Genomic DNA, 72,089 nt, shown 5'->3' with positions numbered 1-72,089 from the left:
AAAAACAGTTGTTAAAATACATTATTTAATATATGTTATCTTTTCTAATAAATATCTAATTCTTTTTAAATTATTTAAAATTGTATTAGACATTAAGTATACAAGAAGTAAATTGCAACTATTTTATTTGATCAATTTTATATTTTATATTTATTGAGATATGGTTTATCATTCGATGTCCCACATTTTAAAATTGTTTAATTATACATGGTGTTTTATATTGAAATACCCGACCAATTACACATTTTTCAAAGTAGAAGTCCATCCGAAATTGTTCTTCTATACTTTTAAGACACATTAGGAAGAATAAGTGCATCCTTTCATATAAAGTTTTTCCGAAAATGTATAACATATACCCCTTTAAGGTCTTACTCATATTTTAAACTTAGAACATGTGGATACTAATTTTCGCATTATTGTTCAAATCTAATATGTCGCGTATGGGATAGTTATATGACATGTGTATTACCATTTCTTCCTGGATTTTTTATTTTTTCCACATTATAAAAAAAATCTTTCAATAATATTGATTTATAATATTGATCTACAAAATATTACAGAAAAACCGATACCATTGTTTAATCCACGTACAATGCAATAATAAATTATACATTTTTCAATTTTTTCAAACAATAAACGTGTAAAGTACTCGTTCCCATTTACCTGAGAAGATTGTGCAAAATTTAATTCTCTCTTTCCGTATACAGGATTAAAGTAATGATTTTTTAAATATTTTAAATTTGCACATTTTCAAAAATATTTTATAAAAATTAGCAATGAATGTAAACATTAAATCCAAAAATATTTATCGTGGCACGGTATTCGTTTTTTTTTCCTTATTGAGTATTTTGGCACCTCTGAAGAAAATTAACAAAATATTTTACAAGATTACATTAAAAAACAAATAATTCTGATCACGCTTGGGAAAATGGTCATAATTCAATGAAGTTCTACTAAAATTTTGGAAAAAAAAAACAATACCGTTAAAAAAAACAAATTGAAACTGTCAAAAATAATTGAAAACGAAAAATAATAAGTTCCGAAGAAGAAAACAGATAGATTTGCAAATATTTATCAACAGTTTAAAGTGTGCTATATATACCGATGTGTTTTTTGTACTTCTTACTTTTCTGCTTTTTTCAGTGTTAGATAAAACTATTTTCACAAATTACTCTTGTGACTAATCTTTTTGGTGCAAGGGTTTATTTCATTAATTTATTAAATTTTCTCACAGGTGGCAATAATTAGCAAAAAATACGATTTCTTAAAAATATATTTTAAGGTACTCTTTCTCTGCTTATTCAGCGTTATTAAAAAAAATTGCTAACATAGCAGATAACAAAATTGTTTTAGTTTTAGAAATTTTGGTTATCCCATACAAAAAAAACTTACATAGTTGCAGGTCCTGTCAACTGTCAATTTTTCTCGTAAAACAACTATGCCGAAAACTTCTTAAAAGAATGTGTATAAAATACATTCTATTCGTAAAAGAAATTTTGTGGGGATTTCTATTAAGTAACATACAACGTGCCCCAAAAATAAGTGCCAACATTTTAACCAGTCGTATAACTTACACAAAAGTAGCATCTTTTACCTAATATTTTTTTCTCGAAAAAAAGATTAATCATGTAAAAATAGCGCTAGAAAGAGATCTCTTTCCATTTTACTTGGTATTGTTTCATTAGGCAGCTTTCCTTGTAGGTATACGATTAAAACTATTAACAGAAAAAAACATATAAAAATTTCAAACTTTTAGAAAAGAGGATGACTTTTGAAACGAGTAGGTACAAAAGCTTTTGGACAAGATTGGATCCATTATACTTGTTTTTCTATGGAAAAAATTATTTACCCTTTTTACTATACAGGGCGTTTTCAAAAGAAGTAGCAAATGGTACAGGTGAATCTATACAGCTAAAAAGAATACTTAAAAATAACCTTAGGAGATACAGCCTTTCAAAGTTTACAAAAAAAATAGAATAGCGGTTGTAAATTGAAAACCAAAAAAGTATCATAGTTAAATTTTACACAAATTTTCTACTGATACATCCGTAACTTCTCAACAAGTTTTCGAAAATTTCTCCCCTTGGAGGGTTGAAATAAACATCACCTAAGTAATTTTTTGCTACATCAAAAATTGAATATTCAAAAATACGTATGAGATAGCCTGGTTTATTTTAAAACTTTTGCCTCGCTCACTTTTTTGCTTTGAAACTAACCGTTTATTAACAAAAAAAATTAAATTCATTATCATTCAAATTACAAAAGTCACAAAAGATATAATGACCGAAATTGACATGACAGCCGCTTATTTAAATATTTCTTAATTTCAATCGTGCAAGTTGTGATTTGAATGATACTTAATTAATTTAATTTTCTTGTTAATAAATAGTTAGTTAAAGCAAAAAAGTTTAGAAGTTATGACAATTTAAAAATTGGTGGCGTCGTTTATACTGGTGTTGCTATGGTAATAACAAAAAAAAAGTACAAACAAAACTTTTGAAGGGTTTAACAGTATATCTAAAAAGTGTATTTTCAACTTAGGTTATATCGGCGAAATTTCGAAATACCGACAATTTTCTGTAACACTATAGCAGTTGCGCTCCCTAGCGGTGAAGTTACAAACTTGAAAATATTTTAAATCAATTCCTTTTGGCCGTATCTGTTAATAGATTTTTTTACCCCATAATCGTAGCACGTCTAGTTTCCTATGTACAGCCGCTCCGTACTTTAATGGATCATCCTGTATATTTTTTAATTTATTAAATATTTATTTATGGGACAACCTGTACAGAATGTTGCTTTTATAAAATCTGTTATCGTCGAAAATAGTTTTAAAATGTAGGCCACCGTATGCTGCATATGTCTCAAAATTAAACCTTGAACCACTTCGTGTTAAATCGACACCCCGTATAGTTAATGAAGAAGGAAAATTCTGCTGTTTCGTTTTACATACTTGCTTAATTTTCCAAATATATAAGCAAGAACTAAACATTTATAGTGACGAATTAAGTATTATTGCAGTACTTGGTAATTGGTACTGCAGTACTCAGACTAACATTTAAGTAATGTATCGCAGAACTTGCGCTGCAGCATTTTTACCCAAATAAACTATTCATTTACCGGAAGAGGAAAATATGTTAATGAGCGTAACTCATCTTAAATATAAATATTCCGACACGGCAAATTTTAAGACTTAAAATAACTGTTAATTAAATGTGTGTCACAGTATTCACACAAAAACCCAATTAAACTTTAAAATATATCCCATATGTATAAGGCACCTTATAAAATTATGTGGCGAACTGACGATATAATTACAAAATTAAGTGTATCGAGTACAGTTAGACTGTTAAAAATGTAGAACTTATGTCGATGTTGTAAAAAGAAATTTGTGCACCTACTTACTGAAAAGTTCGTATGTAAATGGTGTCCCAAGTCTCGCAAGAAGTAATTTTTTAATTAAAAATTCTCAATTTTTTTATGATTCATAAAATATGCAGTATAGGGTTATGTATGGAATAGCATATCGAGTAATTGCCTCCACGATTTTGCTGGCACATACGGACTCTTTTGTCAAAATTTTCCTTGACCGTTTTGCATAAATGCGACTGAATTTCGTTGGTACGGCGCTTAATTTCCTCTTTCAGGGCGTGGGTGGTCGTGGGCTTGTTGGCTTAAACTTTAAAAAAACCCAAAAAAAAAGTCCAACGGCTAAATCGCATGATCTGGGTCGCGAATTCTGATCACCAAAACGGGAAATTACGCGACCAGGAAACGACCCATACAGTAATTGAATTATTTTTCGGGCTGGCATGTGGCACTGTCTTGTTGAAGCCACATATCGTCTACATCCATATATTGCAATTTAGACACAAAAAACTTGGATTATCATGTCGCGATAGCGAGCACCATTAACTGTTATGAAGAATGGTTCAGTGATGCCTCCAGCCCAAAATCTGCAACAAACAGTGAACGTTGTGGATGCATTTGATTCTCAACAATTACTCGTGGATTTTCTGAACCCCAAATACAACAATTTTGTCAGTTAACGAAGCCACCAAGATTAAAATTAACCTCATCGCTGAAGATGATTTTGTTCTAAAAATCAGCATCCACTTGTTCCATAATCCATTCAACGAACTTTTTTCGCTCTGCGTGGTCAGTAGGCTTCAATTCTTGAGTTAATTGAACTTTATAAGTATGAAGATGCAAATCTTCCGTAGGGAACTTCTCGAAATGTCCAATTCTTGACCACGGTGCCGAATTGATGTTCCTGCACTCTCAGCAACACTCACACGACTGCTTCGATGTTTTATGTTGAACGACTTGTTGAAGGACGACTAGTGTTTAAGATCACTAATTGATCCTGTTTCTTGAATTTTTTTATTAATCTCTTCACAGTTGATGAAGCTAAATCACTATTCCGACCATATTTTGTAAGAAAATTGCGAACTGTAGCTGCCAAACCTTCATTATTTTTAAAATATTGCTCAACAATGAAAATGCGTTGTTCTTTCATGTAGCGTTTCATTTTTATTTACCCTGAACTGTCAGCTCTCACGCTGTCCTTTTTTTAGTTGGCAGCACTTTACCGCACAAGTAGTGCAAAATTCAATGCCAGAATTTTGGCACACCCATTATTTTGATAATTCTGTAGTTTGCATAATGATATCTTTAATATTTGGTTAAACTTGGTTGCAATTTTCTAGAAAATCGTTACAATAATCATTAATTTATTATATTAAAAGATTTTTTCTACTGTTATTTGTGAAAAAAAAGGATTTTTCACTACTTACTGCTACCAATATGAAAGTAATTCTTTTTTGTTCTATAAAAACGAAAACGAATATGTTTTTCTGAATTACAACAAACTGACTCAGTTTCGTATGATATTCTTATGAATTAATTTATTTCACATTTTAAAACATATTTAAATAGTAAATATATTTGAGAAACTAACAGAATGGTACGATAACAAATGTAATCTTATGTGAATTCAATAATAGGGTATTTTTTGAAATGAAACAAGAAAAAATAATCAATAATTTGCACACAGATTATTTTAAATTGTATCATACAATAAAATTATTTCTTTACAAAAATTTGATAATAAAAAAAATTATGTAATGATTTTATTAAGTATCGGAGACTTTTACTTAAAAAAATTAACAGTATATATTTCCTAGATAAAACTAGATTGCCTATTAGAGATTGGTTATTTCATTTGTATTTGCTCTAAATTCTCTTTTAAATTCTAAAAGCACATTTCTGAATACTATAATAGAACAATATCATACTATATCTTCAAATAATATAAACTGCATGTTTCTTGATCATTACATAGCTAGTTTTGTTTCTTTGTTATTTGAAAAGGTAGGTAAAAAAATATTCAGTTCAATTACTTTGTTTCCTTGCGCTTGTTCTGTTTCATTGCAATGATTTAATAATAATAAAAATGTGCCTAAATCTATTTTAATTTAATTTAAATGTATGAATATTTTAAGACAAAAGATAAAAAACGCCTTTTGAAATGATATTTACTACAGAACTATCACCTCTGAAGTCATTCAAAAACTATTTAGCGTTAAGCTAAATAATAAATAGCGCAAAATAAAACATCTGAAGCGTTGTTCCAATCAACTTTTCAGATAACGAAGCTATGAAGGGCAATTTAAACTTTAGTTTTTCATTTTTTATACTATTCAACGACAACATCAATATAATTATTCTCAAATGAATAAATCAACTAATTTTTGTAATATTTCGAAAAGGAAAACAGTGAAAAATATTTTAAACAACGAGCTGGAAGCTCAGTCTATAATTTATATTGTGTAGTCACTCAAACTGAACACACTAATTCTTATCTGACATTATCTACTGTTCAAAAATAATTTCAAAAAACACAACTTTCATGACACTAAAAAATGACAGTACATGTATGTATAAGTAAAACAATGGTAATGAATGACTGGATGTAAGCTTCAAAAGCATACAACCATAATAGGAAGGCAGTAAATTTTATATTAGCATATAGGCATATAAACAAATACTCGTATGTACACATAAAAGCAATTAGGTATTTTTAAAACTTAATCAATCCTGCGATCTTATAAGAAAGTTACTGGAACAATAACGGAACCATTCACTAGTATTTATGCAAATGTTACATTCTGCGATCTATATGTCCATCCTGAGTACCATGTACGTCTTGAGCGCAACGTACTAAATTGTTTTGGACGTGGGTACCGCTAGGTCTTGTGTAGGTAATAAGCATAGATTGAAATGTAGAATACTGTTCTTTGGGACAGAGCTAAAATCGTGCTTAAATATAGGTCACATCGATTCATGACGAAGAAAAGATAATACAAACTTTCACAGGCAAAATAATGACTAATTTTAAATATAGGTACGTTGGAATTTTGTTGACTAATGTATTCTTTGTATCCGAATATTTTCCTTTCTAGATTATTGTCATGCATCGTGACCTACTGGTGACTTTCAAGATTAAAATTTTTAAGAGTTGTTTACGTTTTTTGTTATAAAATTGATAGGTATTCGATTATACTTTAGATTGACAAGTAGGTACGTTTCATTGATATAATATGTGATGTTGCATAAACTACGATGAGTAGTTCAATGTGAAGAAACAAACGTAATAAATAGAAAGTTATATGTTCTTATGTATGTACATCTAAGCAAATTTAGTAGAAACTTCGAGAAAAGGTGCAAATTAAAAAGGGAAAGTATTTATAACTCATCTACTTACCGTTTAACAGTTTAATAGATTAAAGTGTTAAAATGCTGAATTTTATAAATTATAATATCGACGTTTTTCAAAAACATGGTAATTTTTTGTTTAAAATATAAAGAACGTCAAAATCAATATTTGTTTTCGCCCTTAAAGCTGTTATAAATTTTACGTATACCTAAACATGATACTAAAATTATAAATATTCTGCAGTTTTGTTACTTTTACAGAAGATGTTCCTTGCCGTTATACAAAAATTTTGGATGCATAAGACTAAAAAATAAAGAAATGTAGGTCGATTGATTATTTATACCGAAGTAACAGGACTGAAAATATGAAGAGTAAATAAAAATATTTAAATTCGTAAACCAAATAAAAACTTGTTATTTCACAAAACTTTAATTATTTTTTAACTCTATTTTAAAAGTAATAGGCTATTTGAAACATACTCAAAAAATTAATATACGGGGTGTTCCAGAATAACGTGTACTAGGAAAGACCATAGATTCATGGACTCAAAATAGACAGATTTGGCTAATTCACCTATATCCGAAATCGCTTCGTTTGGCCGCTAGATGACCTCAAAGGTTGTGGAAATTTTTTGAATTTTGTAAATATCTCGAATACGTATTAATTGATTTTGATTATTTTTAGGGTGTGAACTTTTGCTTTCGATCTACACACTTTGGTGTTATATATAGTGTTTTTTAAATCTTACAATTCCAACAAAATTGATGTGTGATTATCCGTTCATAACTTTTTCCTCTTTAGGGCAGTAATAACAACTATTTTTAATTTGATAGGTGATACCATTTGGAAGTTTTTGGGTCACCTATAGAATTTTGATTAAATAAGCGGTTTGGGTACAAGAAAATACATAACCTTATTAGGTACTTTTACATTTAGGTGCTATTTTAATTTGACGACAGGCAGCGACAACTGACAATCGAAGGAATTTATTAAATTTATACATAAAGTTTTTTCTCATATGGTGCAAATTTTTTGGATAGCGCTGAATATTTAAAATAATTTTCAAATAAGTTTTTTTGACTTACCTACAATAAGAATGCTTATAACTGATTTACAAACTTAAACCTATTTATCTACTTCTCGTAATTTCATAGTAACTTCGCAACAATAAAAAACCTCATACTAATTTTTAGTCTTAGGATTGAGTCTAATTTATGGTCTCAAAATTCGAACATAACAATACGAACCATCTTGTATATTCATTATATATTATAAAAGCATTAATTGCCTATCTAAAACCGAAGTACAATAAAATTTTTCAATCTCAAATCGATCTATTGTAAAGCACCTACATATACCTTTTACTTCCTGATGAACCAAAATGTAGGCCAACAAACGCGGACAAGGATTTAATTTAACCTTGACCAATCTTCCCAATTCTTATGCGTGATTCTCTTCTTACGACCCGTTATTCACGCCTACCACATTGTTATTATTGTGAAGACTTTATTGAACATTGAAAACGTACATATAATTATAATTGTTCAGAAATAGAACAAGTAATTTATAATACTATAATGGTTTAATACCATAAGAGATTAATATTGATTTATACCGTAAGGAAATTTATAGGTGTTTCTGTAAATATAGAGTTTATAAATAATTATTCAGATTATATATACAGAGTGATCTATTTCGTAAGAACAAGAATACCTTGTCCTTATTAACTAAACTCTTTGTTTTAGTTTGTTTAGTATTTTTAATAAGCACGTTGATTTTATAATTATGCAACGTATTGTTTGCTTGTTATTTATTTTGTAATTATATAAGACAGTATAACAGTTTTGTCTAATAGCAAACAAGTTCGATTTTCTAAACAAAAGCTCAGTAGAATATCTGTTGTCTTTATCCAAAATAATTAATTATTTTGTAAATTATCTAAAGACGTTAAGAACATTTTTCCAACACCTATCCATCCAATAATTATTGATTTCAGGTAATTCCAAAAGCCTTATACGGATTTTAATCACTTGAATGTTTTTATATGTTCTTGCAATCTGAGGTAACAGTCAATAATCATATCTAAATATGTATTTAAGTTTTTTCTTCAATGTATTTTTTTTATTGTTTCTTCAACTTCCAGAAAGTGAAAATTTAGCAAATTTGTAGGGGAAAGACTGATAACATCATAAATTCGACAATGATTTTTATGAAATAATTTATTTTAAAATTCGCGTTTCAATATTAAGTAGGTACATATTATTATTGAGACATTAATTGGTCAATAAATCCATAATTGTAAAGTAAGAACATGACTTTGTAAAATGTAACGCGAAAAAATCTTAATTTGACAATAATAAATCAGATTCGTACAGTTTTTATAACAATATTATTTCATCATCAGGACTTGATATATATTATTTCTGTTGCAGACACAACATGGAACTGAGATACGTATTAACAACTTTACTAAAAATTCTGATCTCCACACCGAACGTATTATTATTATATAGTATAAATGAAGCCTATAGTGCAGCTCTTATGGGAGGACACCTGGACAACAAGAGCAATTCTACACTGAATGTTACAGATACCTACTACGAGTACGATCTTAGTGATAGTGAAGAACTTCAAGACAGAGATGTAAGTAAATAACAAAAATGCCAAGTAAACTATAATAACATAAACATTATAAATAAGTACCTACTTACTTCAAATTTATCATTTGATCATCTGATAAAATTAATAACATTCGAAATTTCCACAGCCAACTAAATGCTTTTGATGATAATCGTAAGATGCCATGGTATTGTCTATTATTTATTTGTAGCAAACTTAACATTGACTTAGAGTTAAATGCGGCAAAAAAGCTAATAAAGCCTGTCACATTTCTCAAATTCTTGAGAACGAAAGGGGAGCGATTTCTAAAAGAATTGTCTACCTTCTCGGTGTATGATATTTTTGGTTATGGATAAACTAAATTTAGTCAACTAATAGATCCTTTTGGCGCAAAGGATTATTTGTTAAAATTTATGTTTCTAGAGTGGAAAAAGTAGCCAATTCCATAAGAAACGTACTGTACTTTACAGTCGCTATTTTGATTTCTTTTTCAGTTAATTTATTTACATAAAAATAATCGGTCTTTGTTCTGATACATCAGTTTATATCCACATAAAAAATTCACGCATCACTGTTACCTATTTGCACTTATAAATTAAACTCTACCCAGATATATTAGCTTGGTTCCTGGAGCAGTCCAAAACAGTTTCCAACAGTTAGAGGCATGTTCGAAACCTTTTCTAATGCACTAGGAACAGAGCTATTATTCGTTTTTTGTATTTGTTTTTCTGACAGCATAGGCAGATGGATGCTTAGGCTTCACTCCGGTAATAACATTTTCCAATTATATCAAGGAGCAGGATGTCCAGAGTTTTTGTTCTAAAGTGCAATTAAATTTCTTAACAGCTTAAAAGTTACCTCAATACCTACAGTATTATAAAGATAGATCTACCGTTGTATTATTCTATTCCATTTGATATTTAACTTATAGTGGATGAAGAAAAAATTAACCATTATTGAGATTAATAACGCTGATTTTTATACTCGCATTACTGATTTATTTCCTGCTAGACGATTTCAACGTATTATTTAGTTTTCTTAAAATAACGGGAATCTTCCTGCATTATAATCAACATTTCTAAAATTCAACATGTTTTAATATTTCATTATTTCTTGTACAGATTGTCTCAATCTCGGGACACGTGGTGTTAAATGGGATGAGGTAAGCTCCATTTTCAATCGAAAGTATGTATTATCTTTGGGATTTGACAGAAACGACTAATGTCGTCATCAATTATATTTTTTCCAGAAACATACCCAATTTATTTTCCTGTTATTATTAGAAAAATTTTTCTGTATTACTTCCCGTTTAAAAGTTATAAGCAATATCGTCCTAAAAAGACTAAACAAATACCACATAAAATTAACATTAGCGGTGAAAGGATCAAGTAATCGTTGGAAAATAATTGAACGTTCGTTGTTTAAAAATGCATAAATGTCACAAAATACTTGTCATCATTACTCAATACGAACGTCAAACGTATAACTTTTGTGCTTGCAAAATGTTTTCTAATTCAGAAAAAGTTGATATGTTGCTAATTTACGGCGAGTCACAAAAAAATTCAAGAAGAGCTATAGAGTTATATCGAGAAAGGTATCCGGAGCGCCTCATTCCTGATCGTAGGACCTAACCTTTACAAGATTGGAAGCGACCTTGCGACGAAATGAAGATGCATTTTCAGTTCGGAAAAATCAAATAATTGACCGAAGGATAAGAAACAATGTTAATACAGCTAGACTGTTACAGTAATTCGAACAAAATCCACGACTAGCCCAGAATTGAAGTTGGATAAATCAGCCGTTCAATAAATTTTAAAGACCATTGGGTATCATCATGGCTTCAAAATTCACAATTTGGAGTATTTGCCTGAGCGTCACATTGAAAACAGACTTAATTTTATAGCTCAAATTGTTGTAAATGTAGAAACTGTTGATCAGAACCTTTTTCGACACGTTCGTTGGACGGACAAAAGTCGGTTTGTCAGTAATGGTTTGCCAAACAGACTCAACGAACACTACTGGTCCATTGAAAATCCCCACATTGTAAATCCAGTCCAAAACCTGGTCCATATTGGAGTAAATGTATGGTGTGGCATCATCGGTAGGCATTTAATTGGCTCTTATTTTTATAAAACATACATTGAACAGCGTGAGTTACCTAAATTTCCTACAAGAAGAATGTGCCTTTGCAACTAAGGGGCCATCCATAAATTACGTCACACGAATTTTAAGACTTTTGAACTCCTCCCCCCGTCCTTGTCACAGGTTGTCACATTTTTATAATCCCCCCCTCCTGATGTGACGTCACACATTTTTTAAATTTAGGCATGTATTTAAAAATAATCGAGAGAAAACAGCTATTTTCATTTTTTACTTTTTTTTATTAAATAATCTAATAAAATCAACATAATGTCCAATATTTCAGATGGCGAGAATGCTAAATTATTAATAAATATAGATCAAGTTCGTAGATTTTTATAGTTTTTTATTCACATCTAAATTTCGCGTTTTAGTATTTTAAATTTTAACATGTGACGTCACAAAACTTTTGATCCCCCCCTGCCCTTTGTCACATTGTCACATTTCGGTGATACCCTCCCTCCCCATTTACGTGTGACGTAATTTATGAATGACCCCTAAGGAGAAAACTATGGTTTCAGCACGACGGGGCTCCCCCACAAGGCCAGGATTGTACAGCAATAGTTAAATAACACTTTCCCAGAAAAATGGATTAGGCTTATTGGACCTATTCAGTGGCCCGGAAAGTCACCAGATCTAACACCCCTCGATTTTCTTATGGGAGGTTTAAGATTTACAAAACACCTTCGCGAGATAGTAATCATTTGAAAGAAAAAATCACAAACGCTTGTAATGATCTAAACGTCGAAATGTTAATAAACGCAGCCCACAAATAAGTCAGGCGAAGATTGAAATGAGAGGAGGTCATATAGATATTGTAATACGTATGTAATATGAAAGCGTTTGCCTCATTTTTTAAGTTTAATTGTTGTTATCATCACCTTTTGTTTTAACTGTATTAAAGAATTATCGAGTTTAATCCTTTTATTTATTCTTAATGACATTTCTGCACTTTAAACAACGAACATTCAAATATTTTCCAACGACTATTTGATCCTTCCACTGCTAATGTGATTTTTAGGTGGTATTTCTTTTGATACTCTTTAGGACGATATTGCTTATAACTTTTAAACGGGAAGTAATACAGAAAAATGTCTCTAGTAAAAGTGTATTAGAAAAAAAGAGGGCGTTTTAATAGGAAAAAAGTTTGGGTATGTTTCTAGAAAAACTATTATTGATGACGTCATTATTCGTTCCTGTCATATCCCAAAGATAATACTTTCTATTGAAAATGGAGCTTACCTCATGTCATCCCATTTAACACCACTTGTCTCAAATTTTATTTAAATTTTTTATATCCTCACAGTAGGCCCATACTATCGAGTTTCAGACACTCTGTACATATCATAATAGAGACCCAAATCTTTTCAGTATATCAATGAATCACGAAAATTGTTAAAACATTTTAGGATCAATTTCAGCTGCCTCTTTGAATGTACTGTTGATGAAAATTAATTAGTGGATAAGTACATAATCATCTATGTAGTTATGCTATTACTTTCATAGCGGATCATTAAGACCAATGACGATTTATAATTTATATTAGAGAACTTTCCACAGCAGTTGAAGATAATTTATATTATTAATTAATTTGTATTGATGCGTAATAGAAATTTTTGTATATTTTTTCTGTATAATACCGCCAATGCGTTTTAAAGAACGCGAAAACGAACGATATTTAATTAATACCTTCCCTTTGTTTTTTAGATCGAAGATGTCACGAAAGACAAAACAAATTCTGAAGAAATTCCAGATCCATCTGCATTAGTACTGCCAGGTTATAATTTACCAGAAAACATATTTAATCATGGAAAGCCATTTTATGTAGAAAAGGACCCGTTGACTGGTAGAATCGATTTTAGTCATAAATCTCCAACATTAGAGTCTGATTTATATGAATATGTGGACGATGAACCCAACGACAATATTTATGATAAAAGTAATATCGACAGAAAAGATGGCAATATAAATGGTCATAAACCTAACGACGTAAATCAGTTAACACCAAATTTTCACGACTTTTTAAACCTCCCAGTGAAATACAATCCAGACAAATATGTGTATCCGTTAATTTCAAATTCTTATTCTAGTACAAAGGTCCAAGGCAGTGTCAACAAATTCCACAATCATAAGGATTATAATGTCAAAACAACAAAAATGTCAACAGATAGTCCTGCTTATGATTCAACAAACAGATATTTTAATCCAACAAAGATTATTACAACACCTGTTATGACAACAACTATGGCAACAACTGTACCTGTAACCAAAAGGTACCCTTCTATTTACCTTACCCCTAAACCTATAAATTTGATGCATTCTGAAATGTCTCATCCAAGTTTCAATGAAGAGTTTGATTATGAGGTGCCTTCTTCCACAGCAAAGCAAACAGAACCAGGAAATATTTATATAACAACTGAAGCTGTTAATAATAACTATCTAGCTTCTAAACCTTCTTTTACGACAAAAAGACCTTTAAGCCTTTTTGAACAACTTTTTGGAGATTACGAGGAAACAATTCCCACTGCAGTAAAAACAGCGACTCCAAAAATTGACCATGATGTTTATATTACCGATAAAAACAACTCAAAAGAATATATAAATATTGAAACATCATCTAAGACAACACCTGTAGCAACTGATAGTTATAATTATTATCAAAATTCACATGGGGGTCCAAATGTTCTTTCAGGTAGTAGTATGGGAATCGATACAAATTATGATTATGAAGATTATGGAACTGGAAAATATGATGACAACATAGCAGTAGAAAATAGACCAATAAAAAACGTTGACGATGATTTAAAAATAGAGCCTCTAAACGTAGTAAAAATAGAGAGTGATAAAACGGTAAAACATTCTGAGAATAACAATAACATCAAAAATGAACTAAAAGAAACAACAACTGCAAAATATGTTATAACTGGTTATGACGAATACGATTATCAGGAAAAGGAAGAAGCAATCTTAACTACAGCAAGTACAACCACCGTAGCTTCCACCACGAGTATGAAACCTATGACATCCACTATAAAAACCACATTCACTACCCCAACCATAACAGTTAGGGTTACATCATTACCTTTAGGTGAAAATCACGTAACCAATGCTAATCGTGAACCAATAAACCACGATCCAATTATTGTCGCCACGCAAAATTTACGTGAGAAATTAAATAGCGAAAAGGTACTGCCAAAACCATTTGAAACTCCCATGAATGAACCGATTACGTTGGTAACACATCAAGCAGGACAACCACCTAGTACAAGTAATATCCACATTGCCCCTGATCAAGATACAGTGTCATTTGTAGTTGGTAACCACCAAAATGTCGATAATGGTCAATATCTTGAATCCTCAGTACAGGAAAGCCCATATGATAGTAATCCCTTTAGACCCTTATACGGACAACAAGCGATGTATAGTAATGGCGGCTCTCCAAATCACGTTATTGAAACAGATCCGCAAGTAGCCCAATCGCTAATACCGTTAGGACAAAATTATCCAGAAGTAGTTGGCAGTGCAGTGACCATTCAGCCACTGAAGAATTCTGAAGCGTCGTTGGCTATTGGCGTACCCGTAGGTGGAGTCAAACAAATTCCAGGTCAAGTTGTAGATGAAAAATTGGAGTTAAGTAATAACCCTATAGATTTTCCAAAGGATGCAGGTTCCAAAATTGTATTTCCTGATGAAAAACAACCTGAATTTCCAGATCTAATACCCCCTCCAGCTCAACCTCATCCCTTACAAGCTCCTTTTCCGAGTCGCGACATCCTTCCACTAAATTCAAAGCCAATGTATCACCAGTTACCTAGCGATTTAACTCCTCCAAAAGAAAAAGAGGTAATACCCCCATTAAGAAGAGATCAAAGACCAATAAGACCGCCCTGGGATCCTAGACCAGGACATTTTCATACTGGTAAACCAGAATATAATCGCCCCCCTCGTCCTATATCTGAAATGGCTTATAAAAGGATCGATAATTTACCGAATATATTACCACAATTTAGGCCAAATATGAATAAACATATTTCCCCAGGGCACTACTTAAGTAATAAATTAGCTAGACAACCATTATTAGAGAGGCCATCAAACAGACCCATTGCATTCTTTGAAAAGTTACATCCACCACCGCCACCATTTCCTGTTCATAAGAATATCCAAAACTTAAGGAAAGGTGTTCCTTCTGTTATTCCACCTAGGCAATCATTGGATGAAACAAAAATTGCACAAGATAGGATTATTAATGAAGGACCACGAAAACCATCGCAACAGACAGATCACTTCGGATTTTATCAAACCCCTCCCCAAATTAAAATTGCCAACAGAAGAAACAGCGACGATATGGCTGAGGTTGAAACGTTACAAATGATACAGGCCAAAAATACGGAAAAAGTTGAAAAGATCGGAACCGAGTCTTCATTAGAAGAATCTCAAGTCGTAAATATCCCAGCCGAGAGCAGTTTCAATGATAATACAGAAAAGACGATATATAAAGTATATCCAGTAAATACCCCTCCAATAAAATTAGATGTAATAGACAATACTAAGACAGAAAGCGTAGTGATTGGAACCAGAGCTGAACTGCCTCTACCACCGTCAAAGATAAATACAGATTTTACGTATGACCAAAATCCACTATTCGATAAGAAAGATCGTAATGATGCTCCAATATTGAAACCACATCCTAGACCGTCATCTTTTCCAGTAAAATCTGATTTTCCGTATCCATTAGAACGTCCAGATCCAGCAGTAATTCACCCTCCCGTTCCAGAAACACCCTCAAATACAGGTAATGGTCTAGATGACAGCGCGGGCAATAAATTTGTCGAAGAACCAACTTATTTGTCTAACAATCAATGGAACACAATTGGAGAAAACATTGAATCTAGAATTGTAAATTCTCAAAAACAAAATTTAAATCAAATATCAGTAACTCTTAAAACATTCACTGAAAAGCCTATCGCCGTAGCGTACACACCCACCGAACCCAACTTAAATGCTGACAAATATTCAATGCCTAACTATGGGAGTCCAGTTATTCCAGAAATACGACCCGGAACAGTTGAAAATGCCGATACGAGTCACTCAAACAGTGAATTTACAGTGAGTGCCGTCATGCATACTCATCATCAAACCAATATAGCAAAAGAAAACATTCCAGATGAATTAAATAAACGAATGGATGAACATCATCAAAATTCCAACCATAAAAATAATATCGACACTCCAAATCACACTAAACTTGATTTTGAAGCTCCTTTTCAAGCTAGCATAAATATAGACCATTCGATAAATCAAGGTTGGTCAGTTGTTAGGAATAAGAATAAAACTACGACTGAGGTAACAGAGTTTACAACAGTATCATATGCGACTACAGGAGAATTTGATATTGAAAATTTTAAACCTCAATTAGAAGGAGGATTTAAACCAATTTACAACTTTCCTGATGAAAAAAAGCTCCCAGGAAATGTCCCCAGTGACAGGGAAGAATAATATTAAACACAAAATAGTGAAAAAGACTTTAATTAAAAGACTTGGTGACTGGCGGGGAAATTGTTAGTGTTGAATATAATTTTGCAGTATGCGCTGATAATAGACTGTTAACATACTTCGAAATTATATACCTACCTATCCAAATAATCTAAGTTAATGTTATCTCGTTAAGGATATCAACAAATTATTTTCAGCAAATAATTTGTCTGATGAATTTTTATATGAAAAGACTTACCTAGTATGTTAAGACAATATTTAAATTATTTATTTTAAATTATTATTTTGTAAAATAGGCATTGAATATTTATAATTTTCTAATAAAATACAAACAACCAATGTGTCTTTTAAGTAATCAAGCAATCTCTCAAATACCTACATTAAAAATGTACAAGGTGTTCTAAAATTTGAACATAACCATAGGAGCATCTTATATCGCAACTGTGAACCAGCGGTAGTCAAAACTGTAAAACACAGTGGCGGCTCGTGACATTGAGAATAGGTGAAATATATTCATTGACTGACTATAAAGAAAAGAAACGCAGCTGGCATGGCGCTGGGGAAGTTTCAAATTTTCAAGGTCAAACGGCTTTAAATGAATCTGGAAAGTTTTAGTTGCATTTGCAATATTACCGAAAAACTAACGTTCGTGAGAAGGATTTTCATTTAGATTTTATAAAACATAGAAATATTAGTTCGGCTTGTGGACTTTTGCGAACATTAACGCACACCGTACAATCATGTATGTTCCAAACAAGCTTTGGGGTTACGACAGCCTCCCGTGACGTTCCCAAAATTGTTAAATCCCTTCTTATTCCACACACACGCCCGACTTTACACCCACAATTAAACACGGCATACAGAAAAGTTTTTTTAAATGAACACTTCCACATAACAGACAACCACTTATACTCCAAATACCATTCATTCCGAAACTTTTCAACGTACGCACGTTGTCTTTTGACTTCCCCTTTTTTCCTTCTCGAGAGAATAAGACAATTTAAAAAATCCTTTTTGTCCTCAATTTTCCATCTGAAAAATGGCATTTCCAATAAAATACACACTGGATTATACATAGAAAACATTTCTAAAATTTTTATACAAAAGAAATATTAACTAAGAACCGTTATAATCGTGCACTGGGCGACGCATATCGTATAAACTGTTAAAGGTAAAGGCAGGCGATGGGCGATACTGCTTCAATTTCTGTGTCACTCGTTCCCCCACGCCGTAGTATAATCCCGAGTTGGCCGCCTCGTTGCCATGACAACCGCCGTAAACAACGCTACGGAAGTGAAGCAGAATACAGACTGATTTCAATCTGCGTCACTAGCGTGTACTATACGTTGTATGGTATGTCTTAATTTTGATACAGATATGTTGAAAAGTTGAACAGCAAAACCGCGTTCTGATATCTTGATTCTTTTGAAAGATAGGTATCTACATACACCTAGTAAGTTTATAAGGTCTATGGGTATATAGTATTTTCCAGTTTTATTTTCTGTGATGGCCAATTGAAAATAGAGACGTTTCTTTAAATTTCTTACAATCCAGTATCATTCGTTATTTTTTCAGATTTTCTGTAATATTTCTGTTTATATGAGGTTTAATAAAAAGTAACGCGTGTTGTGGCTTGTCTATCGAGTTGATTATTTTCTTATGTATTGGCGTTCATTGAAATATTCTCTCTATAACATACCTGCCAATTCACGCAGCTGTCACGCTTAGTTTGTAATTAGCGAGTGAATGAGTAAGACTTGCCTCAGTGTTTTTGGTGATTTTTTGTGTGGCGACATGTCAGATCAGATAGTTTGTCTTATATTTTTTTGTTAAAAACGGAATTAAGGTCAGTGAAACGTTCAAAATGTAAAATACGGCCTTTGACGACGATACTATGTCACAGCCACGTTTATCAATGGTACAAATGTTTTCAGGAAGGCCAAAAAGACAACGAAGATGAGGCGAGACCTGGTCAATTGTGAAAGTTCTTCTAACCGTTTTCTTCAACGTCATTAGAATAGTTCAATACGAATTTTTATTGCTCGGTCTTACAATTAACAAGGAGTACTACTACTACAAGTTTTGCACAAATTGTGCGAGGCAATCAGAAGACAACGACAAGACACTAGAGACAACTCGTGGATTTTGCACCACAAAAACGTACCGGCGCATACCGCTTTGCTTATCCAACACTTCTTGGAGAAACATAACACCGTTGTGATACCGCAACCACACTATTCTACGAACATGACTCTTGTCACTTTTCTTATTTCCCAAACTCAACAGGATGCCCAAAGAACGTTTTTCAACAATAGAGAAGACAAAGACAAAATCGCAAACCGTATTCAAGACAATACTTAAAGAGGCATTCCACCAGTGTTTCTCAAACTGAAAACTACGTCTGCATAAGTGTATAATATTACAGGGAGGCTACTTTGAAGGGGATGGGATACAAATTGAAGATTAGATTTCTGAAAAAATTAACAATTCTCGTTACTTTTCAATCAAACCTCGTATAAATTTATTTTTAATAGATACAATAAGCACAGTAAAATATTACTTAAGTGCCTAGATTTTTTTTACCAGTCGTAAATATCGATTCTTGCTACGGCGCTACGCTACTTTTATAGGAAACTTAGCTTCAAGTTTTGAAAAAAAGTAAATTTTTTTGTTACATATCTCAGGAACTCGTAAATAAATTTGCACGACAACTGAAGACTAACGAAGAAAACTTTCGAATTTTTTAGTTAAGTCGCCCTAGTCGCTCGGTAGTCTTGGTAGACTTGGGAAGGCGCAAATACCAAAGAACCACGAAACAGCTCCAAAGCTTCACTGCAATTGTTAATAGATTTTACTTCCCGTACAATACGGCGCATTTGAACTACGTACGTCTGTATATACATACAGTATAATCACCCTGTATACACAAGGTGATTCAGAATTTATCCAAAAAAAATAGTTTTTTGAATGTACAGGGGACTTATAAATACAATTTTGTAAAAAAAATCAAAAAGGGCAGTTCGAAAATGATTTAAAAATATACTTCTGTACGGCACTGGAAACTGGTCCACTCTGTAAAACCTGACCTAGCACAAGGCGATCGGCACGGCGCCAAAGAGTAATAAAAAATGAACGGACAAAAACTTGAAAGAATTTCACAAATAAATAGAATTTTGTAACACCTATTTTATATCAGCAAATTCAACTGCTTTTGTGATTTTAATTACTAAAATAGTTTAACATACCTGATGTAACAACAACTGTTCAAAATTCCTACAGAACTAACACAAGTGTTGTCTTGCGTCAACATAATTTAAAACGATATCCATCAACTCCGAGTTGCTATACACGTAAGCCATTTTTGACAGCAACTACTAAAAAACTATTGTAAACACTATCGCAACGACGTTAACACTAATTGTAAAATCAGATTTCAGTATTCCGAGACGCTGAGGCCTTGTAGCTCTCCATGCGCATTGCGTAAAGCGCATAACACGAATGACACTACATCAGTTGTCCAACAATGCAATGGTTGAACTATAAGGATTTTATAAAAATATTTATTCCCAAATTTTTTTGGATTTGTTGAATTACTCTGTATATGAGTGAATATAATAAACAAACTATTAATTTTAACAAAAATGTTGTTTTTATTAACTTCCCGGCTCTTAACTAACCTATACTAGAGAAATAAATATCCAGCTCTTAGCTAAAAATCGAGGATGATGAGCGCGAAGTTTGCCTATCGCCCAAATACCAAAATCATCGAATATGTGTCTAGTCTAGACACAGGCCATCTACTTTTCAGCGAGGTTTCCGATTTTCTTGATTCTTAATAAAAAAAAATAACTGATTAACTCAGGTTAGGTTTTATTGTAAAAAAAAATGTATTATACTAGAAAAAAACTTGCGCACTTACGCTCGTTCGTAACTACTATATCGTACGTTTTAATAATGGTGTAAACTCGAAAAATTAGAATTAATATTTAAATTGGGTGTTTTATTGCGCGTTACGGTTTTAAGTTCCCGCGCAAAAACTTTAGCCACGTCTACCGAAGCTTTAGCCATCTTGTATCGAAGGTAGAAGACGTTTATTTAACAACAATTATCATAAACTACCTAACAGTTTTGTAGATTTTAATTTAATCCCGGTATGTGCAATTATTCAGAGGGACTTATAGCGGATCGACGCAGCGACTACGCTCGGGATATCGTGCATTCTATTGCATCTACCAAGGTTTTATACTGTTTTTACACCCTTAAGATGATCGGTAGATGTCTTTTTTGGTTCTCTTAGACCCTTGATGGCCCCGCTTCCGACGCGGTAAAATCGAGACGGATCGCCACCCAAAGCCATATACTATATACTCAAATTCTAATCTCATCTACCTACTCCACATGCAGCAAGTTACAAAAATAAAAAGTAACATAAATGCTGAACCCCAAGATCCTAAACCCCTTACCCCAATCACAGCCAGTTTCTGATTAAAAATTTCAACAACAAATTCAACGCGTCCATACTATACGTCCATATTGATAGTTTTATAATTAATAACTCACATATACAGGGTGTTTCAGAAAGACCTCCCGTAAATTCAGATAGTGATGGTACAACAAAAAATTTTGTCTATACTATGTGTCTATCTCCTCTTGTTTTCGAGATACAGAGTGACAAAATAAAATTTTTTAAATAGAATTTTTACGAAAATTTCCAAACGGTGCAAAATATTTTTATGAAATTTGGTATTCCGAGGTTTTTAAGGACGTCAAGTACGCTGGTCTAATTATTTTTTGTATATTTTATAGAGGGTGCTAGTTATGCTACATTTGTATTACATTTTAAGATCTAATTTTTTTGAGGTTTGAAGTTTATTTCGGACAAAAGCAGAAGAATTTTATAAAAAATAATGTTGAGTACATTTTCCCTATATTTCAATAGTAGGTACTTAAAATAAAATACATACCTAATTATATTTAATTCCCTGTTGTAGAAGTCAAGAGCCGCCACTGGTACTTATTATTTTTCATAGAAAAAATGAACTGTAAATAGCAATTACATACATGTATTTTTTTATTACAAATATTACATTTTGTTATAAATACTGCAGAGAAGCATACAATAGTATGATTATATGTATTGTCAGATAATAATACTAATCATACATATAAATGAAACAAAATATTATCACCGTAAACGATGAATCAAAAAATATTTGTATAAATATGTATATAGTGAGCAAGTGAAATTTGATTGAATAAAGGTTGTATACAAATTATTAAACATCAAATATAACAGTATAAAAATAGAGAATTAATAACATTAACAGAACTATACAAATATATTATCTACAGTAAAATCTTAAACAAAAACAATATTTCGTCTAATAGCTATTAAATAGATGTAAATCCAATTTAACAACAAGTTCTCCGGATTCAACTTGATGTAAAATTAATTTTTTAGTTATTGGACCATTGTGATTTTGCGATTCTTTCAGTATATCCTTCAATTTCAGTTCAGCTCTACCTAAAAACTCTAAAAAAAAAATAATCAAATTATACAGTGTGCTCGTAAAGTAACACGTAATTCTAAAACTCAGACAGGTTGATTTTGCTTTTCACCAACTTTTTTGCTTTATTAAAATGGACTATAATCTGATGCAAAAATATTAACTTTTTAGTGACACAGTGATTCAGTGAATTAGTATGCATGGATCCAAATAAGCATTGTATGTAATCCTTTTTTTAATGCACTTGTATGTTGCCAAACTTACTTTTGCAATTTTACATGTGTGCAGTAAAAAGAATCTCATACACAATACACTTTTACTTTACATCCTGTAAACAAAAAAAACAATTTTTGATTGATATCCGACAGATGTCACACAAAAATTAACTTTTTAATACAGTTTTGAAAAAAAAATTATTAATATATTTTTCTATGAATATGTATATATATTTAAAAACTTACCGTCTGGCGCAAATGGATTTTGTTCCAACACAACAAACGTAAGCACTTCTTGGTTAATATTCCTTAACTGAAATTGCATACTGTAATTCCACACAAGAGAAGGTATTTGTGGTATACCACTTTGGGGAATATTGCCGTTATTAATGTTTTCTTTTGCAATATCAGTTTGTTGTTCCTGAGGTCCCAATGTCACTTTGCAATAAATATTTTCATTATGTGATTTTCCTAAAAAGTGTAAGGATCTGTGTAAAACCTGTTTTTCATGTAACATTTTTCAATTAAATAAATTAGTATTTGTAATACAGAAATTGCGGTAAATTTCATGAAGTGGTTGTAATTTATTGGTCAATTTTAGTACTTTTTAGTGACTTCTAAATAGTAGCAATTTTAGTTAGGTACATTTCACAAACAAATGTTATGAACCCTGACATATATTTTATGGCTTTGTGGGACTGAGACTTGATAACATGTTGTTTTAGGGCTTATAAAAATTGTCTGAAACCTGTTTAAATATATTAATGATATTATAGATTCCTTTGTTAAATACCATACTGATACAATAAAAGACATTTTCGAACAAAACACTATTTTATATATGCAACTTATCAAGGCTTCATTTAGAATAAATTATTACTAAGAAAATATATGTCTTTAATATTACTACTTTTTGCAGCACAATTCGAATATAAGGAATTGACATTCTACACTTCTTATCTATTTTGCTATTGCACCTACAATAAAATTTTATGATTTTTTTTTTTATTTTAAAACAATACTTAGGAACACAATTTATTATGCTTTTTCCTTAAAATTTCCTTAAAAAATAATTTGATCTTGAGTTAGAAATATTATTTTGTTTGCAAAATTACCACTCTCATATAGAAGACAATGTTTGTCAAGTAAAAAACATTTTCTGTAGAAATTAAGTTAATTGATGCGAAATATAACGCAAATATAGTTAGTTTAGTGTTAAAAAATTAAGAAAATACAATCATAAATTTAACATTTTTATTTTCGTCTTAAGAATGAAAATCGGATTTATTTTTAAGACAAAATTTCTAAAAAACTTTTTTTACACAGAACACCCTGTATAGTTATACATATTTTGTTAAATAAAATAAAGTTTAAAAAGTTTATCTCTAACTGTAAGAGAAATATGGCGAAAAGAGTGTCATAAGTGCAATATATGCACTAGAAAGTGATTGTGAAACAAACAAGGACCTTAACAGATGCAGACTGTCAGCAAAATTTAGTTTTCCCGGAAGCACAGGTTTATTTTTGTGTGGGAATTGGACATTTTGTAGAGAAAGACCTAATTAATCGGATTTGACATGAAAATTTTGCAGTTTTTATACAATGTGGTAAAAAAAAATTATTAAATATGAAGTTCAGAAAACCTAAAATATGTATGTAAAAATATACAGCATTTACAATTAAAAAAAATAACAAAAGTTTGGTTTACATATTTTCAAAATGCAACTTTCAATACTGTTTTGAAATTACAAGAAGAACTCTGATTTAACTTTTTCCAAAAAGCAAAAAGTTAGAAGTAGTAGAATGTTATTATGTGACCAACGTACATATTTAATAAATAATTCATAATTTGGCACTGACAATAAAACTACGTTTACTTTTGTTTCTACGATTTATACTTAAATTAAAATTCTATATGTGCTTAATTACCAATACCTTTTTTTCGAGCATAACTACAAGTCTGAGCGTTACATATCTTATTGATTTCTATGGCTTCCAGTATAGTAACACACAACCACCTGCCAGCACTAAGAACTGAAATATCGTAATAGAAAGATTATAAATCTTACCGGATGAAATAAAGCGCTTTCCCTTTTGCACAAGAACAAGAAGACGCCCACAGGTTGGCCCCATTTGGGGTTCTGCATAGACAAAGAAGCAATGTTTACAAATATCCAAAGCAAACCCTGATAATACAAGGTATTAGCAACATGACTGCCTTAATTTAATAGTATTTAGCGATTAACAAGTTTTCGAATCAGTGCAAATATTTAAAATTATCCTGATTTAGTACAAAGAATAATGTGTTGAATATGTAAGTATTAGGGGAGAAATATTTGTTATAAACATATAAAACAAAACTTTAAAAATCCAATGGAATAAAAAAAATTATAAAAACTTAACACAAAGAAAAACACCATATCAAAATTGCTTATTATTTACAAATTTTAAAGCATTTCTTAAACATTTGGATATGGACCGATTCAAATTTTGGCACTCATGTTTCTAACAACCTGTATGAATTTACACTAACAACGATATCCCTTTCATTTCTCTTACAGTAATACTACAAGGCATATCCACAATAGGTACTAATTTTTTTTTATATTGAAACAGCAGTATACATATGAGAAATTTACATACTCAGAAAGGTGCAACAAACATTTTTTTTCGATGTAGTTTCCTTCAATAGGCCCATTCAGTGATATATAATTTTAAACTTTTTCTTTCATTTTCTGATAGTATTTAACCACCTAAATATATCTAAAAAAAATTAGGTCAATAGGATTAATAAGTGATATATTTAATTCTGAATATTTAAGAGCCTTAAAAAGGTCAACACTGCGGGAGAACAGGTAATGACGTCACAATACCGGCCACTCGGCGATCAACTCGCGAGCAGTCGGAGAGATGTGTAGATATTCGCTATACTTTTACCTATATTATATACCTATATTTTTAAGTGCATAAATAGAGAGTGTATAAGAGATATACATCAAGTCTTGTTGAAATGCATTTTTCACACAACATATTTATTATAAACATAGAATGTCTTGGAATATCTAAATACATTTTCGGATTTTTCTCAATGACGTAAATGGTTCGCTTTTCTACATTTTTCTTTTGCGTTCCATTTTTGTACAAATCTACCCAATGTGCTACACTCGGTACTTGTGGATGTATGCGACGACGTGTATGTGCCAGTAGTACTTTGACTAGTATTTGAAGCAACTCAGAACCACTCTCGTTTTTCATTGGTTGCCCATCTAGGGGGTTGTAAAATATTATTATTTAAATAAATTGCTTATAGGTCCCCCTCGCCACGTATTTCGAAATTTTTGTGGATGGGAACGTTTAGATGGGGTAAAAATTTTTTTTTTTCGGGATAAATTTGAAAATTCTGCTCTAAATGTTTAAACAATAATATTTATAACCCCCTAGACGGGCAACCAAAGAAAAACGAGGGTGGTTCTGAGTTGCTTATAGGTCCCTCTCGCCGACGTATTTCGAAATTTTTGTGAACGGGTACATTTAGATGGAGTAGAAATTTTTTTTCGGCATAAATTTTAAAATTCTGCTCTAAATGTTCAAATAATAATATTTACAACCCCCTAGACGGGCTATCAAAGAAAAACGAGAGTAGTTCTTAACTGCTTATAGGTCCCTCTCGCCGACGTATTTCGAATTTTTAGATGGGATAGGGATAGAATTTTTTTCCGGCATAAAGTTGAAAATTGTGCTCTAAATGTTCAAAGAATAATATTTTACAACTCCCTAGACGTGCAACCAAAGAAAAACGAAGGTGGTTTTGAATTGCACACCGTGGCTTGGGATATCGTGGATAACATCACACAAACTTTTAATTTTTCGGTAATGAAATATTTTATTCGGAATCGATCTTGAGGTACTTTTGCAACCTGGAACTATACAATATTTGAACAATCCTCTGTATCAACCCATTTAGACATAAAAACAATGATTAGCGAAACTGACAAGCGAACCACACACCGTATGTATTAACACAGAATGGGATGAGAGCGAGCGCAATGCTCTGCCAGTCGCCCGTACCGGTATTATGACGTCAGGCAATGGTTTATCAACGTTTTTCCGCGCTCTGTTTTCATTAATTTATTTCACACATTTCTCGTTGAAACAAAAAATTGATTTTTGGCATGCTAACTAATTAAAGGGTAACTTTTTGGAATATGCAAAAAAAAATTCTACTGAATGGGCCTATTTCAATGCACTTCGTAAGTCAAGGGATGAGCTTTCTGATACCTTTGTCAAAAATCTCTCGCCGTCTCTCGGGCCCATTGCTTTATAGCACTGTGGACCTCATAGTTGGTAAAAATCAATTTTCCACCCATAAACACCTTCAGAGAAGAGAAAAGATGAAAATCAAAAGGTATCAGGTCAGGACTGTGAGCGGGTCGGTTGATAATATTCCAACCGAATTAATCCAGAAATTGGTTTGTGGCATTGGCTGTGTGCAGAAGCACTTTGTCATACAACAAGCACACTCCCTTTGTTAACATTCCCCTTCTTGTGTTCCGTATCACCCTTCATAGTGCTTTCAGATTTCACAGTACTGTGCAGTATTAATTGTCTCCCCATAGGCCAAAAAGTCAATGAGGAGAATGCCTTTATGGTCCCAAAACACAGTTGCCATGATTTTTCTACTTTGATCATCATGAATATTTGTTCTGCCAGCTTTATACTCACGACACCACTGGTACACATTAGTACCTTTCAACACACCATCCCATAAACAGTTTTGATTTCGTTAAAAATCTAGAATGGCATCTTTCCCTTTATAAAAAGAAACCGGATTGCCCTCCTCGGGCGAGATTCGAAATAGCATCACTCATTTCAACACACCACTACAACAACAGTTCTCAACTGACTGAGACAAATGAGCACATGTTCTGCTCCCAATACCTTGACCTTGAGTGTTGTGTTGCCAACTTTGTCGGAAACAAAAACCACAGAGCATCAGAGTGCCAGTACTCGTACTTTGTGGATATGCCTCGTAAATGCTTAAGAAAAATCACAATCCACACTCATAAAAAGAAAACATTAATAATTAATATATTAAATACTACTTATACATCACAACAAACAGTTTATAAAAAAAATATACAGTTTGTTACCCATAATAAATGATATTTTCATTATAGATATTTTTTATTTCTCTGATCTGATCTGATAAATCGATAATATGAATGCTCATAACTATTTAGATAAAAGAGGTTATACTGTATATATTGTTCATATTTGTTTTATGTTGAGTTAAACATAATTTTGAGAGTTTAGGAAATTGTACACTGAAGACAGTAACATAAAAATATAGACTAATACATTTACTGCAGTATAAAATTCAATTTTTATGAAGTTACAGTATACGTGTTCCATATCATAGTGTTAAAATTTCTCATCGTAAAGGAGACTCTTTATTTGTTTCCAAGTACAAAAAACAAAAATATTTTTATTACTAATTAAACATTTGTGGAACAAGGTAAGTTTTTATCTGGTTTATGAATTAAAGTCTCTATTTACTTTTCATAATTTAAACGGTCACTTTAACATTTTTTAGACTTAGAATTATACAATTAATTCTTCTTTATACCCCAAAATTGAAACATATCGATATGGAACATGTATGTTCACAATAAAAAAAATTTACACTACAGAACTGACTGTTGAAAACCAAATATCCCTGTCTAGTTGATGATACCAAAATAATTTTAATACATATATTAATAATATAATTTTTAAAATCTTACGTGTTTTTCTTTTACCATGACGGCTGATAGAAATAACCTTGGCATGTGTTTCTTTCGCACTCTCAATCTTTTTCAACCACAAACTACATTCGTGTACTGTAGACGTTAAAAGTGCAATTTTATAATTGTTTCTTTCATCGTACATATTTAACACTCTATTTGAATCCGTTCCATTTTCTACAGTGTCAGTGCTTTCTCTATGTACAGATAAATGTTGTATCAAAAATGGCTAAAAATGATTAATAAAAATTTGTTGAAATAATGAATTGTCAAATTACCTGTTTGTACATCTTATAACTTATATTACTATTCCGTTGGAATGTAAATTGAGGTCCTATACTTCTATTAGGTTGGACTAACAAAAAGAAATCGTTAAATAAGAATCCTAATAATTCTTTGCTGTTCTTAACTTTTATAAGAATGCCAAAGTGCAATATTTGTCTTGGCCCTAACCTATTTGTATTACTATTAAAAATTATGTTTAAGTCACTTTGAACACATTGTTGCAACCAATCCATTCGTTCCTGGTTTTCCTTTAAACGAACATTCTCATTAACGCTATTTAAAAATTTTTCTGCTATGTGCAGTGCTTCCTCTAAATACTTAAAATCTGCAAAAACAACAATAAATAATAATGCTAATAATATAATAAAATCGATCAATGAAACAGCTTACCTAAATGATCTGTTGGAGTATTTTCCATGATTTTACTTATAAGTAGAGGATACCTTGTTATTCGTTGCATAGGCTTTATCAAGAATGATGAGAGAGGCATTCCTTTTGTAGCTACATTATTTTGGCACTTTTTTACTAATTCCCTAAAAGCTGTCGAGTTTTCTGTCAATTTTTGTAAGAGAGTTGCACTATCTAACTGTTTTCCACAAAATGTTATGTAAGCTGTCATTAAAGGTAACTAAAAGAAAATATTTTTAGTCATAAGAAATTAAGTTGGTAAATGTTTTACATGTCGACAAATTATTTGTCCAACTGTGTCATTTTCCGCGTTATAATTGTTCAGCAAATCTGTTAGAAAGTATTTGTTGCACTGAAGAATATCCTGCCAATTCACAAAAATATTATCAACATCTGTATCAGAAACTAATTTGCTTTTTCTTAAAGGAACTTCAAAAACTTCATGTACTACTGACATATCATGCACATAGGTCTTTTCTGTTTGGATAAATTCGTTAATGCACTCCTGACGTTTTCTGTCCTGAGTTAACTGCCCTATAAAAATAATATAAAATCAGCAAAGAAATTATAAATAAATGAAGTGCTACTACAATCAGTGACGGCTTGTGAAAATTAAAGTGGTTATATTTTGAAAATGAAGCATTTTTTTAGGGAATAATTTTGATGCTCATACAGGGTGATTCACAAACGGTGACCAAATATGACACCTCTTTGGTGAATTTTAAGGGGAGTATTTTGTATAAAGTTTTTATCTAGGACGCTTCGTGAAAAAGATACAGGGTGTTAAATTTAAAAAAATATTTTCAATATTTTTAAATAATTTAAAAACTAGTAAGTGAAATAATTTGAAATTGGGCACGTATTTATGTAAACGTTGTCCAAAATCTGAGGCCTTTTCCTAAAATTTAGATACTCCAGTGGCGGAGATACAGGCTATCTGATACAAAATTTAAATCCAGAAAAATGAAAATAAATGTTCAAATGCTATGTTCATCAGAATTAAAAAAATATATACCAACACAGTTTAAACAAGAAAAAGTATTTAGATTCAAAATAATAACCTATGGATGATTACAAATGCATATTATGTATGTAGCATTATTTTTGTTGGATAACACATACTGACAAACCTTTGCATACAAAATTTCCCTTCATTTGTGGAATATACAGGGTGTAACCGTAAGTGGGAGTCAGATTTTTTAGGGGTAATATTTCTCCTGAATACGAATCTGAAATTATTTTTTCCAGAATCAAATATAGTCGAGTTATAATTAGCTTTTTAAAATGTACTATAGTTTTTGTGTACCCCACTGGGCGGCATAAACTGAAGCATCCGGAATTTGTGTATTAGTGCACTATCAACGTTATCAGTTGTTTTTAAATTAACCAACATTGTGCAGTGACAATGGAAAATAATATGGCAAATAGATTGCTTTTCTATAACTTAAGACATGTTATTTTAAAATCACCATATTTTTATGATATCACTGTGGTCGAAACGCTGAACATTAAAAACAAGCATTGTATTGTTTCTAAAATATGTATAAAAAATTTACATGATTTATTAAATATTAACTAATATTGGTACCTATGTATGTAGATACGATACTATTTGTAAATATTTTTATTTAATCAACTGTTAAACAGCGAAACTAATGAAAATTAATTTTGTGAAAACAGATTGAATTAATATTATGACTTGTTAGTCTAGTCTAGTCATATTCTTTTGATATTAATGTGGACGAAGCACTGAACATTTAAAAAAAACACTGTTCTGTTGTGGCATGCCTTTGAAAGTGGATACACCGACTGTCTTCGCACCTGGTATAAAATAGGAATGGCTGAATACTTCACTACTTCATTTGGTTACATTTTTGGTCTTCGACTTTATCAGTTTATGCGAGGGTGTTTATGAAGTGCATTTGTGTGGTGTAAGTAATATCATAAAGTTATTTTAGTTAGTCTACTTTTTATCATGATGTCAAATAGATTATGCCAACTTATAAGTACCGAATAAGAAAATGTTGGTCAGATTGGTTCAACATTTAAGAGATTATGTTGGCTGAGAACAAATTAAGAGAATGAAAAATTAGGAACCAGAAACTTTAAACACAGTGGAAGAGGATCCTGGTACCAGCACTTGAAAATTAGCCACAAAATTTCAAGTTTTATGTTATAAAAATCTGGTGAGTAAACAGATTATTTATTTTTATGTATATCATTTATCATTATTGATTACTGCTAGGTTATTTGTTCAGTACTGATTCATGGTTCATCTTATTTAAAAGAATTAAATTTTAGTTTTTGTGGGATGATAGAACTTGTGGTGGATACCCACTCAACTAAAGGAACCCTCCAAAGAGGAGTACCTTACGGCAAGTGGTGTGGAAATTTGTTTTAATAACCTTTCCTTTAAATATAAAATTTGACAACAATGCACAGCCCAGTTCCCAATTGTGCATGTGCTGCGACTAAAGTGTGCCGTTATTTGAGGACACATTTGTCACTTATCACTGTATAAATAGGACCCCCCACTCAAAGTTACACCCTGTATATACGTACTGAAAGAAAATGTATTATTACTTACCTATGTAAGAGACAACATTAGTTATCTTTTATAACTGTGCAAGCTTATCGAGTATAAAATATACTGAGTACCATTAAAATAAAATTCAGCTATAATTATAATATATTTAATAATGCAATATTACTATTTTAGAATCGAGTATTTTAACAGATTTTTATTCAAGTTACTAACAATAATATAATCAGTTTAACAGTAACGAGACACAGATACATTATGTATAATTAATTATTAAGTTTTGCTTTAAATCAGAATCGTTTAGTAGGGTGGTCAATATATAAAAAATATCAACTTATACTAGTAATATATTAAAAAAAATCTTACCATAATAAAACACCCACCCTACCAAACTTACTGAAGAGATAAAAATCAATGTACAATAAACAAAATTCATTCATTCCATACAATTTTAAAACCTAAACTGAGCAACAGAAATCACAAAATACAAAAAGTAGAAATATTGCAATGAAGTTTTGAATGATAAATGATATAATAAGCAATATAATATACATATAATATTAAAATAATCCACTAAGACATTTGCTTGTGCTGAATGCTGATTTAACAGAGTTTAAAGATATTTGGTACTTGGTACTAAAAGAGATACCAGATTCGTTTTATTTTTAAATACACATGCTAATACATTCACTACTAAATTCTAATATTATTTTTCCACTACTCAGCTTCGTGTGGTAGGATGGGTGCAGTTATGTTCCTACAAAACAAAAAGAATTAAGCAACGTTGTACTTATCACCAGTTCAAACACAGCTTTTCATTACGATATAAACTGAATATTTAAAAGTGCACTTTGTAAAGTTTGAAATTGGAGCAAATATAAAAGTAATTTTATTGTACACTGCTTCTCACCTTTTACAAAGTGAAATTTTTGGTTATACAAAAAACAAAGAATCATTTAAAGTTTGTATTTTTTTTAAGAAATGGCAAAATATACAAACAAATAAATACCGTAAAACAAAATATGTAGTTCAAGAAAAAACTATAGAAATTAGAAAATATATAGAGGGTGGTCCTGGTTTGAATCAAGAAACTTCACTAACTGATGGAACAAATCATTATAAGCAGAAGAAATCTCACAGGAACATGAGTCGTAGTACTTTTTTTCAACATGCAGTATGTTGATATTAAAAAAAGAATTTTGAAATAGACTGATGAAACTTAAGGCAATGATTTATTAAATTAGAAGTAAAAATGTGTTAGGTTGACTTCTAAATATGTCAACCAGTAGAAGTATCAGAATTTCAATGCCATCCACTATTTTAGAAACTCGATTAGTGCTTTTTAAATGCCACCGGTATTTCTAATAAAAATTAATACACCAAGACTGTGAATTAATTTTTACGGATTTAAAAAAGATGGCATAACTTATACTATATTGCATCGGACACTTCGGTAACAAAGCCGGGAAGTTTTAATTTACCTTTTTAATTAAAAAAAAAGTGCTGCTGAAAGTCATTATGTAATGTTAAAAATTACAGTGAACATCGATAAAAAAAGTGTGAGTATTAGTTTCAACATTTTAGAAATGGTGATTTCGATACAGTTGACAAAGTACGTCCTGGTCTAAAATAACTGAAAAAGTTCGAAGATGAGAAATTAGAAGCATTACTCAACAAAGATTTATGTCAAACGCAAGATGAACTTGCTGATTTAATTCATTGAATGTTGAACGCATAACAGTTTCCAAATATATAAATGCGCTCGGTATGATTTAAAAGCAAGGAAATTTAGTGCCATACAAATTGAAGCTGAGAGATGTTGAAAGGAGATTTTTCACGTGTGAACAAATGTTTCAACAGCAAAAAGGAGAGCATTTTTTGCATCGTATCGTCACTGATGATGAAAAATGGATACGCTATGACATACGCTAAACATAGAAAATCAACGAGTTTGCTTGGTCATGCATGAACATCGACGACAAAGCCGAATGTTCATAATCCGAAGCTCATACTCTATCATTTGGTGGGACCAGCTTGGCATTGTGTACTATGAACTGCTTCTACAGAATGAAACCATCATTGGTGAACAATACTGAAAAAAAACATCTACACAATTGATGCTCCTGAGCTGTGCCCTGAACAAAAAACGGTCGCAATTCGAGCAAAGGCACGATAAAGTAATTTTTCAACACGACATCACTCGCCCACATGTCAAATGAAGTCAAACAATACTTAGAAATTCTGGAATGGGATGTTTAACCCAACGCGCCACATTTACTAGATATTGCTCCATCAGATTAATTGTTCCGATCCATGGAACATGGCCTGGCTAAGCCACTTTTCCAATCTTGCGAAGACACGAAAAATTGGATCGATTGTTGGATAACATCAAAAGATGAGTTGGTCTTTCAATGCGGAACCCGTATGCTGCCAGAAAAATGAGAAAAAGTAGTGGCTAGGGATGGACAATACATCAAAAATAATTTGGCCGCCCAGATACTGGGATTTAAGGCTGTTAGACTTTTTCTTTTGATTTTTTTGAAGTCTAAGGTTTATGTCAAGAAGCCTACAACCACCTATGCCTATATTGAACGAGGAAATTGAGCGCAGTATCATTGAAATTCAGCTGCATTTGTGCAAAACGATCATGCAAAATTTCCACGAAAGAGTGCGTATGTAGAGGTCTTTTAAAATCTCATGAGCCGCGAAAGGCGTGGCATATCCCCATAATTCTTCTAATAAGCACGTTGTGAAAACATCGACTCAGAACTAGACCATGTGCATCATTACAAGTAGAAATGAACTAAGGCGCTCGGGCATCAATAAAGTCAATTGGCGAACGTTCGTTATATATATTTTTATTGTTTAAATTAAAATAATAAAGAATAGGGCATTTTATTATGATATTTGTAATCGGATCAAAGGCTTGTTTACGATAGAGCTCGAGAGAGACTGTGAATAATTGGTGTAATGTTTTTAGGATGTATAATAATTTAGGCGACGGTCGGAATTATGTTTCTGCGCATATGAAGGTCAAAGCTCATAAGATTTTAAAACATCTCTACCAACAAAGCCATTTTTGTCAAAATTGGAAGAGCTTTTTCCTCATCCAAATATAAGAATATTATCCTGTGTAAATATTTGCCTTTCTTTTTTAGTCACAGATTGGAAAGTATTTAAATAAATAATAAATTAAATATCTTCTGAACAAATGAAGATATTTAAATAAAATTAAAATGACACTTAATGTGGAAATATCTGAAAAAGTCAAACCCATTGAGTAGATATGTATACTAGTTACATTTCCCTTAAAACTTATTAAACACAATTAAAAAAAAAGTTATTTTTGGAATGTAAATGTCGTGTATGAGGTACCACACGTTTGTAAACATTTTTATTGTTACTTTTTCAAAAAAAAAACATCATTATTGATCAAAATATTTGTTTATCCCTGCACCGTTTTGAGGAAAATTAACTATAAATATTGTAAACACTTCATGACAGAGATTCTAAAAATCAAAACTTTCGCAGAGTGCTTCCAAACCTTGGTGAAATATTAGAGCAGATAACGGACTAATACTCTAACCTTTTTTTTTGTTTTAATTGATATAATGTAGTACCAGTAAAAGCAATTCAATCAATGTTCAGAATACACATCATTAAAGTAGGTACATACAAATATTTATCGCAAATTTTCACAAACAAGGTACAGATGATCGATATTAAACAAAAGTGCGTATCTTTAAGATTTTTATTTGGAAGACTGAATTATTTACTGATTTCAAGATAAAAAAAAATCTCAATTACCTGAATCTTCACCCCTGTGAATGAAAAAAAAATATTACCCAATAAGATTTTTGCACTCGATAAATAATCAAATATATGAGTCATAAAAGAAAATGTGTTTTTGGCAGTGCACCTTTATCACCCTGTAATTTGTTTACTTTAGAGCTTTAGGACCTATATACATAAGAGTTTTTTTGGTTAAAAAGACGTTTCCTGTCTTTGTTTCAGTTTAGTACCATATTTTAGAAACACCCAGTAAAACAGAATTTTAAATACAGGGTGTCATTTAGTACACGATAGAACTCGCACAAATATAAGTTCATATGAACTTGTATGTTTTTGAGACACAGGGTGTTAGTTTATAAAAAAAAAAATCTTTTTTTTGAAATATCTCAAAAACTACTTGGTCGATTTTGGTAAAATTTGACTTGTTTTTAATAATACTTAATTTGATTTAATTTAATTTAATTATTTCAGGGGTGATGCTGGGGCATCCTAACTAGGTATATAAATGGAAAATTTGAGCACGCAGAGAAAGCAAAATAGACAGAAAATTTTAAAATAAACAAACGTAAAAAAGTAGTGGTGTGCTGAAAGGACCCCGCACAATCCTTATGGAAAGTGCCTTGTGGCTAATTTTTTTTTAAACTTTGCTATGTGATAGTTCTGATCGCGTGGATCAAAAGTCTCAATGGGTACAAAGTCTGAAAGTCCTTTATTTTGGATCTATGGCCCCCGAAAGTTGAATTTTTTTCTCCTTATACTGCATGTTAAGAATACAGCATTGATTATTTTTTGTAAAATTACATTGCATTAATAGTATAGTTGTTACGATTTCAATTGGAACTGCATAAAAACACTTCTCATAAATTCTACGAAATCCATAGGCATCCAAAAAAATTTTGCCCTGTCTCATATAGATATACTATAGGCTTTTTTTCGCGAGTGAAGTCGTATGTTGTAGTATGTGTAGTATGAGTGAATATTACGTTTTTGCGAGAATAGTCAGTCATTTAAACTACTATGTGACGTTACAAGTTTAGATCAAATGACTGAACTCTTCACCCTTCAGCTGAATATTCTGTTGGTATATTCAACTAGTANTGTTTCAGTTTAGTACCATATTTTAGAAACACCCAGTAAAACAGAATTTTAAATACAGGGTGTCATTTAGTACACGATAGAACTCGCACAAATAAAAGTTCATATGAACTTGTATGTTTTTGAGACACAGGGTGTTAAAGTTTATAAAAAAAAATATTTTTTTTTTGAAATATCTCAAAAACTACTTGGTCGATTTTGGTAAAATTTGACTTGTTTTTAATAATACTTAATTTGATTTAATTTAATTTAATTATTTCAGGGGTGATGCTGGGGCATCCTAACTAGGTATATAAATGGAAAATTTGAGCACGCAGAGAAAGCAAAATAGACAGAAAATTTTAAAATAAACAAACGTAAAAAAGTAGTGGTGTGCTGAAAGGACCCCGCACAATCCTTATGGAAAGTGCCTTGTGGCTAATTTTTTTTTAAACTTTTCGATGTGATAGTTCTGATCGCGTGGATCAAAAGTCTCAATGGGCACAAAGTCTGAAAGTCCTTTATTTTGGATCTATGGCCCCCAAAAGTTGAATTTTTTTCCCCTTATACTGCATGTAAAGAATACAGCATTGATTCTTTTTTGTAAAATTACATTGCATTAATAGTATAGTTGTTACGATTTCAATTGGAACTGCATAAAAACACTTAACTCATAAATTCTACGAAATCCATAGGCATCCAAAAAAATTTTGCCCTGTCTCATATAGATATACTATATTCCACGCTATATTCCTATTTAATTGGCAATATTCTCAAATTTTTTGTAAATAATCTTCCCGAAGTGCAACTATATGTTGTGATTCCATAATTAAAATACGATTGTCGTTTTTTATGTTTAAAATCACATTGTAATAAAACATGTCGTATTATAATCATTAATAATATAATTAATAATTGTGTGCCGTATTACATCTCTGATAAAATCGTCAATATTCTTTAATTTTGTATTTTTCCGTTTCCTCTTTGTACCTTGATCAATAACGTCTCCTTCTTTAATTACGCGATAAATTGTGGTTTTTGATGTGTTAGTTAATTCACTAATCCGTTTCCTAATTCCTTTATCACATTGTTCACTATTTTCTATTTTCAAACATTCATATATATTTAAAATAATACGTTGACTATGTACGTGTAAATTTCGACAAAAACCGGTTCAACTATTTGGGAATTTTCCTAAGTTATTTCGTTATCCTCCGCTTCAAATTGTCTCCAGAATGCCATGCTAAATTACTAGATAATGATGTATAATATTGATTTTAATAACTATTAGCCTTTAATAGTTACGATATGAACAAATAATAATATCAACTAACAAATAATAATACGTATTATACCAACAACATATCACGCTAAGCACTGCTCTGCACTGCACTGGCAAAGCCAAGTGAACCCGCTCGACACCAAAAAATCACAACATCCCATACAAAAAATGATTTACGACCTAGTGGACCAATACAGGTTTGCTCTGACAAATAGCGCGCCGCCCTCGATTCTACATCAGGCGGACTGGTTTACCAATACCGGACTTACCGAATTGCTATTCGAGTATAAATTATGAGACTTATCATGGCCAAAGTATAGGAAGAAATTTCAGGAGAAGTGCAGACAGTCCTGTGCTTTAAGATTCACAGGTTCTGATTGAAATCGTAACAACTATAAATGGACCTTGCCCGATGCATTAGAGATGTTTTCGACTTCCAGTTAATACCAAAAGTAGCCTTTCACGGGAATCAGCACGAGGTCAACTTCAAAGATCATTAACGGCTGCCAAAACGCATTTTAGAAAAAAATGTTTTAAGTAAAAGTTTCACATTTTTCGATGTCGAATCGAAATCCGCAATAAAAAATATACCATTAGGTATATTTGAAAAAAAAGACTTTCAGTCCCAATAGGCTACTACTCCGATCGGAACCGGAAGTTGAAAACATCTCTAACCAATCGGGCAAAGTTCATTTACTATTAATGTAATGTAATTTTACAATAAAGAATCATTGCTGTATTGTTACTATGCAGCGTAAGAGGGAAAAAATTCAACTTTCATTGGCTATTAGTTCAAAACAAAGGACTTCCAGACTTTGTGCCCATTGATACTTTTGATCCACACGATCAGAACTGTCACATAGCAAAGTTTCAAAAAAATTAACCGAAAACCACTTTCCATAAGGATTGTGAGGGGTCCTTTTTCTTTAAAATAGGTATCTAGTTAGGATGACCCAGGACCACCCCTGGAATAATTAAATTAAATCTAATTACATCAAAACCTCTTGTAATTAAAAACGAGCCAAGTTTCATCAAAATCGGATGTAGTTTTTGAAATATTTGAAAAGAAGTTCTCTTTTTTATTAACTTTACCTTCCTGTATCTCCAAAATGAAACTTTAAAACATATGCTCCTTTTTATTTTTACGAATTCTATTCCCATTCCCATTAAAACTGTGTAATGATAGAAAATATTTTAGACCCCATTTTTTTTCTTATTTTTGTGTGCAAGTAGAGAATACTGCACTTATGATCGGTACATACATGAAAGGTTACAATTTATAGACAAAAGTAAATCAGACAAGTACGTCAGTTCAGAGGTTAGGCCATCTCAGCCGAATTTCATGGCAACCACAATTAAATAATAAAACGCTTCCGATCATAATTGCGTTATTGCGACATCAGTAGCAGTGTTGCAATTATAATAATGTCTTTTCTCGGTTTCATACAGATGAGGACATCTTTTGACGACCAAATCTTAATTGAAATTAAAGGGTAATGGAAGGGTTCATAAAACTGAATTGATAGATATATGAAAAAAAAAAAATTATATTTACTTACACTGCTGCTGAAGAGGAGCCACATAATTACTAGGGAATAGACCGGAAACTCCATTTAATTCACCCCTCCACCAAGCCTCCTCTTCTCTAGCAGTTACACTAATAATATCATCTTTTGCGAAAGTTAATTCATCAGGATTACCAGCAGCATAAGGATATAAAGCAATTACTTTATCTAAAAATACCAGCAGCCTTATTTATTATCATAAAATGATTTGGTTCTATTTACCAATAACGACTTCTTGTTGCATCCGAGTGGTTGATACTGGGGTGTTTCTTCCACTGATTTTTCCACTACTATTTAAGACTTTAACGTAACTTGCCGGAAACCATCCGACTTGTCTTTTTCTTCCTTTGGCCTGTAGTTCGCCTTCCCACCAACCAGAATCTGTCTTCTTACGAATCATTATTAATTGACCCCTAGCAAGAGATAACTGCTCTGGGCTGGTAGATTCATAAGGTGCGATTACAGAAGCTATTTCTGGTTTTTTACTTTTCACAACCTGCAATTCAAAATTTTTCATTTTATAAATTTTTTAAATATTATACAAGGTGTCCGGAAATTCCATTCAAATAATTTCATTTTACATAAGTAAACAAGAATTTTTCATATGAACATAGGTCTGCAAATCCTAAGGATGTTATGGCAGTTCAAAGACAGCACCCAAGAACGGGTTATTTCTTTTATTTCTCTGATTGAATAAAAACATTAAAGGAGGCTTATTACGGCCCTACATTTAAAAAGAAAATCATTAAGTATACTTACAGTTGATATAGCAACCAAAATCTATTTATTTACCATGTTTGTCAAAAATTATTGAACTAAATAAAACTATTTGAATAACAATGTTCGAATTTTAAAAATGCCGCAATATTAATTTGAAGAAATTACCGACATGCATTTTATGTACGTATGTTAACAGTTTTACTCTAGAAGTGCACAGATTATATCACGAAGCCTTTCCAAATCGTCGACTTCCTACCGCTAAATTATTTAGTACTCTACATCGAAGGTTGAGGTTTCACGCCAAATAGGATTAATCGTGGAACAAACCGTACTACACAGACGCTGCAAGCAGAAGAAAGGATTCCTCAATTGGTTGCAGTAAATCCATATGTCATCACCAGAAGAATTTCACTACAAGAAAATATTCCTCAAATAAACAGCTCAACATGAACAACTCCTGTATCCACAACATTTACAAAGAGCTCAAGCACTGAAACCTCAAGACTTTCAATCTAGATTAGAATTTTGTCAATGGATACAAATGAAATATCACCAGTACTGTTTCTTTATCAATAAAGTGTTGTTCACAGACAAAGCAGAATTTACGAGCGAAGACATTGTTAATTTTCGTAACAACTATGGCAGATGAAAATCCACGAGATTTTTGAAAATTGATTCCAGGAAAAATGTTCTATTAACGTTTGGAGCAGGTATTTTGGGAGATAGATTAATGGAACCGTTACATTATGCCTCAATGTTAAAACAGACCTACATATTTGAATATTTTGATAAATGCTTTGCCAAATTTGCTTGAAGATGTACAGGGTGATTCACTATATTTTGATCCCTCTCATTAACTTCTTTGTTTTTAAAGTTACAAAAAAAATATGAAATACAAAAGTTGTACGATTTTTTATGAAGTTTTTCAAAACGATAGTAGAAAAACAAATGAAGTCTAAACAAAATGGCCGCGGATGTTAACTTAAAAAAAGAAAAAAAGGTTTTTTATTAAGAAAATAAGATATCTTGCAATAGTTAGATCTTTTTCAGGCATTTGTGCGTTTTTTCCAATTATGTAAGGATTTACAAATTTAGTTTAATTGATATGGTCCAAAATGCGTATAGGTACTTTTAACTAAATCTCACTAATTAGGCCGTAAGAGGCCTAATTACTCATGAACGATGTTATATGGTAGTGACAGGTAATGTCATGACAACATTATTATTGATTGACAGTTTGTGTTATTATTTAATTAAAATAGGTTACACAGAAATAGAAAATTGAAATATTATAGTAATTAAAATAGAGTAAAGTTCTCCATACTCTATTTTAATTCCTAATAATCAGCCCTATTCTGTAACTTGCATCAAAATGCTCAGATTGAGTCGAAATGTTTGCAATTCGTAAAGTTCAATATCTATCGCGTCGATCGTTTCCTAAAATTGGTATTCTGTAACTCAAATCGTAGAAGTTACAAATTGTAGAGAAAGACCTCGATTCGATGCCGGTTTAGCGTAATGGCAACAATGCATTGCTCTGCAATTATAGACTTTAATAGCCAAGTGACATTTGGAGAGGTTAGAAATTTCAAAATATGAAATATGCAAAAGCTAAGATAAATGTGCTTTTACAAGATTTAGCGCATGTATAAGAAGTGGAATTTATGCACAGTTGCCTTGCAAATGTGTTTTAATATGAAATCCCATGTTCCGTAAATTTAATTGTACCTACCTACTAGATTATATACTTTATTTTAAAAATACATTCATTTTGCTGTAATCTTTCGAGAAGGTCAGTACTGAAAAATATTAATGATGTCATTTCCGACTCCAATAAAGAAAAAAACTTCTACAGACCAGCTGAACTGCATGGTAGATTTCATTACGCTGCACAAAATTTTACCTCATGGTAAAACTAAGCCCTTTGATAGAGAATATTATAAACCATGGACAAATTAGATAACTAAAAAATATACCTATACACGTTTACACGTACGTATAGACGTACAAATATTTTATAATTCTGCGATTTAAAACACGAAAAGGAAAAAAGATTTGTTGTGTTGTGAGGTTATGCTTAACTCAAACTGACACATCTAACACAACAGCGCATGCGAGACCCAATCTCGATATCTAAAACTACCACTTCGACAGAGTTTGACTGATCGACGTCGATTTCTACCAACAACTTCGATAGTAAACGTCGAAACAAGTTATAGAATACCGATGTTGCCCAATTTCGATTTGATGGGTTGATCTCGATTCGATTTTATACATTTCTATTCGATTAGGAGTTACAGAATAGGCCTGAATATTTCAATTTTCTATTTCTGTGTAACCTATTTTAATTAAATAATAACACAAACTGTCAATCAATAATAATGGCATTACTACCTGTCACTGTCACGGCCTACCATATTACATTGTCCATGAATAATTAGGCCTCTTACGGCCTAATTAGTGATATTTGGTTAAAATACCTATATGAATTTTGGACCCTATCAATCAAACTAAATCTGAAAATCCTTACGTAATCAGAAAAAAGTCAGAAATATCTGGAAGAGGTCCAATTAATACAAGATATCTTATTTTCTTAATAAAAAACCTTAGTATCTCCCTTATTGTTAGAGATGGACCCAACAAACCCTATATGACTATGCTCGACACAGAACATTCTATCTAAATATGTAAAAATATACACAGTGTTCCATTTAAATTAACATAATTAACATCTACGGCTATTTTGTTTGGACTTCATTTGTTTTCTACTATCATTTTGGAAAACTCCATAAAAAAATCGTGCAACTTTTGTATTTCCCATTTTTTTTATAACTCTAAAAACAAAAGAGTTAATGGGGGGGTCAAAACATAGTGAATCACCCTGTATCCATCAGATTGAGAACAGAAACATTTTTTATGCATGATCACGCTCCAGCCCATTTCAGTGTCTTAGTTCGAGACTATTTAAATCAAATTTATCCAGAACAATGGATTGGACGGAGTGGGCCTATTGTGTGACCTCATCGTTCGCCGTATTCACACATTTGAACATGAACAACAGCTTTGAACAACAGCTTCGATGTTCGGCTTGTGCTTAGACACCTTGTCCTCTCGGTGTCGTGCACGCTGTCTCGGTCATCATGAAACCTCCTGAACACAGTTTGTAACACCTGATACGTTTCTGTGGCTGTTTTACCAGTTTTAAATCAGAACTTGATTGCTGTATGATGTTCAATGTGCGTTTCCATGACAACTATCAAAAACTCGCTTCACGCAAAACTTTATAACTTCGTGATAGATACACGTATACCGATGAAATTTTGTTCTGTCGCTGGGAAAGCTTCCCATTACATAGTTCCGTTGACCACACACTTCGTTACAATAAAAACGTAAAAGTCGGACTGTGTATTGTATTTTTTCTATCATTGATATTAAAATATACATAAAAATGTGTAACAAAAGCCGGGACACGTAGTAATTTATTTATTAGTTCTCGGAAGGGATGGGCCAAAAAGTAAAATATTTCAGTCAACGCTAATTTATCGGAAAGTTAAGGGCTTTCAAGTAGGTTTAACGTCGCAAAGATCGTCCTTCGAAGCAGGCCTCATGAAATTTAGGAATATTTTTGAACAAGTTCACTTAGACCGTCGGGGCCATGTGACAGTCATCTGTCGCGTCCGAGAGGCGCCAACCTATGCTGGGACAGAACAAAGAAACCCATATTTTTAATAATACGCGAAACCACGAGAAGAGCGTAGAGGTTCCAAAATTAGAATAAAATCAAATTGTTAAATTGACAATAATTAGAAAGGAAAGTAATAGATCAAATAGCTGGTTTTCAGGCGGATTTTCCAAGCTATTAAGAATATATTAAATGAGATTGACTAATCCGTCCCGTATTGCTACACGCAGTCACTAGAGGAAGGCTAGGGTTACTTGTAAGTTTCAGTTAGTCACAGAATTATTTATATAAATGTAAGTTCAGTCAATTAGGTAATTATTAACATAGTATAGTTATACCAAAGTGTCCCGATATTCAGGTTCCCGCCAATAAGATAAGAACAGAAACTTCTGGACCCAAGAAATGGGCGTGTCGAAGCTAGGTGTCAAATTCAGGAGAGATCCGAAAAACTGGCACCACTTGATTACCTTGTACATAAGCGACATACGGTAAATGTCTGGTATTCAATCTCTGAGCATACAACATTTCTAAGTTCCCACATATTAATTAAAGTATAATGATAATTATAAACTCCCTTTCGAGAATTGAATAGTAAACTCTTTTGAAATCCAGACTCGTTAGGATACTGGTCATAACGATATATAGATAAATAAAGAAATAATCCCTCAGGTTACAAATGTATATATACGTTATAAAGGCAAAATTGCAGTTTGACATTCCATACGAATAATTTTTCTTTCGAATTTGAATCCAATGTATCCGTCACCTTACACATTATTAAAAAACGTACAAGAAAATGCATCACAAATACTTACATGACAAATTGTACAGCGCAATCATATTAAAATTATAAAACATTACAAACCTGAGCCCCCGCTTGTATAGCGGCATCTAATGGCACTTCCTTCGTTTTACTCTGGTTAATTTGCGAGACTTCGTTATCAGCTTGGGCATTTACGTTTTCGAGTGCCGTTTGCACAGCTTCAGCAGAAACCCCAGTAGAAGCGGGCTCAGGAGGTGCAGCATTATTAGTAGCTGAGGAAGTCTAGCAAACACAAATCGACGACACTAATGTTAGTAAACAAACATAAAAAACACAAAAATTCACGTAACTCACCACATCCACTTTTTGAACGTAATTGCTCGGAAATATTCCGACATTATCGCCGATTTTTCCCGTCCACCAATCGCCTTCCTTTTTATATACCGCGATAACTTCCCCAGCATTAAATGTTAAATCACCTTGTTCTTGGGACTGGTACGGGTAGTTGGAAATATAATACTCGGGTTCTCCCTCTAAAGCGGTTACATTTGGTATAGTTAACGGTTCTTCAACTTGATTTGTTTTCGCGTTTGTTGACACAGCTTCAGAAACTTCGGGAACTTCTGCAATACCCCTAAAGATGGTAAATATTTTTACATTTAACGATATATTTCACCTTTAACTCGAGATCTTACTCTAATCGTGTTGCTTCGGTATCTTCGGGATACATAACACCTGACTGATTATACGTTACATCTGAACCAACCATCCCCATATCTCTAACCCCAACGCCATCTACTGGTTCTACATAGGACTCTGGGAACCAGCCTGTGTGACCTCTTATCTCACCTGCTAACCATCCCGGTTCTCCAGTTTGTTCGGTTGGTACCTAAAATAAAGAGAAGTGTGGCAGCATTGATCGATTAAAATATAAATGCTTACATTTATAATATCACCGGGCTGGAATGATATTTCGTCGTTATTTCTGGCTAAAAATTCATAAAGTGCCCTGTACTTGACGATTCCAGGCATGGCAGCAGTTTCAATTGGTTCAGTTGGTTCAGTACTAGTTGCCCAGTTGTCTACTGGCCATTCAACTGCTGCTTCAGTAGCACTGCTGCCCCAGGCGTCGGTAGTCTTCCACGCATCAAACCCAGAAGTGCGATTTGCATTCTTCATTTCTAAAACTGTGTTTCTCTTTTGGTCATAGACGCCGTATAACTGTTCACACTCTGCAACTAACGATTTTAACTGATTTTGTAACTCAGCCAACTGAGAATTATTGTTGTCGATATCCGATAACTTGCCATTTATTTCTGTCTGCATGTCTTCTATTTTCTTTTTCAAGTTTTTTATAGTAATTTCCTTATTTTCGAAGGCTAACCTAGATTGCTCTGCGTCTTGTCCACTCAACTGTGCGTTAATCTTATTTTTTGCTTCTAGTTTAACTTTCTCTTGAGACAAAGCAAGCAATTTAGCATTTTGTTCCTTTAATTTATTCTTAAGTTGAGACATTTCTTGCATTTGGGAGTCTCTAGTTGACCTCATGCCATCAATAGTTGTTTTAACATTAGAAACGCCCAACCTAGTATCGCATATCTTTTGTGACAGTTCTTTAACCTGATCGTTAAGCGACGATAATTCAATAGTCAAACTCTGATTCTTGGCTTTTAATTTCAGAACATTTTCCTGTTCCCTTTGTCTTTGCTGTTGCAAATCTTGCAAGCGCTGTTTTTCCCATTCCAATTGCCGCTGTCTTTCCATTTCTTTTCTTGCTGCTTCCCTTTGCTCGGCTTGTCGTTTTCTATCCTCTTCTAAAAGTCGTTCCTTTTCCTGTTGCTCCCTCATTTGTTTTTCCAATTCTTCTAAACGTTTGCGCTCAGCCTCTTGTCTAGCTTTCTCTTTCTTCTCTTGTTCTTCCCGTTCCTTCCTTTCTCGTTCTTCTCTCTCTTGACGCTGCTGGTCCAATAGTGTCTTTCTCCTTCTTTCCAATTCAGCTTGGCCCTTTTCGAAGTTCTCTTTACGTTTATCCTCAAATGAATCTAAAATTATCAAGTTGTAAGAAATCTTAAATCCTAAGACATTCTACTTACTCTGCAATAGTGTTGAAGCTGGATCTTGTTCTGTGGCAACACTACCTTGACTAGAAATCGATGCGGTTCTGGCATTTTTTCTAAAAGACGGTGGAATGAGGTCTGGTGGCAATTTTGCTGGTGGTGGAGTACCCAGCGAAGCCTGTTCACATAAATGCATGGCCAAGACGAATTCCTCACATCCTAATCTCCCATCCGAATCCATATCAGAGAGAGCCCTAATAAGACGATCAGAAAAGAACAATAAATAGATACAATATTTTCTCTTCAATTATTATTACACATTACCAGATTTGTGCTAAGATATTTTGAGGTAATTTCGTTTGAACCATGACATTTCTTGCTTGTGCTCCTGATAAATATCCACTCCTTGCTCGGTCAGTCGTATTGAATATTTGAGTGTATTTTAATTTGGTTGGATGAGGTACAGCCCATTCGGTTTGCCTAAAATTTGACAGACGTACAAGTAATAAATGAATTTATTTTTAAGACCATCTAAACTTACGAAACAGAATCAATAGAATGAGTCCTATCCAAACTAGTTACGCTTGCCCTTGGTGTACTAGTAGCACCAGGCCCGACAGGATGCACAGCTGTCTGCATGTTAACAGAAGACATACTGGTAGGGACCACAGGGGCAGCAGGAATATTAGGTAAAGGTGTGGTACTAATTATAGGACCACCAGTAATCAGAGGAGAACCGCTCGTGAACGAAGATACAGTTGGAGCTAACCCCGGCAGTAATGGAGAGGCTGATGGTAATGGCACTGTTGCTGAAGATACCATTGATGCTGTTACCAATGGCGCACCAAAACCAGCAGAATGACCAGTGAGAGGTGCAACACTGGCCATCGTAGGCAAACCACTTATAAGCGGTTGGACTGGTTGAATATTAGTTTGCATTGGTGGCACGATGCCTGAAATAATTTTTTGTTATAAGTATATCGCACGAATCAGTGAACCAGTATGTAATGAACATTAAGAAAGTACCAATACAAAAATATATTTTCTTATTATGTAGAATATAACAGATTTTATTCTGATAAATTTACAGGCAGGTAGGAAATGTGGAAATAAGTTAGCTTTGTTGGATAAATTGATATCGAACACTCCACTATTTTCATAATATATAATTCCTGCAAACTTTTTTAATATCATAGCACAAGCAAACAAGAGCCAGAGATAACATTTAGCATATTAAAGTTTTATATGTATATCTTATAAATTAATAATATTTCTTCATACACTTTCTAACATAAATTAGTTTATAAATGATAAAACAAGTAATCCTACTGACCGGATTAACTTGATGACAGTTCCTAATAAATCCTTAAGTAAATTCTGAACGTGCAGTTGTTGGTATAAGAAAATAATAATTAAAAAAAATTGTTATGCCATTATCTAAAACAAAGAAAATATTTTCCAATACCCTCAGACATTTTACTAAAAAAAGTACCTCACTCTTTGAAATAGACATTAAATTACACGTTTTTCAATTACTCACTGAATTGAAACAATATAAACATCACACTTTTTTTTTACTTCAACTCGAAAATTTGCTGTCAGCTGTTTATTTAATTCTCCTAAAATTAAAAAATTACAAAGGAGCAAAAATTTGATAAAACATTGCATAATTAATTTCAAGTGACAATATTTGATGTAAAATACCAAATACTTATTTCGGTACATAATCCTTGACAACAACAAAAATTTTAATACATTCAAAATAGTGTCAGACCAATAATAAACGTAGCGCTCAATAACGTAGTAATTGTTGTTTAGAATAAATATTTAAAATACAATTCAGCTTACATGATATTTCAGAAGAAATTAAGATATCAGATTACATAGAATTACCAAAAAAAACTATACACCGTGTCCACCCAGTGCGCGTTAAGTCCAATATCTAGGTTAGTAAAAGATATAAGAAACTTAATTTTTTTTCTACAGAGTTGCCTACTTTCCCGAGCTGCACAAAATGAAAATAATTTGCAAATACAGGGTGTTCAGTTTTTCCTGGGCAGGTAGATACCAACTTGATTTTTTTTAATGGAAACCTATATTTTTTATGGCATTATCGAATTCTACGTAAAAAATTAACGGGACTTTGTGTTATAATCCCTATTAAAATATTGATAGTTTTCAAGATAATCGACTTCATTTTTTTTTTGTTTTAGTCACTTCTAGTAGTTGACATAATTATGATTGTATGACAGCTAGAAATTATTTTTTTCAGGAACTGTAGAGTGAAGATGGCTCTTTCAAAAAACGTATCAAAAGTTGACCTGCGATATACAGGGGGCAAAAAAAATCGTGCCAAACCTGATAATTTAACATTTGAAAAATCTCGACTTTTTTAAATAGAGCACCCTGTGTTTTATGATTTCATTAGATGCATTTCTGTAGACCCTACAATTCTTTAATAGCTTTCCCTATACCTAAGTTGCGTAGTTTTTGCAAAAAAAACATTTTTATGTAAAATACTGGATTTGCGCCCGCTCCTTTGTCAGGTAAAATATTGTAAGGGTATTTATTTTAAGTTAGCTTGTGACTATGAGTATTCTTTTTTCAAAATTTTATTCATACAAATTTTTTAATCTCCAGTTTCACTAATAACTTTCCTAACTATGGTAACAGTGCTTGATTTTCAATACGAATGAAACTTCTTCTTCAACATTTTATCTGTCAAACTTTTGCAAACTCCAAGGTTACTACTAATTTCCTGGCACTAATATTTGGATTTTCAACAGCAGACGCCACAACTTTAAACTAAATATTATCGTTGTTACTTTCATGTCTCCTGGTAGTTTTCTCATAATTCGCATTTGCTGTTCATTCAAACCTTTCCCCTTCACATTTTCAAAACAGTGGGAATCTGTGTAAATTTGGATTATTTGCTTTGTAAATATGTGCTGCTAGCAAACATTTCCCATATTTTGCTAATTCTTAATCACTTGTAGCGATTTTATGGTTTTATGATTTTATTTACAAATAAATGGTAACTTTCCATAAAGGCTTATTTAACTCAAATATCAAAATTTTTCAGTTATTAATTTTTATTTTAAATAGTGTAGCTAGACAACCAATAAATTTAATAAAAATAAATACCCTTACAATATATTTCCCGACAAAGGAACGGCCGCAAATCCGGTATTTTACATAAAAATGGGTTTTTTGCAAAAACTACGCAACTTAGTTATAGAGAAAGCTATTAAAAAATTGTAGGGTCTACAGAAAGGCATCTAATGAAATCATGAAACACAGGGTGTTCTATTTGAAAGTCGAGATTTTTCAAATTTTAAATTATCAGGTTTGACACGATGTATTTTCCCCCTGTATATCGCAGGTCAACTTTTGATACGTTTTTTGAAAGAGCCATCTTCACTCTACAGTTCCTGAAAAAAATAAGTTCTAGCTGTCAATCATAATTGTCAACTACTANGATATTTCAGAAGAAATTAAGATATCAGATTACATAGAATTACCAAAAAAAACTATACACCGTGTCCACCCAGTGCGCGTTAAGTCCAATATCTAGGTTAATAAAAGATATAAGAAACTTAATTTTTTTTCAACAGAGTTGCCTACTTTCCCGAGCTGCACAAAATGAAAATAATTTGCAAATACAGGGTGTTCAGTTTTTCCTGGGCAGGTAGACTTAATTTTTTTTAATGGAAACCTATATTTTTTATGGCATTATCGAATTCTACATGAAAAATTAACGGGACTTTGTGTTATGATCCCTATTAAAATATTGATAGTTTTCGAGATAATCGACTTTTCATTTTTTTTTATGTTTTAGTCACTTCTAGTAGTTGACATAATTATGATTGTATGACAGCTAGAAATTATTTTTTTTCAGGAACTGTAGAGTGAAGATGGCTCTTTCAAAAAACTTATCAAAAGTTGATCTGCGATATACAGGGGGCAAAAAAAGGTTTGAAACGATTTTTTTTCCCCCTGTATATCGCAAGTCAACTTTTGATACGTTTTTTGAAAGAGCCATCTTCACTCTACAGTTCCTGAAAAAAATAAGTTCTAGCTGTCAATCATAATTGTCAACTACTAGAAGTGACTAAAACATAAGAAAAAAAAATGAAAAGTCGATTATCTCGAAAACTGTCGATATTTTAATAGGGATCATAACACAAAGTCCGGTAATTTTTCACGTATAATTCGATAATGCCATAAAAAATATAGGTTTCCATTTAAAAAAATTAAGTTGGTACCTGCCCAGGAAAAACTGAACACCCTGTATATGCAAATATATTTTCATTTTGTGCAGCTCGGGAAAGTAGGCAACTCTGTAGAAAAAAAAATTAAGTTATATCTTTTATTAACCTAGATATTGGACTTACGCGCACTAGGTGGACACGGTGTAGATTTTAGAAAAAATAAGAAAGTACCTCCTTTATTTTAGAAAAAAAAATTACACTATACTAAGCTTGAAAAAGCGAACATCCTTAGCCGTCTGTATTTTTAAGCCTATCAGCCTCATGCTCAATGAAAGGCTAGTAGACCTCCCAAATAAGTACTTTTTAGTAAAAAAAAAAAACATTAAATATTCAAATTTAAATTAAATTTTTATATGATTCAAAGAATTACTCAAATTACTCTTGCAGTTTCCCCATTGTTTTTATATTTATAACTTCAAAGTCTAACTAACTTTATACTCAACAAGAAATATGTTTTTACAATTTACAAATTTAAAATCATAATGTTGTTAACCAAAATACTCTGCATATATTTTCAGGCCAGGTAATATTAGGTCGAAATGTGGGGTCCCAATGATTAGCCTCCAAGTTTTCCAGACCTCATACCATTGAACTTTTGTTTGTGGGGCTGATTAAAAAGTGACGTACACAAAGTAAAATAAAAAATTCGAATGTACTAAAATTAGATATGTTGGAAATGCCAGAACCGATACTAAAAAAGCCACCAATGACACAATAAAGCAAGAGGCACACCTTTTGGATGAACCAGAAAATGTCTATGGGTCAATGGCAGTAATATTTTGTTATTAGAATGCTGCAATTAAAAAGATGTCTGTAGGGTATTTTAACATGATTATGAACTCAAAATCAAATGAAAATATGATTACATTTGGATTATTTGGATAATTATTTTTATGTAAATAAACCACTGGAATTTGGTATTCCTCTAGACTCACCCTATATTCAAAAGTCAATACCTATGCCAAAATTTTTTCATGTAGTTTGACCAATTACCGAACTAGTTGTCACATCAGTTTTTCTAGAGACATATCACTCTCTTCTTCAGAAGAAACTTTCAAATTGGAAGATCTTCTGCTGGGCTTGAAATCACTAACCTGTGACGTTCATGTTTTTCTTTTACATACAGGGTGTTTCTAAAATAGGGTGCCAAACTTCTGATGCGTTTATAACTCATTAAAATAAGCCAAAAAGTTCCTATTAACATGTGCCCTAAAACGCACCCTTAGGAAGTTATATGCCCTTAAAAGGGCTCAAACAAAATTGTTTTTTAACGTAAAAAGCTATGCTACCCAAAATTTTTTTTCTATTTATTTTCGACCGTTTTGTCAATAACAGAAAAAAAACAGTTTTGTTTGAGCCCTTTTAAGGGCATATAACTTCCTAAGGGTGCGTTTTAGGGCACATGTTAATAGGAACTTTTTGGCTTATTTTAATGAGTTATAAACGCAGCAGAAGTTTGGAACCCTATTTTAGAAACACCTTGTATAAGTCGTTTCCAGATTTGAAGTATTTCTGGGCCCTCATCTCTGTTAAAATTATTTAAATTTTCCTGGATTTCTATTGCTTCTTTACAGAGCCTTGGCCAAAAATTTAGAGGATAAAAATAATACGAAAAAGTTTATATGAATAGTTCTTGAAATAATACAGATGTTTAGAAATTATTGCAAATATAGATTTTTTCTTATATCTACAATGGCCATAGCAACGTTAGGAAGCATTTTAGGAAGTATTTTCACATAAACTCTTTCTATTTTTTTATTATTTTTATAATGGATGCTAAAATTATCTAAAAGAAATTCATGAATAGCATTTTTATTACATTTAAGGTGAAAACTAATTTTAGAATGAGGAAAAACGTTATGGAGCAGTCGAGAATATGAGGATCCCAAGAAAGTAAGATTTTGTATTTATTTTCTTGCATACACAAGCAAATAAAAATACATAGTCTCTAGCTCAAACTATTTAAATTTCGGTGAGAAAATCTAATCAGGCATTGACTTCTGACTATTGGGTTTCTGAGTGAGGCCCCATGCAGACTTCTAACGCCTGATCATCGAAATGACCTTCATTCGGCACACTGTATAAATCCTTGGTAGATGTGAACTTACCCGTAGGTATGCTGGCAGAAATTCCACCAGTTGTTATAATGCTACTTGTGGGTGGTAAAACCCCAGTCGGTAAGCCTCCTACAACTGTACTACTTCCTACTGGCTTTGAAATTCCCATAATATGCGCTTGACTAACTAATCCAGGAGATATATTAGGCACCAAAGGTTGAGTTGTCGGTGCTTGTGTTAATAGTGGTTGACTGGGTATTAGTGGTGGATTATGAGTTAACGATTGGGATATGATGGGAGCTATTTTAGGAGGTTCTGGACGTGGTGGAAGTGAAGATGAATTGGGAAGGGGTGGTATCGATGGAGGTGTATTGACTTTAAGGGATGCTAGGAGTGATGGAGGAAGACCTTTGGGAACTTCGAATCCTCTCAATTTTAAATTTATTAATTTGCATGCTATAGAAAATTCATTTATGTCCATCCTCCCATCTGCATCTGTATCTGCAAGAGCCCTAAAATAATATTTTTGTGAGTTTACTTAGTTCAAGTTACTTCTCGGAAAAAGTTTAATCCACGCTCTAGTAGAAGTAAGTTTTTTGTATCACAGTTACACATAGTAAATAGCAAAATGTAGATTACAGCTTAAAGAAAAGGAACTTTTTTCTACTAAAGTGGAAATACTGCAAAAATATTCAAAATCCTCATGTTTATTATTCATTTCTTACACAAAATATTGTAAAATCATATTATTTGGACAACATTGTCAGAATAGAAGTAAATCGCAAATACCATAAAAAATAAAATAATTAAACCACTAAGAAACCTGATAGCCATGGAAAGAAGTATAATGAAGTCCAAAGGGACTCAGAGGAAACATAAAAGAAAAATATTTCATAGATAAGAAAACTGTGAAGCAGAAAATTTAAACCAAGGTTAGGTTACAGAGGTTATTTAGTGTATGCATATTCATATTGTATCAAATTTGCTTTATTTAGCGTAATTGTCATACAATAGTTTACAACCTTTAATAACTCTGAAGTTGCATAATAACAAAATTACAATTTAACCTTCAAAAAACTCTTTTGAGCATTATAGGCTATTGATTATGTCATATGTTATGGAACTACAACGTTGATGGGTTTTTATTGCATGAATCGTGTACTAGGATATTATTTGAGGTTATAAACAAATTTGTTTCATAAAAATGTTGTGTAAAATAATAAATAATGGTACTTCTCTCTTGAGTATTTATGTGTTTTTTAATTTATGAGCACCCTGCATATCTAATCTAAGATGTTTATATGACAGTCTCATTTTTTCGAGGGGCAGAATAAAGAGTGACATTTTTTGAAGTTTTTACTAAATTATTTTATTAAAAAAGTAAAAAAAATCTTATTTTTTGCTTTCTTTAAAATTGGTTATTAACGATTTTTGCATAAAATTTTTCTTTTAAATTTTTTAATAAGCCGTTTCGATGGGAAATTCAATTCTCTACAAAATATTTCCTATGAACTATACCGAAATTTTGCTTCATTTTCGTGCTATATTTAAAAAACTGCAAAAGTGCATTTTCACCCCTATCTTCAATTTCAACCCTTTAATAACACCAAGCGGTTTTTTCATTTTTAATGACCCTTCGAACAAGTGATGTGATGAAAATCCTTGAACGTCTTATTTCCTTCCTTTTTTTGCAAAAAATGGGAATTAAAATGTATAAGGGTAAACGCGAGAAAAATTGAAAAATTGACTAAGTTTGGGCGGCCATATATCAGTCAATTTTCATCCAAAAATACTCTACAACCTCTCGTTTTGAAGGAAATTTTATATACTTTTTTTTCTATGAAGCAATGCCTATACCTATCTCTGCTCAGAAAAAAGTTATTCGCATAAAAGTAAATAAAAAACAAAAAATTTAATTTTTTGCATTTTTTTTGTTAATTTGTTTTTTATATTTTCCAGTAAATAAATTTTAAAAATTTTTTAAATAAGCTATTTTTATAGAAAATCTCATCATCTACAAAATTTTTCCTATGCAATACCCTCAAATTTTGCTTCGTTTTCGAGATATACTCAAAAATCCGTAAGGGTTGCATTTTCACCCCTCTCCAATTTCCACCCCCTAATTTAATAGCACTCCGCGGTTTTTTCTTTCTGAATAACCATTTGAACGATTCAAGCAATAAAAACCCATCAACGTTGTAGTTCCTTAGTACCCTTCTGACATAATGAATAGCCTATTAGCGCGGCCCATTGATTTGACAGTATACTATGAATGGAATGTAGAGAGAGAGGTAAGGGGGCCAAGATATAAAGTGAGATGAAACTAGTCTCCCTTCACGTGACTTAGGGCATTTGCAGGCCTATCACACGCAATTTGTTATATTCATTATGTGGTATTAAATGCTATTGCATATTTTACATATAGATTTGTCAATAATTTTTTTAATTATTATGTAGCTACCGAAAAGAGTCAATTTCATAATCAGAGATAGTTTCCTTTAAAATCAATGTTGCGGGAATTGTATCCTAGGTCACCTAGGACAAATCGCTGCCACTTTTGTAGTTCATGTTGGAACAACTATAATGCACAGAAAGTTGGCTCCATCCATAGTACCTATACTGTCAAATCTATGGCGTGGCCATAATCAGTTAGATTACATCTAGCCTGTCAAATCAGCAAAATTTCCATAAAGGATTATGTAATTGTTGCCATAACAAACCTGTGGTGGCCCCACTATTACTTTTGGGGAACACAAATCTCAGGAATGTGTTAGCGCACAATTTTCTCAAAATTGGTACGTAAAAAACATAGAATTACTTTCGGTACTGGAAATGATATAAATCATTTCCAGTACCATTATATTAGTTTTAAAATAATAGATAAAAAGTATGTACATTTTTAGAGATTAAAATAATAGCAGTATATAATGAAATTTTTTTCGAACTGTCAATTGTTTGCAAGTTACAGCTTGTCAAAGTTAAATTTTTTTATTTTTTTTTTAATTCAGGTTCGATTAGTCTCTCATTTGGTACACTCACTAAGTAGATCAAGCTCTATTGGACCAGTCTGAGAAAATTTTCACTATGTGCCGCTAGAGAGCACTTTACTTAGAACTCATAATTTGTTTTGTTCATAAGTTTTTTAAATATTGTTGAAAAGAGAAACAATATAAAAAAAATTATGTAATCTTTATTCAAGCCGATAAATGTAACCATTTACCAGGAAATCGCTATTAATGTGTTATTAAACATCAAATTTTTGATAATTTTTTTTGTAATTAATTAAGTTGCCTGGCTTCAAATAAATATCAATAGTAATTTTGGTGTTACGAATTGTAACAAAAATTGTTTAAAGCAGGTATGTTTGATTTTTCACCATAATAATTTTTTTTTCGGCTCTGTAATAGCATTGTAAAAAAATAAGATAAGGATAATGAATTTACTAATAAATATTTTATTTTATTTTTATTACAGCATGGCAACTTGATTAATTGCAGAAATAATTATTAAAAATTTTATGTTTAATAACACTTTAATAGCGATTTCCTGCTAAACGGTTACATCTATCGACTTGAATAAAGAGTACATAATTTTTTCTGATATTGTTTCTTTCTTCAATAATGTTTAAATATCTATGATATCTAGCAAGAGAAAAAAATTATGCACAAAACAAATTTTGAGTTCTAAGTAAAGTGCCCTCTAGCGGCGCATAATAAAAGTTTTTGCTGACTGGTCCAAAAGAGCTTGATCTACTTAGTGGGTGTGCCAAATGAGAGACTAATTGAACTTGAATTAAATAAGTTATTTAAATAGAAAAATAAAAACATTATTTTGACAATCCGTAACTTGCAAACAATTGACAATTCGCAAAAAATTTTCATTATATACTGCTATTATTTCAATTCCTGGAATCACCTCCTGGAGTTTCTTGATGGACTTTTAGAACACCCTGTATAAGATTTATATCATTTCCAGTGTACCGAAAGTAATTCTATCAGTTTTTCACATATTCTTTTTGAGAAAATTGTGCGCTAACACATTAATAATAACTATCTGCTATTTTACTTTCACAATGAGAAACACTATCTCAATAAATATTTGACATTTTCATAATTTCTAAAAAAATTTCAGTATAATGATCTAAATAATTAAGGCAACTTGTCGAAAATCCTGTACTGTACTGTCACATATGGAAACTCACTGCAACAGGACAATAGAACTGACTAGAAATAGGACGGATGCTGTGATTTAGCAGATGGCGGTGCGACCATTTATATATTTTTCATTGTTCCTCAAAATTTCCATAAGTTTCTAAGAACAGTAATGAATCAAAGCTTCTAAAAACACAAAAGAACGAAATACAACATATTCTCGAAACCATGAAAAAACAAGTAAATGTATGTATAAACAAAGCAGACAAAAAGCGATTTTTGCTACACAATTAATTAACTTCGTCCTCGCCAAACCACACATATCCAATTAATTTAGCAACACATTATTATAATGACCTCTATTATGTTTTCCTAAAACTTGTTTTATTAGTAGATTATTCATTTCAACCTCGTATAGGTCAAATTGTGATTCCTGCTAGTAATACCGTTTACACTTCTATGCGTTTCAAAATTATCTATTTCTTTATACGAATGTTACAAAAAAAATAAACCAAAACTAACAGTAAATTGTTTGTTCAAAAATAATAGAAGTTTCCTTATGCCATTTCTCATTTAAACACCTCTTTTTCAAGACACAGATTGCCAAAAAGTTGTAACTCAAAAAAGATTTTTATGTAGTTTTTTAAGAAATTCGGTTTAAATTTTGCATCGGCTTTTATTATATACAGAGAAACATTTTTATATAAAAAAGTCGAAATGTGAATGGAGGAAAGGTATCACGGTGTGCAGGAAGCAAATTTTATTCAAACGAAAATGTCGAGAAAAACTGCTTATGCAGGGGGTTTGCTACTTATAAATACATGCAGAATCGATAGTTTTTAAAATCTGATTAGATCATTTTAAGCTTTTTTTGTAAAAAATGTAAAAACATAATAACAGTGATAATTGATCGTATGAGAATAATATAAAAATTATATATATATATATGGGTAAATATGTAAGTATATAATATAATATGTATATAACTTGGCACACACATAGTCACTTACCCACCCATATACATACATATATATATACATGTTTACATAAGCAAGTAGTTAATGGAAAAATTTAAATAAATACATGTATGAAAATCATAATTCAGCGTAAACCTTTAGTAGTAATTATTGAATATAAAATTGTAAATTTAATAAACATGTTTTTTTCAAGTTTATATACTTATACATAAGACATATAATACATATAACACTATAGTAGGATCATATTCGATGCAAAGTAATAAATCATTGCCTGTCAAGGGAACCAATGAAGTACGCCTTTAAGGGTTTTACAAATTGAATAATTTCTTTATACATTATGAAGGGACGAGGGGATCAGTTCAGGTCTGGCACCCTTGTTGCTACAAAAATTCCTTTATTCTCATAAACTATTTATTTTAAATGTAATTTATTATAAATCCAATTTGTTTCCTAAATTCCACATATGTACTACATTTTACCTCTGTACGCGCCACTGTTGTTTACTTGTTTTTTGGAAGCGCTCTCTAATTGACGGCAAAGCTCGCCAGGTTAGTATTTGACGTATAACCGACCAGTTCGTACACTCGATGCACCTGGGCGACTACAGCTACTACCAGAACACAGTGCGTATGCAGCGGTATTTCAGATTTTACATTGAATTTTATTTTAAATTTGAAATGATTTATCTTACGCCTCCTAAAAATGATGACACGATTTTTCTTTCATAAAAAACCGACAACTTTTTGCTCTACTTTGCATCGAATACGAGTCTACTATATATTATTATTTTTGGTTGAATAACTTAAACATTTAAAGATGAAAAAGATACAACTGCTTTTTTCAATTTTGGTAAATATGCTGGATTATTTATTGATTTAACTTTTCTTCTATTCCAAGTGGGTTTTTCGAGACTTGCAAAAACTAGAAATAGTTCATGTTATTGGGGAATAAAATTCTATAACGCTCTACCTAAAGAAATTAAGGATCTGAATTTTTCGAGTTTTAAGTATAAGTTAAAGATTTATCTGTTGCTCAATGCATTTTATAGTCCTCAGGAATTTTTAAATAGCAATTTGCTAGCAATGATGTCTTAGAATATTTTTTTTTCTTGTCTTAGTTTTATCTTTGTTTTAACTGAATATGTTTGTCTATTATTTTACTTCTATCTTGTTTTTCATATTATCTACTACAAAATTGTTTTAGTGTTAGTATTTTCTGTATGTACTGTTCTTTTTTGACTTGTGCAAATACTTTGTATACTTGGGCACCAATAAACTAAACTAAACTAAATTAAACTAAATGTTTTAAAAATTCCTTATGAATAGATTCTCCTGCCTGCTCAGACCAGATACCAAGTCCATCTCCATTTAGATATTCTAGGCAGTGCGTAAGATGCTCTAGTGTTACATGAACTTTTAAGGTTTTTGAAAGTTCGGTAGATTCAAAAATTGTTTTCAATTCTTTGACGTATTTTTCGAGATTATCGCCCATCTTTGCACTTTTAAAAAGAGCTAAACAGTGCCATAGCAGTGCTATAAACTTACCATTGTTAGAAGAAAATGATGATGTTTGTGTGATAAAAAAGTGCATTATTCCAGAATTGCATGTTATGTATTTACATTTTTTACCAAAAAAGCTTAAAATTATCTCATCAGATTTTAAAAACTATAGATTCTGCATGTATTTATAAGTAGCAAGCCCCCTGCACAAGCAGTTTTTCTCGACATTTTCATTTGAATAAAATTTGCTTCCTGCACACCGTGGTATCTATCTATTGCTCTTCTTGCTTTATTTTGCGCACACTTATAATTCAAATCTACTGTTCTTTAGATCAATCATTTTTTTCTTTTACTTTTTCATTATTGTAAAATTTTCGTTTGGGACTTTGTTTATGAAATCCTGCCAACTTCTTTGGATGTGAAATTAACTCACTTTCTATTTAATTTTCAAACTCGTTTTAAACAATGGGCTTAGTTTTACAAAGATGTTCAAATTACAATTTTTTTAATATTATTTATTTCTTATAGTAAAAATGAACTGCAGAGGGCTATAACAACAAATTTTCTAGCATATTCAGTTTTATTTAATTAAAAATGCCCAAGTATCCATTCATGGATATATCGAACATATAATTTTTAATATTGATTTCTTATGTTTGTGTTGTTTTTTGAGTTCTAATATGGAAACGTAATTAAAATTTAGATTATAATTTAATCTAATTTCTACAATTAAATTAAGAAATAATAAATAAAACTCTTGCACGAGTTGATATTTCAAAATAGGTACATATTTTTTAAAATGTCAGAGTAAAAAAGTTTCTGTTATAAAAGGGTGTCCAGAAAAATAAAAGCATCTTTAACCAGAAATCTTTTGGCTCAGCATAATCATACGTAGCCCAATTAAGCTATATCCAAAATCATTTAATGTATCCGCTAGAATTATTCAAATTTTATCAAAAATGTTTTTTTTTGGAATAATTCAAAAGCTTGTATATTAATTTCAACCATTTTTGGGATGTGAATTACTACATTTAAATGAAGTTTTTTTTAATGTTCCATAAAATAATTTTGAGAATGTACAATTGTGAAAAAAATAATGGTATTAGTATCAGACAATATATTTTTTTTATTATACAAAAACTACATATTTTTTTAAATAGCAGACTTCAATTGGAATCTTTTTTATCTTCAGAATTTTTTTTTTTTTTTTTAATGATCAGTTTTATCAGAAAACAACAATTTAATAAAATATAGTTAAATTATCATTAAAAATTTTGGATTGTCTATTAAATCTTAGATTTAACAGTATACTATAGATGAAATCTAAAGAATTTTTTCTAACAACCTATATAGTTTGACCATTAATACAGTCCACACAATTTTACTTTTTTCAATCGATTTAAAAAAAAATAGTTTCGACATTTCTGCTAACCTTAAAATAAAAAAGTTAAAAATTGTATTCAAATATGTAATAGTGTTCCAGTGAAGATAATAAAATTGCTAATAGCTTATGTTAGAATTGAAAGCTGCTACATACATTATTTTTGAGAACAGAAAAATAACATACGTTTTCAGTTGAAATTATTTTGCCACTCTCTAAACTTTGTAGTAATTCAGTGCATATTATGATCAAGGTGTCAAAGGTCTTTGAGTAATAAGTAAACACTGTTATTCTTTTGTTAACATAACTTATGACCTAAGTTAAGAATTAAAGTTGTTATTGCATTAATAAAATTAAGTGTGTTAGATTAATTATAAATTATATTCAAAAATTAACTAAGAGAATTTTATATAAAATCATCTTCAATTTCATTTCAAGTATTAACAAACAATTTTTTATTTTGTAAAGCAATTAAATAACACAGAAGTTTATTTATATCGAATTCAACTCCCCCATGAAAACAGGGGTTAATTTATTTAATCTCTTTAGAAAAAAGCAAGTCAATATAATATAGTAATATAATAATATAATTTTCAAATAAAATATGTTTTTTTGAAATCTTATATTTATAAAGCATGATAAATTTTCAATACAGGAAGTAAAAAATAAAGCAGTATATAAATGAAATATTCATATTTTGCATCACAGCGCATATAATAATCATATGCGTTTTGATAAATTATGAAATTTTTAAAATAATTTTTAATTTTAAAATTAATATTTCAATAATTTCAGTATATTTTTTAGAATATTTTTGACTGCAATAATATCGTGTCACAGTAAAATACTACATATATCAAATTATATTCATTTTTATATTTCATAAATGCAATCGCTTTAAAACCTTGTCTTATAAGAAAATTTGTATTACTGCTTGTAATACTTTAAATCATACTTGAACTTTTCCACGCAAATCACTGCATGATCACAGTTTGTAGATAATCTAAAATATGTAAAAGTTCTTTGCAAAAAGAACAGTGCACGCTTTGTTCCTTGTACTATGTACTACGTCGATTAGTTGATGCCATCGAACGGTGTCAACAGCTTTTTTCCTGCTTTTGCTATTTTCTATTCTAATTCTCAAGCACTCATACTTTCTTTTGGTCACAAATTTTTCTTTCTACTGAGCGGTCACATAACACACAGCATCGTATGCCAATGTACAAATAATACTCGTGCGCTATTGCCAAGTTGCTGTTGCAACTTGTGGCATTTTGTCCTTCACCAGTCTACACCCCAGTGTATTTTAACTACTTAGCACAGAAATTACTGTTTTGGACAAATGAATATTACACTTATTTGTATAAATTGAAATGTCGATCAGAAAATTAAAAAAATCACTGATACAGTACATTTTATGAGTATTTTTCAAATTAGTTTTTAAATTAATAAAACTGCAATTACTAATATCTGAAATTTCCAATAATTTTATGCTTTATTTTTAATTTACAAATAGATATTATAATTTTATAATATTATTAAAAATGTGTACCATGGTCAAAATTAGTGTACCTTCCCATCTGTATGACTGGGAAATCGCCAAAAATGTTAAGTTCATGCAACCGACCAACAGACAATCATCGCGGGTATAAAAATGTGCACGCTTGTTTAAAAATGAGAAAAATATAAAATACAATTTTTGTTTTTAAATAAATAAAAAAAAAGATAAAAAATGATTCTCTGCTATCGTCCACCTCCTCATGGTGAGACACAGAATCATAGTGACCGAGAGCAGTTAAAAACATTCAAAACGACAAAACATAAAATTGATGCAAAATCCAGTGCAAAATTGTAAAAAAATTGTCCCAAAAGGCGCCAATTTTCTCATTTTTTGAACAAATGTGCACCATTTAGTGCTTGCGATGTTCGCCCACTGACCAATTGCATGAACTTGATATTTCTGGCTATTTCCCAACCATACAGATTGGAAGGTACACAAATTTTAAGAAAAGTATAATGACAAAAAATGGCTATTTTGTGTCCGAAGCTTTAGTCTGTGGGTTGTACATAATAGTCTACATATTCCTGGCACCTTTTTATCCTCAAACGTTGAAACATGTACACGAATTCTAAGAAAAATCCAAATTTTCACATTTGTATACGAAAATAACCAAAAATAGCCATTCTGTGTCCGACATGTTTCTGTAGTTCACGATCGGATCAATTTATCATTCGCCAATGCAAAAGATTTGAAAACCTCAAATTTCGTCATTTTACATTCAAAATCATCTGCCATTTTATGTCCACCATTTTAGAATAATCCAAAATGTTTGACTCAGTGTTGCCAGATATACCATTTTTATGGTGTTTATACCATTTTTTTACCTATCATACCTATAAGTTTTTTGAGGATACCATTTTCCTACCATTTTTTGGCTGCAGATACCATTTTCTTACCATATTTTTAACTGTACATTTTTTATTTCATATGCTGCTATAGTAGGTATTAACGAAACATGGCACATCACTAGTCTTACTCTCTAAAACACATGGGTTATGCGTCAAACTCGATTGCTGGATACATATTTGTTTACCTTTTAGTAAACTATTTATAAGATTCTTGTGATTTAGCCAAATTATGGGGGATGAAAATAAGAAACGTGCCCCACGCATGACAAAAAAATTCCAAAAGATCCAATTGATTTTTTAGAATTCATCAATATTTTGCTAAACAACAAATTGAAGCCACTTTAATTTGCGGTTGCAAATAAAGCTTGGAATTATTTAATTTGAAGGGCCATTATAATTATAAATAATAGACATCAATTATACCATTTGTCAAGCCAGGTTAACTTTTATAGTGTTTACGAAGATAGTTGAAATCGTATAAAAACTAAAAGTTTATTGTGCAAGTCTTTATTGTGCCCGAGCAGTCCGGGCACAATAAAGAGATACCAACTTGCACAGTAAAGAGATACCGACTTTTAGTTTTTATACGGTTTCAACTATCTTCGTAAACACTATAACAGCATCTATTTAGGTCCCGCTAAATTTTAACATATTTGGTAATACATGGTTTAAAATACAAATTCAATATTACTGTTGTTTTTTTACTTATTGATTATGTGTAAAACCTTGTTATTTTAGTGTTATCAAGATACCACATTTGTCAGTAAAATACCATTTTTTTCAAGTGTCGGGTACCACATATATTTTTTTTCATCTGGCAACACTGGTTTGACCATGGTTTTGCTATAGTCCAGCATATCTAACTGATCGAAAAACACTATTTATTGTCAGAGAAATGTGAAATCTCAAGTTCTCATAGCCAAAACATGTTATAAAATGGTCAGACAGATTTTTCGGCCAAAACTGGTCATGCCATCCGAACGAACACTCTCAAAAACCCTGTATACCGAACGACCAGCCCCCATCTTCACTCTCTATCGAATTAACACACCCTCGAATTCATAGAGGAGAATTCTCATTTTCAGGCGTTAATGGGTTAATGGCGTTACAATGCATATATTTAAATTTTTTTTTAAGGTAAAAATGAAAACAAAATCCGGATCTCATTTTTTTTTTGCCCTATTTTCATTTTGTGGTGTAGTTAAAAAGTTGGAAAATACCCCATTGTTTCATTGCAAAATAATAATAGTGTAATGAAAATCTACTGGACAGTGGAATATAAGCGATGATAAGGTGAGGGTGTTTGCTTTAAAATTGTAAATGAAAAAATTGTTTTTTATAGTAAATAAAGTGGTTTCAAAAAACACTGGAAATACGCTTATATTTATATCTGGCTTGCCTAGAAGCACCTCTGTACTATCACCTTATTTAAAAATAATAAATCCGAACTTTCCTATGCTACTATGTAGGTACTTATAAATTTCAAATATGAAAAAAAATTGGTAAACCAGGCATACAACACACTGACTTTAATAAACCAGAATAATAAATGGGTGCACATACCATATCTGTCCAAGAATTAGTGGTGGCAACTGCGATTGGAGAAAAAATCCTTTAGCTTGTTCCCCTGTTATAATTCCATTATTTGGTTTCAGAGATTTAAATTGTTCTTCATATCTTGCCCTCTCACGAGCCACGATGACCCACGGATCAGTAGAAGGGGTTCCGGCAGCAGACATATCGACTAAAATATATCATGTCATTATTTTTATAAATATACAATAATTGCTTGATTCAGTCAACAACTTTGAACTTTTATATTACAAATACATACTAAAAAATACATGGAAGCACTAAGTTTTTCGACAGACAGAAATGTTATGCTTAATCTAAAGAAGACTTGAGCTTTTACATATTTTAAAATTTTTATACAAAATAAAGCATAGCCAAATTAAAGCCAAAGCCAAATTAAAATGAAATTACTAAATCAGGCCTATATTTATATTAGGGCAAATTAAAATTGCTAGGTAATCGTAAAATAAGCTACAATTTTTTTACCCTTTTATTTTAGTTCAGCAAATTACTGGCAATAGATACCTTATTTTATTTGACTCCAAAATTATGTTTTTAAAACTGCATTTTGTGATACCGTTTTAATAAATTTAAACAATTCAAAATCCTCCCACCGAATTTCAGTCCCGGCCTCGCCACCATTGCAGTATTTTTGACAAATCAATAGGATTTTCAACCATAGATTTTCAACTACTACATGTTGATATTAATGTAATCCTTAACATAAATATCTATAAATAACAAAATCGCGTAACAACATTCTGACAGCTAGATGACAACCTGAAGGAATTGGCGATTCCAACCAGAGTTGCCAGATTATCCAAAATTCCGCCATTTGGGTTATTTCTAAAATACGTTCCAGTTTGCAAAAGCGACTTGCTAGGTTCGAAATATACTATATTTTCTTTGATTTCCACTTGGCCTACATATATTTTTCAGTAGTAAATCAGTGACTGACTATTAGGCCCGTGCTTTGTTATTTTTGGCGATGTTGGGGGCCTAAGTAATTTGGGGGGTGAAGGCACCTGTCTTGGCTTATACCCGCCAGCAGGGGCCCCCCTATTCTAATCTATATCACTCCCCGCACCAGTCCACCGACTTATTTGTCTCGATGGCCGCGTGCACCCTTATAGCTACAACGCTATTTCCAAAAACCCACCCCCAGGCAGGAGTGGTACCGCCACAGCGTTCGCGGCAATGACTACTCCTCAGGCGGTTAGACAAGGCGGCAAATAAAGAAGCGAGAAGACAAGAAGAGCGCCAGAAGAGGCTCCCTGCCGGAGAGGGTGAACCAGGACAAGAAAAGATCCCATAAAGGGCCACGCTTGTGATGCTGTGCTTGTGGTTGGGGCCGACCTTCACCAGGCGACAGCATAGATCAGCTGTGACGAGGCTGTCCGGACCTTCGGGCATATACCTACTAGAGGCAGCCTTCAATACTAAATGAGCGAACAAACATACGAGAGAGAAAGCGAATAAAACTACAAGCTATCTCTCTCACTCCTTAATTTTATTGGTTGAGAATCAGACACCGCGTGCGCCATTATTCGGCGATTCCTCTCCAGCACCTCCCACTTTCCTACGTTCAAGCTCCGAAGAGAGATACCTAGTTGTTTTATTTGCTTTCTCTCTCGCACGTCTTTATGCTCATTTAGCATTTTAGGCTGCCTCTAGAAGGTATATGCTCGAAGGTCCGGACCTACAGGGCTGAGACAAGACAAAGATGGATAATCTCCCTCGGTCCAAATTCAATTAGGCCACCAGCCAGGGAGACTATACAAGGAGCACGAACAGGAAAATTGACTAAAGCCCAGAATAGTTGGTAATAGTAGAAATTACTTATAGTTTTTACCGCTAGGGTCGCTAATGCTCCTTGTACAAATTTGCACTATTTATTGATTTATTTATCTAATTCAAGGTAGCCTGCATAATTTATTTTAAAATTTTTAACACATTACAAAACGACATGATTTATTTTTAATTCAAACTGCTGCTTTCTTTATCTTCCCTCTACTATTTCGGGGTATGTGGGACACTAGCGCCCTCTAATTTGGTAAGATATTTTAAATCATAATGAACTTCGTATTTATTGTTTCTGTGATCTGTGTGGTACTCCTTGTATAGTCTCCATGCCACACGCGCCATTATTCCATGGCTAGAAATTGGCCTCAATGATTTGGGATCGAGGGGGATTATCCCTCTTTATCCTGTCTCATCTCGTGTAGGCCTGGACAGCCTTCGTAGGTGGGCCCCATCCGTCGTCTACCCCGACCGCAAATGCGGCTGGTGTAGGCGCTTTGTGGGACCTCCTTTTGTCCTGGCTGGTTCTTCTGGCGTTCTTCTTGCTTCGCCAGCTCGTCTATGTAAACCCCAGGGGTGGTGTCATGTTTATGATTGGGTAAGGTAGTGCGGCTATGCAGCCTGGGATGCGCTTTGCTAAGGTGGCCCTTAGGCTACCGCGGGAGGGGATAGGTAAGGTGGGTGTGGGGGGGGGGTGTATGTGTGTGTGTGTCGTTGTCTTCGTTTCTTAAACCTGGCGATCTCTGAAACAGAAAAGGTTAGCGGGCAGGGGGGGGGATGTCGTTGGGGTGGACTCCCAGGGTCAAAAAGTTGGTGTCTGCGTCTTTTGTGTTTGTCGGTCACGTCGGGTATGTAGTCAACGGCTTGCCTGAGGAGGGGATTGTCATGTCTAGCGGCTACGTCAAACCATTTCTCCGCGTTTTGTCTTATTGTCTGTGTAGCGTTTGTGTATTGTAAGTCTCGTAATATGTCAGAGTTTCTTACGTACCAGGGCGCGTCGGTGGCCGTGCGGAGGGCTATGTTTTCCACAGCCTGTAATGACTTTAAGTGGCTTTTTGCCGCGTGACCCCACGCCGTGGAGGCGTAGGTTAGCTGCGGTTGAAGTACCACCTTGATAAGCGTTCGCTTATTCCTTAAACTGAGGGTGTTTCCACCTTTGAGTAAGGGATAGAGCCTAGCCCTGGTGGTCTTCGCTCGCGCCACCGTCTCCACGATGTGCGGTTTCCACGTGAGACGCTGGTCCATCGTCATGCCCAGGTATCGTGTTTGTCGATTCCAGGAGATGGGTTCCTGGGATAGTGTCAATCTGTCGAGGTTTTGTGGGATTTTTCGTTTGGTAAAAAGGATAGCCGAACTTTTGTTGGGATTAATTTTGACTTTCCACCTGTTGCACCAGGTTTCAAGTTGGTCTAAGGAGTTTTGGAGGAGGGAGACGGAATATCTAGGATCTACGGATTGGGATGTGATTGTCAGGTCGTCGGCGTATAAGTATATGTTGGTGTTGGGGGGATGTGGGATGTCGGAGTTGTAAATGGTGTATAGGTGTGGGGACAGGACGGTGCCCTGGGGGACACCGGCCTCCATGGGACGGGTGGTGGAAAGGGAATCTTGGATTTGGATGCGGAATTTTCGGTGGTGTAGGTAGGATTTTATGAGTTTGGTAAAGGATATGGGATATTGGTTGGTGAGCATTTTCATCAGTAGGCCTTCATGCCAAACCGTATCGAAGGCCTTTGCGACGTCCAGGAAGACAGCACCAGTGTACTGTCCCCTGTTGAAGATCTCCATACCACAAACATCGCCAAAAATAACGGGATGCGCGCGGTTAAGCCGTGTTCATATGCATATTTCTCTTATTGGTTGCAAAACAAGACTTTTATTACCAATCAGTACAGTACCAACGGCATATACAAAGAAACAAAAACTGGAAGCTTATTTTGTACTCAACTTTAGATTTTAGACATAATTGAGTCAGAAACTATTTTACCCCTATTTTCAAAGGTGCTAAACACAAATCTGAAGGTCAAATCTAGTATTTGAAAAAAATGTATTCAAAATTGTAACTTGTACACAACTCTCAAATTATCACTATTTACAACACTATACAGGGTGTCCCGGTACTTTATATAAAAAAAGTCGAGTACAAATAGAAGAGGTCAAAAATTTTTTTCGTACGGGCCATCGTTAACAAGTTACGGACCATCAAATGAAAATGAATGAAATGAAAATTAAAGAATTATTTTTATCTACATGCCCTAAACTATTAACTTCAACATGATGCAAATTTTATGATCGATAACACTTGCGTACAACTTGTTTTTGATATAATAAGCTTCATTATGCCCAGAGAACGCTAGGGACGGACTATGGTTAACAACCCAGAATTTTTGCAAGATGACGATCGCAATCTGCCTGCATCTAAAATAAGTTCCCTGAATAATTTTCCAACGATAATACCCTCTTGGTTCAACTCGGTAAAATTAACAGTTTAGGAAATATTTGTGATTTTATGTCAGTGTCGAGCGGCGCCTCCACCATTTTTTGTTTTTAATTTTTAATTGGACATAATTACTATGTTAGAACAGTACATATAGAGCCTATAAAATCTTACTGCCTGTTAATGTAATTTTCACTGTATTTTCATGTATATTAGAAGAAAACGCAGTTCCCAAGACAAAGAAACAACTTTAGTGCACCTACCGACCGTCGGTGTGAACTAAAAAATCCTTCGATGGTACGCCGGTCTTGATGAAAAATGACGCGCGTCATTTCGCTTTTATTCTACAGGGCGTCTTGTAATAAACTATTGTAATATTTCTGTGACAAATAACAGAAATAATTTTTAAAGTAAAAATATATTGATATTAAATATGAGTTCATAAATTCAGTTATACCAGCAAAACACTTGAAAAATGCTTACATTAACGATGAATTTGATCATATTCACAATTTTGTTTACATTACATCAGTTATTGGCCTCAGAAATACTACCTGTTGAGATAGGTAAAATTACTATAACAATTTTTGTTATAGAAAATATGTTCACGTAAATTATATGAATACTGGGTGTTCATAATTAAAAAAAAATTTTTCGAACAATACTACATGAATTACATAATTCGTTAAGCAACAGATTGGTAAATGCCTCATAACAAATTTGAGGAAATCTTTGAAAAAACAGTGTGAAGCCAAGAATTTTTCAATTTCCGAGAATTTATTATACACTTAGGGTCATACGACACTATGCTAAAATTAGAACTATTTTCAGTAATTAACTTAATTTAAAATACTGATAAATATGTTATCTAAAAAAAGAAGTAACGCCTCAGCCCAAGATAAACTACTACAGTGTAAAACAATTGAAAATAATTAAAAACTAATATTTTCTCGATTCTTTTTCTCTTTTAATATGTAGGTATCAACTTTACTTTGAGATGGAAGTTTATTTTTTTCAAAATAAAAGGATGATATTAGAATTTGGTTAACAAATCCCATATTTTGAATTGGAAAAATTAAAAATGTCATACCACCATTGTCCTTATTTGTTATTCAGACTAAACAAAAATCATGACATCCAGTGACAGCATCTAATAAATATAGGTCAATTGAGATTTAAACAAAATCCATGAAAATTGGACAAATTCTGATACTTCCATAACTAAAAGAACCCCGCACAAACCTTATGGAAAATGGCTCCCGGTTAAACTGGCTGAATTTTTTATATGTTGCGTATCTCGGCGTCCTGAACAAATGTCTTCATGAGCGCAAAGCCCAAAACTCCACAAGTTCCGACATAAACCTACCTAACCCCTAGAAACCTACCAAACCACAAGCAGACTAACCCACGTAATCCTGGGAACAGCGAGTTTACCTATTTTTCGTGAAATAATTAAATTCCGCACCGCAAGCTACCACAAACTTGTGCTTTGGTAGGGGTGGTTTCTAAAGGCTACTTGGGTTTATCTCGGAGCCCGTAGAGTTTTGGTCTATACACCCATGAAGACATTTGTTCAGGACACCGAGATACGTAACATATAAAAAATTCAGCTAATTTAACTGGGAGCCATTTCCCATATGGTTTATGCGGAGATCTTTCCCAATATCCAGACTCACTCGGTTTTTCAAATTGGTGTACACCCTGCAATTCTTAATTTTTGTATAAAATTCCAATTACATATTTGCTGTGATTCAGTGATCTGACAACATTTATCGTGAAATGTAAACTACATATGTACTCAAAATTGTTATAGATAAATTTCTAAGGTTTACCTCAATAAGATTTTGATTACAAGAAAAATATTCTCCAGAAAGTTATATTGCTCAAGTAATTGCTAAGGTAAATATATCAACAAATTTTCAAAAAATTGTATATGCTCAACTCATGTAAAAAATTAATTAGCTTTTAGTGTATCCCCTTTGGGTTAATCCACTCTTAAATATTTTTTCATAACATTTTACTATTTTTATTTTAGTTTTTCAATACAGATTATTTTAAAAATTTATATTATAAAAATATTAACTATACTAGTGTAAAAAATTTCCTACTCAAATTTTAAAATATTTAATAAATCATAAAAAAAAAGTCTACATTTATAATATTAAAATTACATAAAACAACATTTTTCTACTTTTTAAGTCTTCTTCCTATTCTGGTTACAAACTCATCTACATTTTCTATAAAATTTCGCAAGAAATTTAATCCTTTTGGTGTATTTTCAGCAATCATTTTTATATGTTCCTCACTCACTTTTTTACCCACTTTATGCACCACCGTTATGTCTTCTTTTGACACAGAAACCAGACTAGTTAGTGACATCTTCACCGTGATTATCCAAAATATTATTTGCTCCTGGTTTAAAATTTCAAAGGTGATGCTGTAAAAATAAAACTCGTTTCATCGACATGAATTCTTAGAAGTTATATGGGGTGGTTTGATTTTTTTGTTGAACTTTAAGAACAGGTAGATTATCAAAAAATAATGACAGTTTGATAAAGTATGTGGTGTAAGTTAAACTTTCTTAAAAATATACTTTTCCACAAATATTTTCCAAATCTACAATGTTTTTGGTGGTAAAGATGCATATTATTTTAAATATATTTTCAGTTTTATCAGTATCATGGTAAAGATGAGGTGTCTGCCGTTATAAAATAAATTAACACACTTCTAAAAAATATAGACAGGGTACTCAATTTATTGTAGGGGTTACTTTACTCAATGCTTTCAGATGCTGCACCCTATATTATTGTATTTTTTTTTTAATTTTCCTTGATTTAAGATCTGCTTTAATAAACAAAAATACTGGATCTAGGTCACACCCTCTCTAT

General features: G+C 32.1%; 3 protein-coding genes across 4 annotated transcripts in view; 1 reads left to right on the top strand and 2 right to left on the bottom strand.

Moving 5' to 3' along the window:
• The first annotated feature begins 9,157 nt into the window (after positions 1-9,157).
• Positions 9,158-17,198, top strand: LOC108908169. Its single transcript, XM_018712103.2, has 2 exons — positions 9,158-9,361; positions 13,184-17,198. Exons 1-2 carry the CDS (start codon positions 9,158-9,160, stop codon positions 16,970-16,972), a joined length of 3,993 nt encoding a protein of 1,330 aa, XP_018567619.1. The 3' UTR covers positions 16,973-17,198.
• Positions 17,199-22,093: 4,895 nt separating this feature from the next.
• Positions 22,094-65,669, bottom strand: LOC108908174 (intersectin-1). 2 transcript variants are annotated; one of them, XM_018712107.2, is made up of 19 exons: positions 65,490-65,669; positions 64,956-65,136; positions 53,024-53,484; positions 47,186-47,597; positions 46,969-47,124; positions 46,681-46,898; positions 45,530-46,629; positions 45,283-45,476; positions 44,942-45,221; positions 44,690-44,869; positions 39,645-39,918; positions 39,417-39,590; positions 29,439-29,701; positions 29,150-29,387; positions 28,753-29,084; positions 28,475-28,703; positions 24,761-24,832; positions 22,938-23,162; positions 22,094-22,502 (listed from the first exon to the last, which is right to left on the bottom strand). In XM_018712107.2, the coding sequence occupies exons 2-19, from the start codon at positions 65,129-65,131 to the stop codon at positions 22,351-22,353; spliced, it is 5,136 nt and encodes a 1,711-aa protein (XP_018567623.1). In that variant the 5' UTR covers positions 65,132-65,136; positions 65,490-65,669; the 3' UTR covers positions 22,094-22,350. The 2 variants fall into 2 exon arrangements, with proteins under 2 accessions (XP_018567623.1, XP_018567622.1); XM_018712106.2 differs by lacking the exon at positions 24,761-24,832 and adding an exon at positions 24,627-24,725.
• A 5,674-nt stretch (positions 65,670-71,343) lies between these two features.
• LOC108908165 overlaps positions 71,344-72,089 on the bottom strand; it is a 6,979-nt gene continuing 6,233 nt past the window's right edge. The window contains exon 7 of the mRNA XM_018712097.1: positions 71,344-71,638. Coding sequence (XP_018567613.1) covers positions 71,389-71,638 — 250 coding nt within the window. The 3' untranslated portion in view covers positions 71,344-71,388. The remainder of the gene's footprint in view (positions 71,639-72,089) is intronic.

Source organism: Anoplophora glabripennis, unplaced genomic scaffold (assembly GCF_000390285.2).
Source record: "Anoplophora glabripennis isolate ALB-LARVAE unplaced genomic scaffold, Agla_2.0 scaffold369, whole genome shotgun sequence".
Taxonomy (NCBI): domain Eukaryota; kingdom Metazoa; phylum Arthropoda; class Insecta; order Coleoptera; family Cerambycidae; genus Anoplophora; species Anoplophora glabripennis.
This window is presented reverse-complemented; position numbering and strand designations above follow the sequence as displayed.

Bases quoted from the DNA above. Each gene is read 5' to 3' on its own strand.
- LOC108908174 (XM_018712106.2), bottom strand. From the start codon at position 65,131: ATGTCTGCTGCCGGAACCCCTTCTACTGATCCGTGGGTCATCGTGGCT. The intron at 47,598-53,023 runs GTAAGTTCACAT...AAATTATTTCAG, and splicing joins TTCTGCCAGCATACCTACGG to GCATCGTGCCACCAATGCAA. The intron at 24,726-28,474 runs GTAAGATTTTAA...ACGATATTTCAG, and splicing joins TCATGGTAAAAGAAAAACAC to TTCTTAGTGCTGGCAGGTGG.
- LOC108908169 (XM_018712103.2), top strand. From the start codon at position 9,158: ATGGAACTGAGATACGTATTAACAACTTTACTAAAAATTCTGATCTCC. The intron at 9,362-13,183 runs GTAAGTAAATAA...TTTGTTTTTTAG, and splicing joins AAGAACTTCAAGACAGAGAT to ATCGAAGATGTCACGAAAGA.